The sequence below is a fragment of the Pecten maximus genome, chromosome 12, assembly GCF_902652985.1.
Source record: "Pecten maximus chromosome 12, xPecMax1.1, whole genome shotgun sequence".
Lineage (NCBI taxonomy): Eukaryota > Metazoa > Mollusca > Bivalvia > Pectinida > Pectinidae > Pecten > Pecten maximus.
Genome location: NC_047026.1, coordinates 30381110 through 30434351, shown reverse-complemented (window position 1 = coordinate 30434351; position 53242 = coordinate 30381110). Strand labels below are relative to the sequence as shown.

At 36.4% G+C, this 53242-nt stretch overlaps 2 protein-coding genes across 2 annotated transcripts; one reads left to right on the top strand and one right to left on the bottom strand.

The window, feature by feature from the left end:
• Nucleotides 1-8887: 8887 nt before the first annotated feature.
• Nucleotides 8888-20212, bottom strand: LOC117339524 (hematopoietically-expressed homeobox protein hhex-like). The gene is made up of 4 exons (XM_033901176.1): nucleotides 19339-20212; nucleotides 11258-11445; nucleotides 10480-10530; nucleotides 8888-9797 (listed from the first exon to the last, which is right to left on the bottom strand). The coding sequence occupies exons 1-4, from the start codon at nucleotides 19766-19768 to the stop codon at nucleotides 9621-9623; spliced, it is 846 nt and encodes a 281-aa protein (XP_033757067.1). The 5' UTR covers nucleotides 19769-20212; the 3' UTR covers nucleotides 8888-9620.
• Nucleotides 20213-32399: 12187 nt separating this feature from the next.
• On the top strand, nucleotides 32400-37120 carry LOC117338980. Its single transcript, XM_033900345.1, has 2 exons — nucleotides 32400-32915; nucleotides 37085-37120. The coding sequence occupies exons 1-2, from the start codon at nucleotides 32400-32402 to the stop codon at nucleotides 37118-37120; spliced, it is 552 nt and encodes a 183-aa protein (XP_033756236.1).
• Nucleotides 37121-53242: the final 16122 nt, after the last annotated feature.

The window sequence follows — 53242 nt, the reverse complement described above, 5'->3', positions numbered from 1 at the left end:
GGCGACCATGGCTCGATTCCCCGATCGGACATGAAAATGAATGTGATAAACTGACGACCACGTGAGTTTTTTCCCCTGATTTCACTACTAAGAGCCTTCACACGCTTTTATTCGGACCAATAATAATGATTGATTTAATTTGACTTAACTTGTTTCTCAATTTTAGTAAAATAGATAAGACAAATCTTATTTTCAATAGATTATAAATAAATTATATCAATAAACTTCATGAACTGAATGTTTGTAACATCGCTCCGTGCATTTTTACACTTCTTTAAATAGATAATAATGATTACATTCGTAAATAGCAGTATCGGTCCCGTATAATATGAAACTAGTAACAATTTAAAAACAATAATGTTTCTGGCATTATAAAGTCTCTGTGTCAAATATGTTTATTTTGAAATCGTATTTTAATAAATGATTAGTTTTCTATTATTTGACGCCATACACGTCATACACATATCTGTCCAAGCTTGTCAGATTATATTTATGTTTTTATGAGGCGGTCTCCTTTAGGTGAGGAGTACTATATCATAAATATTCTAACAGCTTAATTGACCCCGAGTTCAAAATATACCTGCCAAATCCTGCCCACGGTATATACGGAATACCTAATAACACAATAAATATCAACTGTTAAAGTTAAACATGTCGAAATTAACAACGTCACTTCATTTTTCGGGGTCATAATTCTGAAGTGATTGGTAAATAGCCATAATTTTAAGACGGCAAAGCCCTAAATATTAAGCAAATATTTAGAACATAATTCATACGAATGTATTGTTTTATCATATAGGTATCTGCTGTATATGAGAAAGTAAATGGCATTTCTCAAGCAGTCCGATTATCGCGTATTTATTGACCACTTAGACGAGACAAGCGGTCTGTAAACCTTGTCCATGGTCGTGGTTAAGGAGGGCAGTGATCTGGGATCACTTATAGAACTATTGATGGTCCTTCAACAGGATATATATAACCACATCGATAACGGAATGACGTTAATATAGTGGAGGCCTGAATGTTCTTAAACTTGTATATAATTCATCTGCACATGCCCGGTGAGAGTATCATTCGGGCTCGTGTTACCAAATAACATGACCCGGAATTCATGTTTCTTAATAAGAATATAATTTGTAAGGACGCCGTAGCGATATATGAAGTGCAATATGTACATACTTTGAAAGATTTTAAAAAACACAAATTATTGCTTACATATTCATGTTATATTTTTATCTTATCTTTTATATCAAAATGTCGCATCTTAGAGAAAGGCTAATGTTAATTTCTGGCTAGAGTTTACTTTTGGATTTATTCACGACGATGCACTTATCCACGGAGTTCTGATATCCCCTTAGACTGGGTTTACTGTTCCTACCCGTATGTTTACCATTCTCGTGAAGGTGCAGAAACTTACTAAACAACTCTTTATGCAGGTATGAAGAGTAGGGAAATTCCCAATAGAGGCCACAAGATAATGCAAAAAAAAATGGCGAATATTTAATGCCTTTCACAACTCCGAGTGTGGAATATCCATATCTTTCATTCTCACATGGAAAAAGTAAGTCTCTTACATATATGAGAGATAGGATATTGAATGGTTTCCCGTTTAATATAACATACATTTCACGAGTATGACAGAATATCGATATTTTCACGAGTGCGAAGCAAATATGTGTTATATTAAACAGGAAACCATTCAGTTTTCTTTTTATTGCATTTTATTTACTTAAAAAAAATATATAAAAACATTAAAAAATGAATAGTGTCAAACAGTGCCGGAACCGGTAACATAATTCATTACGTCATCTCTTTGTGACGTTACTCCCCGTTAACTTGACGGCGCCATTTTGAAAGGACTGATCAACGCAATTTAAGCGTTTTATGCTGTTATCGGAGAATCTGTGCATGACTATCTAACGTCAAAAACTAGTCTGAATACTTCATAAATACAGTAAAATAACCAATTTATCTATCTATCTTCGCTTCAATTGGAAACAATCGGCAAGTTTCAATTATGTGAATACAAAGATTCGCTTTGATTGGTCATAAATGAAAAACGTATATTTTCACTGCAAAAATCTTATATTTTCACTGCTCATCGCTGCAATGAAAACATAAGTCTATTAGTTTGATAAATTTCTATATTTTATCAGAAAATTTCGACCAACCAAAAGCCTCCGTATGGTTGATATGGCAACGAAACCCAATTAGTTGGTTTCGCAGTCCCCTAATGCCCCTACATACCAAATTTCATCAAAATCGGACTAATATCTAAATTTGGACTAATCAGAGTCCAGGAAATGGCGACCATTTTGTTAAAATGTAAAAATGAGGTTACTTTCGTTTTGGGGACTTAATTACGTCGCTGATGATAAATTCGACACTTAATAGTGGAGATAAGCTCTCCGTACGTCAGTGTATCAAATAAAAGTAGTTGAAATTGTTTCAAAGTGTCTTTCGGCCTTACAGATTGTTTCAATCCGTGTTATTTTTAACGGTTTTGATCCATTTACAACAGGAAATGATATATTACTCCCAAGTGTTGCAGTGTTTTATTGCACGTATTCTGAGAAAAAAATACTGCTACTATTAATAGGACGTACGTATCAGCTATAAAGTAACAGGATTAAGAGGAATTGATATCCAGGAGACCAAACCTAATTTTGAGCATTATTTGCATGGCTGGTGTCGTCAATGAAGCAGAGGACGCTTGTCCCTCCGAAACACCTGTCCCTATGACCCTGGTAAAGTTGTTCAAGGTTCTCGTTTTATCAATTTTCAGGTATCATTACGGTTTCGCAATGTGGCTGTTCTCGTTTATTTTTCAGTCGTTCTATAATGTTTTCATTTTCAAATAATTTTTCGATATGCGACCTCCTCAGCAAGCTTATGAACCTCAACTTTCATTATATTTACATTGAATGTTATCAGGTAAATTACTTCCACAATATTCCTATGATTCATCAACATTTTTGTATTGGGTAAGAAGCATCCTTGCTACCCATACATCACGCCGACCCCACGCAGCAGAGTCTGTATCTATCCTTCCGCTGATACTATTTAGATTTACACTCTTATCATTGTAAATATACTCCTCCCTATGAGGAATTTTGTCATTGTAATTCCAGCCTACAGGAATAAATTCGTAGTAATCCCAGCTCATTCAGATAGCAAAACCAACGATAATGGGGAATTGATGACGTGAAAGTCGCCATCCGGTACTCTCTTGGACACACGCTAGACTGGCAGGGTGTTTACACAGAAACAATTAATGTTCAATAAACCTACAAGTAGTGGCCAAACAGGATACTCTTGTGCCGCGGCTGGTGAGGAAAGACTTCACGTGTATTTATCACCATGATGAGAAGGTACCCGGCTCAACGGGTCGTGTAGCAAGGATTTCCCAGTCTTACGCCGTGATTACATATGGATATGTACAGGTATCTGAAATGTCAGATTTCGTCGCCCGTTGATTGTTGTGGAAATTCATTTATCAACTAGATTTTCCCGCTACAAATGATAATATGTTCATCTATTCAGGATGAGAGGTATACCAGCTTTAAATTAAACCAAAGAAAATGCTGTCTTCACCTATGATATCAACATGTAAACATCAAAGTAAAAATGTATAAGCAAAACCGAAAATCTAACTCAAAATCGTTCAAATGAGTGAAAAATATTGAACAGTGGATTATATCAATAAAAAAATATATACATGTGGGAAAAATGTACAAACTTTCTTCAATAGTCCTATAATACAAATTCTCGAAGAATATATGTGACGAGTAAGAATTGCAGCTTGATAATATCAGTTAACAGCTTGATAATACCAGTTAACAGCTTGATACAGTTTCACCTGTTGTTTATTAAAATATAATAAGTTGTTACAAAACTGCATAACAATTTCCAGAACTGCTCGGCAAACTTTAAATACTTAATACGGAAAGACACAGGTTTCACTACTGTTGTCATCAACAGTTACAAGTGGCAATGTTGCATAATAAAGCAATGCGGTCAATTATTATTACAGTATAAAGCAGTAAAACATTCTCAATTACAGACAATGGTAGTAACGGCAGAGTACTTCCGATAATCAAATAGGTATCAATGACCATTATAAACGAATTTAACTGGCTGTATTACAACGAGATTATGTTATAAGTATAGCGAATGGGGCCCTCAGAAATATTGGTTTATTGGCGATTACAGAGGTATATTGCAAATCAAATGTCTCGTTATGTTATGATTATGGGTGGACACGTAATACATTGAACCACAGATACGATCGACAAGACTGTATCGTAAACACATAAACAGCATAACACTGTATTATAGTGAACTTAGATAAAATTCTCAATGCCTCTTGTGAGATAAATTTAAAGATACTAAAATCAAGTGCATTCATTGCATTTTCCCTCAATTAATACCACAAAAATTGGACGACATCTCTTTCCTGGTCAAGTTGATATTATTTTCAAATACTTAATTTATAATAATATTTCACATTCCAGTTAAGAAATTATGACGTCAATTTTCTGTGACTATTCACAATGTAAAAATCGTCGGTGAAGAGTTTTTGTTTTCTTCATTCTGAATTTTTCATTTTACATTTCTAATGTCTTATTACTATTATAATATTTAGTGTTGATACGACCAAGTGATATTGTTATGATGTTGTAATATTGAAATTTTAAAACAAATTCCAAATCACCTCTATGAACATTGAGATGACGTCAGCTACGTACTGTTGAATGTGCCTTTTATAGGTAACTAAGCTAAACAAAAACAAAAACAAAAACGAACAAGAATAATTTTTTACCGTTGTGCGTTATTTACACTGCAGTGATTATTGTAATTATTGTCTGAAAATAAAGGTTATTTCTCCAATAAATCAGAGTGATCCTCTAATTAGGAAACGTAACAAAACATAATATTATGTCTTTTCTTGTTTTGTTATGATTTCACCAAGAAACTTCTTTTACATTGAAAAATCATTTACATCTTGATATATCTAATAATATACGTCATCGTCCCCCAGTTAAAATGGAAGTCTACATTTGCCTTCTAGTTCAGGAGTTATTGACTTGGTATCAGGTTACATACAGATTATACAGAATCTGGCTCAATATTGAAGTAAAAACTAGAAGAACTATATATAAAACCGAAAATCTTCCTCATACAGACTAATAAGCTAGTCACGCGTTATGCGGGATTTCCTGTTAGGTGTCTGTACGTATGAATAGCAAGTTAAGGACATTCAGTGAGTTCAATGATAATTTAGTGGAATTATCACTTAAACGATGATATAGAGTCAGTTTCCGTAGTACCAGAATACCGAGTTTATTCATGACTTCCTTAATTTACATGATCGAGTATAATTATAATGTGCTCTTTACACAGATCTTGTAGCTTATTTTCATGTTTTTTTGTCTATATGTGATCGTTTGTAAATTGCTTATGTCTTGAAAACAGACGGGTTGACTCTAATATTTGACAATACGCTTGAAGGAATTTGTAGATTTATCTCCCGTACAGTTATGACGTCACATATTCATCCTTGTTATGACGTCATAGTTAATAATCTAGCAACAGCGTATTTATGTATTTAAAGCATCATGAACAATAAAACATGAAAACGCTAATGCTTGTCAACGTGTTCTAATTTTTTTTAATTTGCTTCGAAACGTGCACATGTAACATGATTATGTTCAACACAATACAACTACGTCAGTAAATACAAATCTTTCAACACCACATAGTGCATATGACACATTGTGTTAATAATAAGATGCACAACATAGTCAGCATCAATGCACCATTCAAACGTTGTTTTTTTCAAGAACGTGGATGTGGTCAGTGGTATAAGCTGCGGGTAGATATTGCTAGTCGATTAGGTGCCGTAGATTGTAAATTCGAGGCCTAGTCAGGGCACAAGTCACAAAAAGTGTCTTCCTTTGTCATTTGTGTTGCTATGTTATATATCTAATTATTAACACATTGTATCAAATGCACTTTGTGTTGTTGATCCGATGGTAAAGATTTGAATTTCCTGTCGTATATATAAATCTGTTATTGTTTTAAATAATACAGAGGAAGAACAAACCAACGACATGATGCGTTCTTCTAAGTACTCATACCCCTGCCACTTAAGATAATGCATCACGAGAAAATATCGAGTGGGCATGATCGCTTACAATATTTCCTTTTTGTCTTCCTGTTTGGAAAGTTTACAGACCGTTCAAGTCAAGTCAAATCAATTGTTAATGCATATATATATATATATATATATATATAGGAGGATAAAGACAACGCCTCTCGGTGATTAACGATACACACCATAAACAATGGATATCTGCACACCGACGGTCACACTTATGTTTTAGCTATATTACATATTCGCCACTTTGATCTCCTGATATGAAAATATACGCCCTTTTCCCATTTCCCTAGTGTGGGGTGGGGTAGTGAGTTGAGGTAGGGGTGGGGTGAGGTTAGGAAGACAAACCTCGTGTGTTTTGCATGAACCAATTCAAAATTAAAGGTATCTGGTGATCTGAAAAAGTGAAATATTTCTCTGACATGTAAATATATTTACAATGCAACCTTATCTTTAACTATAAGTGGACACATGAGAACGACACCAAACAAACCCACTTCTACCCCTTCTCACACCCAACCCATCTTCGTCCCTCCGCATTCCATCCTTGATATCAGCACAAAATCAGACTGTCGTCTGAAATCAATGGAAAAGTCGCAATAAGGCGCTTTAGAATGAGACGCAAATGGTGTGTTTTTGCCACGTCTCAATATCACTTTTTATAAACCGACACGTGATCCACTTCTGACTAATCAGAAGAGAATTCACATTAAAATAATAAATATTAATATAAACAAACCTCCGAAATAATTCACATGCTTTGTATATATACGTACTGTTTTAAATTACATTGTTATTGTGACCGCGAACATGCATCATTTAAAGTAAATCTACATGTATATGAAAAAACGAGTAAGAATATTTTATATGGAGAAATTTGGAAAACAATACTTAATAAAAGAAAATACTGAAATTATAACATTATATTATATCATATTTTCAGCAATGTCTACCTTTTATGATTTATATCATAAATCTTAATTTGACAACACATCAAGATAAATGTTTTCGTAAATATCATAGTCTATGCAAGTTTTAGATATGTTTAAGACATAGTTCACATGGAACTATAAAACATTATGTTCATACACATTTATCGAATCTATTAAAACACACTCTTAACACTCAACAGGGAAAATCAGCTAGGACGTTTTTTCATTAGTCTCATCCTAAATCAATGACTACCAACGTGTAGATATTATGACGCCTGTGATCACTGCTTAGGCTACTTTTTGTTAGATTACATATAGCAGATCACTTTCGCATGACTAATTTCAAGAAATGTTTTCTCAAAATGGTATTTGTTCGCTTATATTGTGGATGGTCAAACATGTAATGAAGATATTATTAGATTTTATAGAAATAAAACTTTAATAAAATTCCTAGTTCTATTCAAGAAATTTCAAAATTTCTACAGTCCCGATTCATGTCAGGTATATACTTTAGGATTTCTAACGAACTGTCAAGCAGGCGATCCTATTTTTGCATAGGTGTGTCAGTCTCAACGAGAACATGAAGATAACTACACTGAAGAGAATATACAAAGTTGTGTTGGATTCCGTCAAACGTCACTAGTACTCACTGCTGATTATGATAAGGCAGTATAAACAATCGTGTACATTGTACATAATTTGAAACTATTTCAATTTATACAATACGCATATTTCCACTATATCGATATGGACTTGTCTGTAACGACATTTGACTTCGGTTGCGAGTCATTTCCCGCAGCGCACATTTGCAATGACATTGTTTGCACTATTCCGAACGAGAATGGTAGGAATAAGACAAAACAAAATTAATAAAATGTTTTTTTTTTTTTTGTTTTTTTTTCAAAATGTTAACTTTCAAATTGTATAATCAACAGATAGATAGTGTATAAATTTGTGATATACTTTTAAGTGTTTTTGCATTACTTATCGATGAAAATCTAAGGATGTCGTCCTTGTTAGCTAACACGCAGACTTCCTGTAACCAGTGTATATTTCCATCTATTTACTCGCGCGTAGATATATGATAGATATGTTCTGTGCATTGTGTGTAACACTTGAACTATCATTATTTAATGTGAAGTACATTAAAGTTAGTTTAAAGATTCGATAATGCGCTGTATAAATATTGCATGTTATTATTATCATCATTGCCATGTACATATTTTGAAATAAAGTCATCTTTCATCCTTAGATCGTCCTGTCTGCCGATTCAGCAATGCATTTTCCTTTTCTGTTACCAGTGAAGAAAATGATTTGATAATACGAGTAATGACTATCTACCTAAAGTTTCTAGCGAAAATGCGTCGATTCATTTCTAGTCAGTTGTGTAATTCTTTTCAAAATGTTACGATGAAGTTTTTTTTTAATTTTAGTTAATATTTCCATATGAAGAGACCTTATGTGTTGATACAAGTATATGCAATCGACACTACCACTGCACGAGGGCTGATTGATATATTGTGAACCTTAATAGTCAGAGATTAGTATGACTTAAAAAGAACGTCCTTGAGTATCCCTTCAATACGTATAATCATCTGAAGGTCAATTAAGTATGGCTACTAAACGCCATTGCTTTTGTAATTCGGCAATTGGACGGTTCGACAAGCAATAACTTGAGCCATAAGGTGCACTGGTAGTTCTTTAATATAATTGTTCTCCGATGTAGGTATATAGGTATATAGGACATATTTTTGTCAGTGGATGAGTAGAAACAAAATGTGAAAAAAATCTTATATTCATGTAAACATTTTTATTTCTCATTTCAATTTTCCATTCATACACTCTTCCACCTACTTTCAGCTGCTGCAAGTATTCTGTTTTATCAAATATGCTTAAATAAAGCAATGTTATAAATATATTGTATTATACATGTAAATAATTATGACATTTCATACGTTTTAAAATGAGGTACTGGATGCTACGATGATTGCACCTCTGTGACCTATTAAGACATGTTATACTATTGCCATTGTTCATAATCGTTAGTAACGTCGAAGTAGATTGAATATAATGTCTTGTATAAACAAGGCATTAATGTTACATATTGCATATCTCCTATTTTGCTTCAAGTTGCAAAAGTGTCAGTGATACAAGCAAGAATACTTCATTCATTTTAATTGCAGATTTGATGCATACACATAATCAGTTTTCTGCATTCGCCAACCATCGGCACAATTATAGCACTTTGACGCTCTGCACTTTATATCACATTTCTTGCCAGTCAGTCAGTAATACAAATCTGTTTGAGTTATTTTCGCCCATATATCTCACCATCCACTTTTGTCTGTCAATCTATATTCAGCATATTGGCAAAAAGCATCAACCACCATCACCATTTTTCTCAAATAGTGAATTTGTTTTTCTGCGTCTTTATTAGAAGCACGTTTTTCATGACGCGCACAATTGCAGAGCCATAGTTGTATTCATATCACCTCTGAAGAACCAAAACTAATGACATTCAGCGGAATCTATTTACTTATGCACTCTTTACCAACGTCAATTTCATCGTCGGAATCATCTAAATCATTATCGAAATCTTCCTCGTCGGAGGTACATCTGTCCATATCGTCCATCTCACTTTTCGAGGAGCGTTCTTCTTTGTTTTCGCCGGACGCGTCGTCTTGTTTATCTGCTGATGGAGATTCCTGAAAAAAGGAAATAAAAAAATGATTCAAAGAATTTGAAACAAAATAAAAAACACAATAACATAAGGGAATCAATTGCAAAATATATTAGGATATCGAGATAAGATATATATTCATCGATAACTCATTTTATTAGTTATGCTATTATGCACGTTGTATCAACGGTATCGTAAAAGAAACGGGGAATTAACTGTAGTCGATTTTGCATGGTTGACAAAGCAGACAAAATAGATAAATTGTGAAAACTTGTTCCAATAATGCGTAATTATGATTCCTGAACTAACCTATACAGAATAATATATATAGTCAATAACTGGTACATCGTGATTGCACGTGATAACGATGGCTAAGTAAATACGGGTGGTGCAGTAGTTGATAACGCACTTGTCGTTCACCAAGGCGATCTCGGTTCAATTCCTCGTCCAGACGTGAACATATATTTCATCATCTACCCGACGATATGGTAACTCCAGTGTTCCGCCTTAGTAACCACCTCCACACCCAACCCACCCTGACAGGAAATTTTGTATTGTGTTATACCAAATTGAATTGGATACTATCTATATGCTGAATACATTATCTTAAACCAGTCTGTGTTGCCTTTAGTGTTGGTATGACAACTGTTACGGACACTAACCTCTATTACATCTATCAATTAGACTTTATCAAAATGTGAAAATACCTGTTTTAAACGGCGCCATTTTGCTCTTCGATTCTGGAACCAAGTTTTCACCTGCAAAGATAGAAAAAAAAACGTAAGGTTGATACTAAAGCTAATCCAAAATATAAATCATTTCCATATGTCAATATATACACCAGTGATCTCAGTCAAGTTTGAATTATGTGACAATATCGATACACTGTGTTAGCTTGGCGTCGATGTATTGCCGACCCGAGAATAAATGTCACTATATTGCATGGTATATGTTGTTTGATACAGCTACCTCTGGCTGTATAATTTGTATTTATCAGACAAGACCGATAATTCATTCGACAGATTTCTTTCACCTGCCAACAGTGGCCACGAACATTTGTTCCGACTATTCTAAACAGTGGCCTTTCACACAATAGAGTATATCTCACAACTAGTTGTTGAGAGCTGAAGTCGAGAGTCATTGAAAAACAAAATGATAAGAATTGGCGTTTGACATTTATACGAAATTACGCAGTTACTAAGTGTTTTGTGGTATACAAGTTTCTGTTCTTACTGATCAGTTACTACAATTACTGATTTTGTATTCATTTTTGTCTTTGGAATTTATACCGTGTGGATCACTTAAATTTTTTTTAAATGTTTTGATTTTATATATGCGCACATATCTAATAATTTAAGAAACATGTTAAAGCGCCTTTAGGTAATATTGATAGTCTAAATGTTACAGAAATGAATGTCAAAACTAATCATAAAAACTAATTTCCGGTTTGATCTGTTTTAATTACAAATACCGTAATGAAATTACCTGTCTTTCAGTTAACTGGAGAACTTTTGCAAGCCTTTTACGTTCGGGTGGTGATAAATACTTCTGGGCCTCAAATTTTTTCTCAAGTTCTAAGGTTTGGTCATTAGAGAATCTAACTTGTCCACCTTTCCTCTTATGCATTGGTCTTTGTATGAAAGGGTAGTTCCACATAAAGTGTTTGGGTCCAGCTGTGAGAAACAAGATACAATGATAAAAAGATACATTAACAATTGATTACACTACGAAATTATCACATCATATTCCAAAACACACCTAAGAACACAGTTTCAACAATAATGATAATGAACAAAGAGGGGAAATATCATGAACCATACAAACAATAAAAATAGCCAATTGATCTGCATACTTTCTATGCATCATATCAAGTATTAATAATTATCCTAAAAATCAAAAATTCAATATGGGAAAGATCTTGACCTTAGAAACATCAAGTAACACCTAGTAACCATATACATGTCGCTCCCGGACACACTTAACACTTTCGTTACTCCTGGGATGACAATAATTACTAGCCACTTGAATCACACAGTGGGTAAGACGAGATCTTATATAAATTGGTCACGTTATGATTATCCTGTTAAGTCCATTCAAAGTTCACTTCAGTGCCGTATACTGTGTCCATATTATCATTGTATATACTTCACTCTTCCTGCTATTATATGTTATCTCTATATTAATTTATTTAACAGATTTATTGCATTCGATAGCGGAAATAATGCATATTTTCAAGATTCAATCTATTTTAAAATTAATGGGAACTTAGTACCGTAAAATGTATTGTGAAATCTAGAGATATAAATTGAAATGCTTTAATTGAAAATATTGAAACTCAAAACGACGTTTTCTTTTTTAAATTGAATGAATGTCTTTACAATTAAATAATAAGGAAGTCTAACTGTACTTGAGGAGACTTTTAACAATACAATTTCACATGTAAATTTCACGTGAAACCATTAACTAGTATAGATAGTATTTTTACGACACCATTAGATAAAGAAAGCGTCCACCCTGTGCATGCGTGTAGCAATAATGAAGTATAATTGGTATGTTTTCAAAGTTTAATTTGAACAAAAGGATAATGCATCAATTAAAATTTGTGACAAGGCTAATTTGATATCTAGAACAATGGGTTCCGATCTAAATGTCAACAAGATACAGTCAGCTTCTGTTTGATATGAGCAAAAGGTCCTTAGTGGCATAAGTGTTTCTCCAGTAACAACTAGTAATTGAATTCTTCAATTGTTGGCTATTATTCTTATAAATTATGAAAACAATAACACTACTTGAACAGGCGACGCGCTGTCTAATTACAGAGAAGCTTTAAAGAGGGTTATTCCTAAACTTTTCCGATTAGGAAGGTTAATATTTAGGGTCTGAGTTTGATCATCCTGTATTTGACTAATTTAGACTGTATTTGCTTCCGCTGTGTAACCACTATGGACCTTAACCTAACGCCCTGTAAGCTTAACTAAGAATCAGCAAACTGTCCTGATTATCAATAAATGTCACAAAGAAATTCAACGATTTGAAAGTATACCTAACAAACAAAGAACGAAAATATTAACATGTTTTAAATTTGAGTTAGGTTTTCTAATCGTTGTTAATTAACCATGTCTTTTTAAATAATTTATATACGATATGGTAAAGTTTGTCATGCTAGTGTCTCAGGATGGTCATGCCTGCTATGACCGTGTTCCTCGCTATGGCAGAATAATTGCCCCTTATAGCCACACGACACCACGCCACGAGGCGGAAGCGCGTGCCTTGCAGATTGCGAATATACCCATTGATCTCGCAGTTCTACACTTACTCGTGAAATTCCGGCGCGCAGGAAAGACATATGGCCGGGTGCGATAGTCCTCGGAGGTACTCTCAAAACTACTTGAATAAAACAATAATTTGAAACTGTGCAAAGTGCTTGTCATCGCCAAAGACATCAAACAGGAAAGTTGTTCTCTTTGTCCTCCTAAAATCTCATTTAGATTATATGCATTGTGATAAACGGCTTCTCCGGAATCAATTAATCTTTCTTAACATTTTTAGGTAGAATCAAAATATGACACTTATTATGGAAGAAAAGAATAAATACGGTGAAGGTGAATTACCTTCTTTGCTGTTGAAATTGAATTGAAACTGTCTCTTTTGTTTTGATATGAATACCATTTCTTACCATTTTGTTTTATTGAAAGGATGAGAAACACTTTATGTTATTTTCCCCAGCTTTTGTGTGTATAATGCCTCATTAACGGTATCAGTGAATATCATACCCGCAGAGTACTATTTACTTATTATGATTTATTTTGATTTATTGTGATGGCAATACAGAAATAAATCTTAGTCTCCACGCATTCATTTTTTATCATAATTCAGTAGAAATGAAGAATAGCATGCGGTAGTTTAACCACGATATAAACAGCCGCGGATTTGAAAACAAAGTATTATCGTCATCTAAATAAATCAATACTAATCTAACAACTTTGCAAAAGTACAAGGACTAACAGCCGCGATTTAAAAACCTTTTCTGCGTAATTTCAATTTTGTAACACGTAATTGTAATTGTCATCACTATTTCGTATATATATCCGCCAAGGACCGTTCCAAAATGTGGGTATTGCTACTAGATGAGCAAATATTTGATTCAAGTTAGATAAACAAAGTCATCGCATTTTTATATCTTCACAACGATAACGATAATCATAATCTAGAAGCTCTCATTTTAAAGCAATTATCACATGCGATCCCTGATATAGTATTACCAAACCCAGTATTCAGATAAGTAACCCAAAGTAAGAGGTTCGCCAGTTTAAACAGTTTGTATATTATATGTCAAACTTTCATTCATTAAACCTCGACCAAGTCTTTCATCTGTAGGTAACGTTTACATAACCATGATATGTTTACATTCCACAGAGGGCCTCGTTTGTCCCCAGTATTTACCGCCTTTGGTTACTTGTTGTATGTGGTCAATCCAGTATATTGGTCAAACCACACTGATAAGACAATAGCGTGTGACAAAGAGATGAATGGCCATAGGAAGCCGACTGTTGACTGGCCGTCGATAAGAATGTTTGTTAAGGTGTACCTATCAATGGGATGATCCAACAATCCTTGTTAATTGTTGTTCTATAGCTAGTTGTAACATAAATAACGAAAGTATCGCTATGTTAATACCCGTGCGGTACCAATCCGACAGGTGCCCGTCTGTGGACACGTGGTCAATGTCGCCGGACTGGCGCTGATGGGGTTAAGGAAAATGCCGGTGTTGGTGGTCAAGCCACAAATGAGGCAAACCTATCGAGGAGATGGAACTAGTAAGACCCTGAAGACTTTAATGCCAGAAACACCTTACAATTGATACTGATAACTCCAAGTCATTTTGATTTCAAATCACTTCAACTTTAATTTTATAAGCGATAACAAAAATGTCAGTTTGACCCGCAAGGACGCTCATGATCGAAAATGGAAACATACCAAAAATGATAACGTTATAACTAGTTCTTCATGTTTATTGAGTACATCCGAATATATTTTGATTAAGCTTTCAGACCACATAATATTTACTAGAAATATAAAGCATGAGAAATATTTGTTTGAATATTTATTGCGACGATAAAAGCGATATATTGAATCCTTATAAATAATAGGAAATATCACATAGAAAAAAGTCATTGCTATTACGGATGTGATTTAGGCTAAAGGAAAAAAATCACGCGAAGTTTCTGGTATGTCAATATTGCATGAGTAATACTCAAATTATCTGAATATCCCATAACAGATATTTTACTCTAATATCAATACATTGTTTTATATTCAACATTTGTATATTATTTATTTAATCCCTTTTAAAGTCTTTCATCAATGTTTTTGATCAGTCGATCACTGTCAGAGCTACAGTAGCGGTAACGTGCTGTACGTATTTCTTGTGATAAATTAGTTAAAGATATCTCGACAATTTGTGTAAAAGAAAGAGTGTCCTTTGTTAATCTATTTGTTTGAGGAACATACGTGTTTCACACGGTCTTCTGTAAGGGCTGTCTAATTGTGTACACAACATTACATACATCAGAGGAATCGCTGAGTGACGAATCCGGACTATATATAACCCCTTACGAGACGGAACACAGTTAAACGCATTTTCCGTAATACAAATTATTTTTCGCCATAGCCGTATAATATTCATTTGGTCCCGGATATGACGCGACAGGTGGCGTTAATGGTCAAGATGAAGTATGTGATTGGTCAATGTTGCGGTAAATGCAAAATGCTGATATGCAGTTAAAAACGAAACAACGTTAAGATTGAATGCAAGCTAAATAATTGGAATTGTCGTTTCAAATGACACATTAATAAAATTATATTCCTGATTCAAATGCAGTCTTATTATCACCAAAATGATTCAGCCTGATATAATTTTGTTATCTGTGCTGAAACACATTAGTTCGTTAATTTATTTTACCTGCATTTTTACATTATAACCACCAGCATTAAAACTGTGCCGTTTATCTTTTTTAAAGATATTTCTTGTTTAGATTTAATCTCTTGTGCTAAAAGAATGGTCTTTTGGTGTGTTATAAATGTTTCTAGTATTATGGCATTGTCATTCTACACCTGCGCAATTCAAAATCAAAATCGTAAGAACAGAACCTACTGATCGATATATTTGATAAGTGAAGACTTATTTGGCGATTTGTATGAAAACAATCCAATATTTGAGTGTTATGTTTATCATAAATAACTTAAGGAAAGTTTTACTAAATTACACTTTAATACTGCTTTGATAGCATTATATTCTTAAATAGTAAACACATCCATCAATAACAAATAAATAAATAATCATCTGCGTCAATTGTTCTCTTAAAATGGCTATTGTTTCCGCTAAAAAAGAGACGGAGAAATGGTAGACCCAATTAAAAATAGTTAAGTAAAGTACTGGGGTGTATAGATCAGGAATGTGTCTTCCAAAAGTATTTCATTCCATTAAAAAAGCCCCGCCTTAAAATAAATTAAGCATTTATGTTCGAAGATTCAAATTAATGTTTCTATTTCCTGTGCGTACGTGTGCCTAAAAATGGGTTCAAGTACGATATAAGTATGATTCAAAAGAAAACATATCACTGTAACGCCATATTGTCTGCAAAATGTTCACCAATTGTCTATCAGCCCTGTGGTATAAAGGAATTGTAAAAAACATCATCAAAGTAAAAACTTTCCTTGTAATGTTCTTACAGTTCAAAAGTCAAATGGGATGTGGACTATACAGACACACTTCACGTAAATGGTGGAAGTGAAGAGCTGAAGTAGAAATGATGTTGTGATGGATTAACGACTACTAAACCGTTTTCACACTAAGGACAAAAAAAAAAAAAAAAACCAGCACACACACATACGCCCACGACCTGACTCTGCTTAGTAATCTTATAGCCCTGATGATACAAACTCTGCATCACCGTAAAAAAGAAATCTTTAGACACAGATTTGTTTAATATTACATTTTGTATGCATATTTTCACTGTGTGTAATTGCACTTATTATAAAATCTGACCCTTTATGCTTGAATTAATTATATTTTTATCTTTGAATGAAATGCTAAACTGTAAGCTTTTATATTTTATTACGAATTTAACAATACATTTTTGTGGTGTATAAAATACAGAACAAAACGAAATAACTTTTAAGAAGCAGAATCCAATTTAGGTATGTTTATTTCACATGATATCCTGATCCACATTAATATTTGAAATTTAATATACCAGTATAGAGACAACAATAATTATCTTCATCGTAATGATATCTACCTCGCTCAAAGAAAAACAGGTGGTCCCATTCAGACCTTGCTCTGTATTTTATGTGTCATTTTTTATTATCCATTAGGAGTTTTACAGTTTCATAGTTCATCTGGTGTAATTATGCATACACTTTCTGTTTTGTTTTACTTTCTAAGTTCATATCCAAACGTGCTATTTGTGTCGTTTGAACAATCCTTTAATTGATACGAAATCATGTCATATTCGGTTGTCTTTTAATGCCGGAATATTTATATATGAATATGCTTACTAAACATTGTTACTGAATTAATATCATTTTTTTTTATTACTGGCAATTGTTCAATTTATAAAGTGGCATTATAAGACAAGACTATTTAATCAAGTATTCACACAGCAGGTTTACATAAGGTAATCGTATTTATTGAACGTCAAATATTGACTACTGACCTGCCCGGATATGTACCGTTAAACAACCTCTTATGTACATATTTATCAATTAACAACAACTTGACAGCGCAAAAGTGGCACCCTACGTCTGGCGCATTATTCATGTGATAAGGTAGATTTTACCTACCAACACAACAGGTAGACAAATAAATATTTCTATCTACCAACAGGAAGTTGTATATCTGTAAAAATACTAACGATTGGGTCTGTAAAACAGGTATTTAAATGGTCACTCTGAATTGTCGAATAACTCATTCTTTATACACTTTACAATTTTGTAGATTATCATTGCTGTAACTAAACAACCTACCCACAATTTTTAAGGTGCTCTTTTTGAAAATGATATTTCATGAAATTCCGAACAAACGCTACCGAATATGTGTTAGAATATTTAAAGTCCTTCGTTAGCAACATTTTATTTTTTCATTTTTTTTTCTAAATATTTCATTTTTAAGAGCATAGAGCATAGCTTGTTAGATGTCCCCTAGGCTATTGGTACTAAGTGAAAGTATGAATAATATTTTAAATTACTATGTATTCGTTTATTTATTATTTGAGTGATTAATCTATAAGAATAATCATGCATGTAGATATCTTGTCATTGATGATCGGCAACAGGAATTAGATTTACACACAATAATTTAGTAAAATACGTGTTTGATTGATATTACCTATATTTTATTTAATGAAATCGTCATAGAAAATAAGATTTTAGTGTTATGCGTATCAAATGTTTTTGATTATGAAATATTGTTAAAGAATCAAGTCCGAATGTGTTTTATATAATTGAGGAAACTATTGGTCCGTTACAGGAAAACATCATACACATTTCATAGACATGAGGTACAAGGCATATATAGTGAAGAGAAAAACAGAGAGGAAATTGAAGCTAATTAAAGATTGTGAAGATTTTGTAACTAGAAACGTATGGCAAAATCCGAAGACGTTTCACCAACGTGCAATAAAGATAATGATTCTAAAATGTCTGTATTGTGAGTAAGTATTGCCGTAGACATATCATATAAAATGATTCCGCATGCTTTACACTGTCTCTGTACATAGTTTGTACCTAAATCTGACCCTTGTACAGATGGAGGCGAGAGGATTACTAACACAACATTTGATACACGGGTTCAAACAGCATTTCCGACTTGGAGAGTTAATTGATGCATATACAATAAGTACTCGGAAACAGTTCATATGCAGGACACTTATTAAATGTGATGTCTATTTTCATACTGGGTTATTTTTGTCATTTATTATTAATGACAAGCTCAAATACTGTAAGAGGAAAATGCTAGTAGGCGACACTGAGTAACCGTCAGGGCAACTTTTACTTGGGTCAAAAGTCCAAAGTAATCTAGTCTAAAATGAATTTGTTATGTTATGGAAGGTTTACGCATCAACCAATAATGTGCTATAATGGCCTATTTAAACGTACATGTACAATTCTTTGTTTCGATGTATTTTAATCACATAACGTCACTAAGAGATACACTGTGTATTTATTGCTTATATACTGAAGGCGACAGGATTTCATCAGTATCATTTTGTGTTTCTATATCATATACCTACACTCTCCTATAAATCCATCAAATGTCTTTGTTTCAATAGAATATAATTTTAATATTGATTCATCAGACTGTTTATACACGTAGTTTTGATTTGATATTCATATGGGATGCACATCAGGTATTGGATGGACAAACCGGCTTTTATAGAAACTGCATTTGCAATCATGATAATATAAAGTAGCCCTAAACGCTCACAAATGTTTTACTCTAGGCAATCGTAGAGAAACCAGACAACTATTTAGCAAATGAGTGTTGCACTTTATTGTTTACATACCTTTTGCATATGCATGGCGGTCTAGATAATATTCAGGTCTGGCGTAGGGGACGGAGTACATGTGGTTCAGGAGAGTATTTTGATATGTCGCTGGCGATGTCAAATATGAATGTGACAAGAGTGTGTTGGCATCGTACATTGGCAAGGGTTTGTACAAGCTAGTAGCAGTCACTGGCCCTGGAGACACATGGGCAGGGTTGATAGGTGTTGGTTTATGAAGTCCGGCTCCAGAAGTAGATGAACAGTTTTGTGAATTTCCAAGAATATCGTCAATCAAAAACGAGGTTTGCCCCGAAGGAGAACTTGAACTTTGTGAGTGCAATGATGCAATGGCGGCGGCCGCAGCAGGATGGTGAAGATGGGACGGAGAATACAGAGGGGGGACTCCTCCCGGCACAAGTTGCTGGAGTTGAGCGACAGGATGCAACATTTTGTTCCTGGTGTTATCCACGGAAACACGTAATGATAATTCAAATCACACTGTTACTGTTCACTCATATTTCTTCCTCTATGTGTTAAATATTGTTTCCATTGTAAATTATGTTTCCCAGTTTTACTGAAGATATAGAAATTACAATAATAATAGTTTCTAGTGATGTAGACACAAGTAGACCCCGATGTTGACACAAACGAAAGTTGTATTAATATTTAACTACCTATGTGTCTTGCCTCCTGCTGTGAGATGATATACCAAGTGTCATCAATCTGCTCGTGATGTCTTACACATTTACAAAACAGCAGCGGGTACGATCACGTTAACTTATGAGATTGTACTCGTAGATGATCCAATGTCACATATGACAGAACACAGAAGAGGATCCGGAAGGTTTGAAACGCCTTGTTTTATGTTTAGATATTAACACTTGTGCTAGTGATATACTTTTCATAATGATATCAGTATAACAGTGGCAATACAACAATAGGACCACATGATAGGCAATGCACGCCCAATTCGAAGCCTAGTGGGCGGAGCTAACGGTCGAATCGGGCCATAGGGGTATCGTTTCTCTCTTTCTATTGGGACAATCTATAGTTTAAGTGATCACTTTCAGGTTAAAGTTCAAGCAATTCCGTTTGAATGTTGTTCAAACATTGGCTCAGCGATAAACAGTGATCCCCCTTCACTGTATAACGGTGAGCAAATATCTCAATCGTCCTGGTACGGATAGCACTGTACTTATCTAATCAAGTACTGACACTCCTCGTTGTGTAGACAACCCCAGGAAATTGAATGGGCGGGGCCTACTGACTGACGGGACACCAAAGTAGTACTCCGCCCTTTAGTTTTAATCATCGGATGAATTCTGTGAAATTAATATAATAACAACTCATTTGCGGTAGCCAGTTGCAAGATTTCAAGTGTATGTATTTTCTTGTATTTTGTGCACATTTATAGCTTTTGCAACGAGTATCACCAATCAACATTTGAAGATTTTTTTTTAAACCTTTGTCTTCTTATCTCTTGACATAATAGTCTTTTTTTATTTTTTTATTTCATGGTATACATTTTTTTAAATTCTATTTTGTAATTTAAACAATGAAGTGTGTATTTTAATATTAACAAGGATTCTAGATAGCAGAGTGTGTGTGTTACTGGGGAATTAATGCGTTTTTGTTAAATATACAGTCGGTTAGGCTTTGGAAAATATTAAACCTAGCATTGGCTAGTATTTATGAAAATTACTCTTTAATCCAATATGTGAGTATTGTGTACATAGATAATGGAACTGTATTACAGAAAATCATATTATAGCTGTATCAACGATACTGAACAATATTCAATAACCATTTAAGTAAATAACTATATACTTCACACACAATATAGTACACCACATGCAGTCTCGCACCCGTCAATGTGGTTATAATTTGTGTTATGAAAATAATGATAATGACATAAATTTACAAATTATATGAAAATAGATAACAAAAGTCATATATTGTTTTAATTATCGTTATCCAGCAACAGAAACATCAATGGAGGAATAAAATCGGATAGATTTTTATTTCATATCAAAAATAACATTGACAATAAACAATAAACATGTTCACATCAATATAGTTTATTTAATTTTTTATATAGGAATATCTATTTTGTAATCTGTCGTTGTCCAAAACCACTTATACATATGTGCAATATTACTATCGGCATAATGTAGACGGTAAGGCCTGTTGATTTGATTACAATCTCATACACATAACACTAAAGTGTAGATTACTGGGCTAATGAAGATGACAGTATAATGATATATACAAAAGTCTATTAATATTTATCTTATCTACCTGAACAATATGTTTCATGATGTTTCCTCCCGGAGTTTATTATATATTGTAAGATTCTTAATTTTTAATTGTTAACGACAAAAATATGAATCAACATAAAAGTTCCGTCAGTCTTATTCTCGTGCAGTAAATGAAAAAGTTAACATGTTATTATATTGAATAACACTTGCTAGTGTCTCTTAAAAATATCAACCATACTAAACATGGGATAAGGAGTTAAAATGTCTTTATATAAATATACCCATACCATTGGATTATATGAATACAGCAGTGTACCTACATTATCACTTCCATTAAATTGAAAGTTAAACTCAGTTTGCAATGTGTACTTAAAGCGTCTCATACATTAATTAAGGCGTTAGAAAATTTAAAGTTAGGCAAGGTATCGATTTCAAGTATAGGGATTATTGTAAAACATTTATCAACCTGTATGGAAGATTATGGTGGCTAGGAAAGACTCAGGCAAAAACATCATCCCGTACAAATACGATATCTGTTTTTCCTTAGGTATTTTAATATCTACGCAAAAATGACAACTTGTTCACGTGGAAATCCAGAGTAATACCGTTAATTCAATTTATACCATATTTAAGAGATATGCAAGATAAAACAATAATTATTTCGATATATCATTAGTATTGAATACTATAGTGTAGTATAACCATACTATCACTTCCATGTTGTCAGCACCATTGTCATAATACCAATATACCACAAGGTGTAGCGATGCGATACCCATTAAAGTCATATGTATTGTAATAATTCCCAAAGTCGCATGTATTGTCATTTACATTACATTGTAATACTAATCGATGATTAAACTGGCCAGGAAGACGTATGGACATATTGAATTAATTAGTTCATACATTAATCGGAAAAACCTGTTTTGTACTTCGGGGAAATGAAACATTTCACATCCAGGACGTGACATCTACAGGGTTTGTAGAGCCCCGCACTTCAATTCCCTAAATCAGAAGTACATTTCTGCCTGATACCAAATCATAAAACAATAACAGGTATTATTCTTCATTACCCTCATTAATGCGCTATGACAAATAGCTAAGTGGTTTATGGGCTAAAACCGCATTATCTGGAAAAACAACTCATCTCTTCTTTCAATCCGTTTATTAGAATTAATGTTGAAAATCTGAAAAAAAATCGCACCATAAATATCTTTGATATATGTACTTGATTGTTAGCAGTGCTAAATCCAATAAGCTTATATGAATTATATTTAATAATGTGTATTTTGTTTCTGCTGGCAATTAAATGTGAATCAGGAGATAACTTCAATACAATGATACAATTGAAATAAATATGTCATTTTAAGTACAATTTTAGGTTTTTAGTAGATATCATGTTCTGTGTTCATGCCCCCAAGTAGTTGTATGTGTGGTTCATGTGTTTATAAATGCATATCATATACTTACATTACCCTATACCATCATCGTGATTAATAGCATCCTGTACATACATGTATCTTAAAAACATCTCTCTCTTCGTTATTCGGTAATACGTAATTGTAGGCTTTTGAAAATTCAAACGATATTTTATTGGTGGTAATTATTTACTATTTATGCTGTGGCTGTCTTTCAATACATTATTTGACAAGCAGTGTATACAGTATGGGCGGTGTACCATCTTTCAAGAATTATCAGAGTCATTAAAAAATAATGTAATTAATATAAACCGATAGAAGTACTACACCAAATCTATATAATTAACTAGTTCCGCCATCACCATGAAACATATATATCTTATAGAGATTTTCATAGCAACAAAATTAATCAAAAATGACATGAGGGGTAAACTATTAAATGTAATGAAGATGCAGGTTTTCCAGTAATCAGTAACCCATCAAACAGTGGAATGAGAAAACAGACAAGGCTAATGAATTTTTACGTTGTAATTTGATTATAACAGACAGCTAATATGGTATGATATTCCCGGCCTGGAGACATTAGTTATGGTTGTGATTTATTGTGGTGATATACCGGTATGTTATTAGTATTTGGTTTTTGTTGTATCGTTGTTAAACATAATTTATATACAATTTAGCCAAATAAGGATTTCCTGAACCTATATTTCTGTTTATAAAATTAATTATCATAATTAGTATTTATAAACGTTACTGGAGAGTAGATTTGACTAAAGTTAAAATTGAAATATCATGTGACCTGCATTGTTAAACAGCATCCGATGTTATTACATGAAAAGCATAATCCATGTCAAATTAACGCGATGAATAACAAGGAATTAATTATGAAGCTAATTTTTGTCGCAATAGCATTGCCGGTGTTGGTGTGTTACCGAAGCGGGACGTAAATGACTTCCTTAGATTGAGTAGATACTATTGTGATCGAGCTCGCAGTTGAGGTAACTGAACAATGAAAAGCATTGTTTGCTAAGTACATTGTCCAGACGAACAGGAAAATTGGACGGAAACTAGGCAGATATTATGTGTGTTTACATAAAACCACAAGACTGCTACCGTGCTGACACTTCACCTAATAGGTTGCCACTCAGCACATGCGACATACGAGCAGGCCTCTCTTCAGCATCACGCCAACCTTGCCGTCTGCAATATGATCTAGGCTCCGATTTCTAAAAAAGTTCGAAGCCCCTGTGTTTGGGGGCACCAATTGTAATTGCTTATGATGCATGGAACTAATAAAGTTCACCACCGAATCATAATATTTACATAAAATCACCTGATGTAAGCTGTAGATGTTTATGTTGATACAGCATTATACAGTTTTTTCAATTTTCAAATAAAAACATCTTCTTATTGTGATTTGTACAGTAAGACGGTTAACAGGTTGATTTAAACATGAATTGTTAAAATAAAACAATGATCAAATAGTTGAAACGATGACGTCATACATGCAGTGGATGACTTTTTTAACAGCCAAGAAAAGGAGTTCTATAAAAGTGGCATTGAGGCCCTAAAACACCGCTGGAAAACGCGTAAAAAAGCGAAAGGGGATTATGTAAAAAAAAATATTACAATATATCCGGCAAAATTCAAATCCTTCAATATAAGGCTAACAACATATCAATTAGCCCGTTTTAGTCAGTTGTTTTGTTTACCTGTTAAATGTGCACGTTAGTTCCTGAAAAGTGTTTTATACAGTTCTATAAAACTGATTTTGATTTTTTAAATGAATGCCATGACACTTGATTGCAGCAATATCTTGTTAATCCATATTTCAAAATGTCAATGCTATAAATTGATAAGCAATGGGACATTTTGTGGAATCATCTGTTTATCAACAATTTGTCACTAATCAATCTGATAATAATACATTAATAAAAATATCAATTTATCCTACTGACGTAACTTCCCTGCTAAAACATGCCTCTGTATTATGGTTATAGGAATTATAGGAACCTATATTCTAAATTAACATGATTTATCGTAAATAATTTCGAGTTTTATTTACCACTATATAACAGCAACATGACCGTCTCAAAGCGATTCACAAATTTTATAAATAATATGTCATGTTTACCTCATCTGTAAGATTACAAATGTTGATTTCTCCAATCTTTCATTGGGTCGGAGCCTACTATTAACATTGTGATACAATTGATATTCAAGGTTAAAATTTGATAAACCATTAATGATATTTACAACATATATTGGTATCCATATTTTTGTGAAATTTAACAGCAATCATAGCTTTGGCTACAGTGATGACATCAATGTGATTAAACACATTGCCATGGAAAGTGTTCGTGTATACCGTTTAAACATATAAAATAGAATATAAAATACGTTTTCTTTTCTAGATCGTTAGAAATAAGAATAGTATATTATTATATTGATCACGTATTATTTCCGTGTCTTTTGTTTAATCGTGTTCCTATATTGTGATATATGATGTGATTACACGATTAATCTATCTTTATCTTTATCTGGTTTGTTTATCAAAGAAGTGCTCAAAAACTGTTATCAAGTTTTGTCAGAAGTGAAACCGACGAATCTTAATTCACATATAATCATTCAAGGTCAGGATTAGAGTTTTACGTTATGAGGATACGGTATGTGGTGATCAGAGGAACATGCTTCACACAAACAACATTCCACTTCATTAAAACTTAATCATATTGCTTAGACAATCAGCTACAGATTGTCCAATCACATATGGCGTTGTTGAGATAACCCCTTAAATACACTCATGTCGAATTTAACTAATTTACATGGAAATCAACGTCAAACGCCTTTTACTCAAAGTTTCACTGACGAGTCCTAGAAAGATGAAACATCTGTATGATGGAGTTTGTTTTTAAATCGCTATGTGCCATTAACTGTACCTATTACTTACATGTAATACAAATTTTCAAATGTATGCGTTCAAATGCAATTTATTGCCAATCCTTTATTATTTCTTTGGTGCTCTTAAAAATTACAAAATTCAAAGTGTTAATCTTGTCAGGGTCATTAACTGTGGGAAAGAAAACAAACTTTTATCTTCTAAATGAGTATAAACCAGAGTATGCCAAGTCGGACATTGCTCTGAAATGAATTATTTCTTCACGATAATCAGTTTTAGTTACACTTTTCAAATTTACTTTTACGACATTTCCTCGAAATAGCAATTGCAGCATTTGATGGATAACCGCTGAACTTTTCTTGACAATTTTAGTGGAAAAGCGATTCAAATCATAAACACCGGATCATGATACTTGAAAATACAACCATCTATGGTTTATGACTTGTCTGGTATGGAGACCATGAAGAAGGTACCATTTCAGTTGCACACTACTTGCTTTAGCGTGTATAATATTGATTAGGATTTACAAGGGATGACCATATTAAAGTACCATGTGATAGATACTGAAATCCACCGTTCATCACACAGCTAGTTGTTTCATACTAGGACTCGTCAAGGATGCTGGGGACCAAATTGGTGGCATCCAGACGGGATGATCAGAAAATGAAAACGGACATCAACACGTGTAATGTAGAGTGCTAGACGTACAATAACACATTACTATTATCACTCTGGTAAATTTATTAAAGTAGAATTTTTTATAAACGCATAAAAAGTTCATTTTTTACCGGCACATGTGTTAATTCTGGCTTACTACTGTAAATGTCGTTATCTAAGTATAAATGTGTTAATTCTCGCTTACTACTGTAAATGTCGTTATCAAATACACATGTGTTAATTCTCGCTTACTACTGTAAATGTCGTTATCTAAGTACAAATGTGTTTATTCTCGCTTACTACTGTAAATGTCGTTATCTAATTACACATGTATTTGTCCGACATTATTTCCCTGTATGACGACAATTGTTTTACTGTAGTACATTGTTGTGAGTTTTATCAATGTGATCAGGTGATTATTTAATTTATATCTTCCTTCTGTTCGGGAATTAATTCCAAATCTAATTGTTCACAATTTTTTTTCTCAAAATTTTATCATGAGTGAAACCGACAGTTTATAATTCGCATTAAAAATGCAAGCGGGATTTCATGTTATAAGGATATTTTTCATGCGGCGTGTGTGGTATTCGGTAGTCACTCCCACCAAACATCATGCTGACTCTAGGAACATTTAACGATCGGTTGAATTGGAACTAAATTATATTGCATAGGAAGATGCTAAAATACTCAGTGTGTATATGATTTATTTACATGTACATCAAAATCAATGCTGTATCATGTTGCATAAATCTCTAATATAGTATCAATTGAATAAACATTATTACTCTGCATTTCCACCTAAACAAGTTGTCATTTTAGCAAAAATCATTTTATATGATTATGATGAAAAACCCACATATTTCAGCGCTATGATGTCTTTCCTATAGCAATCATAATGGTCTATACAGAAACTAAATGTGCACCACTTTAAAACATAAAGAGGTTTTTGAACGAATAATCCCTTTACCTAAAATGTATACCGTGACTAATCCTAAGTCTAGCACCTTAACGTATCAGACCTTTTGAGTACAAATAACAAACAGAGTTTAGCTACCACTATCGTGTCACAGTAGAAGGTAAATCAGCTGGAAACAGAGTTCCATTATTAGGTTTACTGAGACCAAGGTCCATCGTTTGAATAATACGCAATCATGTGTATCCTTTCTGCTTTAAAAAGCGCATTGGTAGAGTTGTGAATGAATTTGAAAGCATCAGTATCTTTTTTGAATAATTTTTGTTCCCGCTTTGAATAAGGTATCGGTAAGACTGGCCTATATGTAAGTATATAGATTAAATGATATGTGTAAGTGTTAATTCAATCTCTATATGTAATTTGGCCATTAAAAGATAAACTCAGGTTGTCTAGACACTATCTAGACACACTATCTAGACACACTATCTAGACACTATCTAGACACTATCTAGACACACTATCTAGACACACTATCTAGACACTATCTAGACACTATCTAGACACACTATCTAGACACACTATCTAGACACTATCTAGACACTATCTAGACACTATCTAGACACTATCTAGACACACTATCTAGACACTATCTAGACACTATCTAGACACTATCTAGACACTATCTAGACACACTATCTAGACACTATCTAGACACTATCTAGACACACTATCTAGACACACTATCTAGACACACTATCTAGACACACTATCTAGACACACTATCTAGACACTATCTAGACACACTATCTAGACACTATCTAGACACACTATCTAGACACACTATCTAGACACACTATCTAGACACACTATCTAGACACACTATCTAGACACTATCTAGACACTATCTAGACACACTATCTAGACACACTATCTAGACACACTATCTAGACACTATCTAGACACACTATCTATACACTATCTAGACACACTATCTAGACACACTATCTAGACACTATCTAGACACACTATCTAGACACTATCTAGACACACTATCTAGACACACTATCTAGACACACTATCTAGACACACTATCTAGACACTATCTAGACACACTATCTAGACACTATCTAGACACACTATCTAGACACACTATCTAGACACTATCTAGACACACTATCTAGACACTATCTAGACCACACTATCTAGACACACTATCTAGACACACTATCTAGACACACTATCTAGACACTATCTAGACACACTATCTAGACACTATCTAGACACACTATCTAGACACACTATCTAGACACTATCTAGACACACTATCTAGACACACTATCTAGACACACTATCTAGACACACTATCTAGACACACTATCTAGACACACTATCTAGACACTATCTAGACACTATCTAGACACTATCTAGACACACTATCTAGACACTATCTAGACACACTATCTAGACACACTATCTAGACACTATCTAGACACTATCTAGACACTATCTAGGTAAGTGATCATCAATATATCCCACACGGTCTTCAATTATTTGTTCCACATTTTCCCAATGACACAATACATGTACATGTACTAAGAGGCAGTTGCCACCATACATCTATAACACGCAGTGTCTCAGACTATAACACGCAGTGTCTCAGACTTTAACACCCAGTGCCTCAGATTATAACACGCAGTATCTCAGATTATAACACCCAGTGTCTCCGGCTATAACACCCAGTGTCTCAGACTTCAACGTCTCGGACTATAACACCCAGTGTCACAGACCATAACACCCAGTGTCTCAGACTATAACACGCAGTATCTCAGACTATAACACACATTGTCTCCGGCTATAACACCCAGTGTCTCAGACTTTAACACGCAGTATCTCAGACTATAACACCCAGTGTCTCAGACTTCAACGTCTCGGACTATTACACCCAGTGTCTCAGACTATAACACTCAGTGTCTCAGACTATAACACGCAGTATCTCAGACTATAACACCCAGTGTCTCAGACTTCAACGTCTCGGACTATAACACCCAGTGTCACAGACCATAACACCCAGTGTCTCAGACTATAACACTCAGTGTCTCAGACTATAACACCCAGTGTCTCAGACTTTAACACGCAGTATCTCAGACTATAGCACCCAGTGTCTCAGACTTCAACGTCTCGGACTATTACACCCAGTGTCTCAGACTATAACACTCAGTGTCTCAGACTATAACACGCAGTATCTCAGACTATAACACCCAGTGTCTCGGACTATAACACGCAGTGTCTCAGGCTATAACACGCAGTGTCTCAGACTATAACACCCAGTGCCTCAGACTATAACACTCAGTGTCTCAGGGCTATAACACCCAGTGTCTCAGACTTCAACACCCAGTGTCTCAGACTATAACACCCAGTGTCTCAGACTATAACACCCAGTGTCTCAGACTATAACACTCAGTGTCTCAGACTTCAACACCCAGTGTCTCAGACTATAACACCCAGTGTCTCAGACTATAACACACAGTGTCTCGGACTATAACACCCAGTGTCACAGACCATAACACCCAGTGTCTCAGACTATAACACTCAGTGTCTCAGACTATAACACCCAGTGTCTCAGACTTTAACACGCAGTATATCAGACTATAACACCCAGTGTCTCAGACTTCAACGTCTCGGACTATTACACCCAGTGTCTCAGACTATAACACTCAGTGTCTCAGACTATAACACGCAGTATCTCAGACTATAACACCCAGTGTCTCGGACTATAACACGCAGTGTCTCAGGCTATAACACGCAGTGTCTCAGACTATAACACCCAGTGCCTCAGACTATAACACTCAGTGTCTCGGGCTATAACACCCAGTGTCTCAGACTTCAACACCCAGTGTCTCAGACTATAACACCCAGTGTCTCAGACTATAACACCCAGTGTCTCAGACTATAACACTCAGTGTCTCAGACTTCAACACCCAGTGTCTCAGACTATAACACCCAGTGTCTCAGACTATAACACACAGTGTCTCGGACTATAACACGCAGTGTCTCAGACTATAACACCCAGTGTCTCAGACTATAACACCCAGTGTCTCAGACTATAACACCCAGTGTCTCAGACTATAACACCCAGTGTCTCAGACTATAACACCCAGTGTCTCAGACTATAACACTCAGTGTCTCAGACTTCAACACCCAGTGTCTCAGACTATAACACCCAGTGTCTCAGATTATAACACACAGTGTCTCGGACTATAACACGCAGTGTCTCGGACTATAACACCCAGTGTCTCAGACTATAACACCCAGTGTCTCAGACTTTAACACCCAGTGTCTCGGACTATAACACCCAATGTCTCAGACTATAACACCCAATGTCTCAGACTATAACATCCAGTGTCTCAGACTATTACACACAGTGTATCAGGCTATAACACCCAGTGTCTCAGGCTATAACACCCAGTGTCTCAGACTATTACACCCAGTGTCTCAGACTATGACACCCAGTGTGTCAGGCTTAAACACCCAGTGTCTCGGACTATAACACCCAGTGTCTCAGGCTTAAACACCCAGTGTCTCTGAATATAACACCCAGTGTCTCAGACTATAACACCCAGTGTGCCGCCGTCACCACCACTACCACCACCATCACCATCATCATCATCATCATCATCATCATCGTCATCGTCATCGTTATCATCATCGTCATCGTCGTCGTCGTCGTCGCCATCACCACCACCACCACCACCACCATCACCACCATCATCATCATCATCATCATCATCATCATCATCATCATCATCATCATCATCTCAGGAACCATTCAGGACCCAAAGTTTATAGAAAACGACACAATTAGGAGCATGAACTAGGGCATCAGGGAATACATCACCAACCACTAAAGAAAGAATGAGAACAACACGAGATCACCACATCCTATAGACAATATTTTAGATATTAATCTTGTAAATGAACAAATTTCTTTAGCTATGTTCTTGTTCTATTATATAAGTATCACTCTTAATATGATTGTCCATAAAACTATAAATCCGTGAGTTTATGTAAATATCGAGACGATAATTGTACAGGTAAGCTAGAATTGACTCCCATAATCTCTCACGTGACGTAACTGGAATGAGAGTATAGCTAGAGTATTAGGCGTTCTCACGAATCAGTGGGGTCAGAGAGAGAGAGGAGGGGTCATTTAAGGAAAGTGAAGAGCGAAATTGGCACTTTAATTCTTGCCTAAAAGTGTTATATATACAGCAGTGAATATCTAAAACGATATGATAGTGTTTTAATACCAGACGGTTCGAGGCTATACAAAAAGGAAACGAGACTTATGAAAAGACGATTAATATATATCTTGAATCATTCGCCGTATTGTTCACAAAAGATAACGTTTAAAATCAAATAATGCCGTCATTGAATTATTTTTCTATCAGCAGACGGAAGGTGTTAAGCCTGTGTATACATTAAGCTACTTAGATGGAAGAGAAACATCCTATCGTTTTAGGATGTTTTTGAGAGTAGGATATATAATTACACACCTATTTGATATACACATTAACCGATTGCATGGTGAAGTAAGTCTAATAAATCAATTCTATTATTTTTCTCAATTTTCCCAGTAAAAGGCCTCGGTATTAGATGAACTCTTGGAGAGAACTAAGACCCAGCCATATATAAACAAATGTCAACGAAGGAGGCTTTAGATAACGGTCAAGAGTTTCTTAAGTCATTGGTGACCACAACAAGCTAGCACCGTTCGTCAGTATTGAACCAATAAATATCTAAGTTTGTGCTAACAACACTAATACAACAGACGTTACCATGCCATATAGGGTAAATAAAAGTAGACACGAATAATAAAGGGACACGAAAAACGGGAGTGACATGAAATACGGGAGTGACATAGAATACGGAGTGACATGGAATACGGGAGTGACATTGAATACGGGAGTGACATGGAATACGAGAGTGACATAGAATACGAGAGTGACATAGAATACGGGAGTGACATGGAATACGAGAGTGACATAGAATACGGGAGTGACATGGAATACGGGAGTGACATGGAATACGGGAGTGACATAGAATACGGGAGTGACATGAAATACGGGAGTGACATGACATACGGGAGTGACATGGAATACGGGAGTGACATGGAATACGGGAGTGACATGGAATACGGGAGTGACATTGAATACGGGAGTGACATGGAATACGAGAGTGACATAGAATACGAGAGTGACATAGAATACGGGAGTGACATGGAATACGAGAGTGACATAGAATACGGGAGTGACATGGAATACGGGAGTGACATAGAATACGGGAGTGACATGAAATACGGGAGTGACATGACATACGGGAGTGACATAGAATACGGGAGTGACATGGAATACGGGAGTGACATGGAATACTGGAGTGACATGGAATACGTGGTTTTAAAAAAAAATTGCCTAGATCTGGTTTCATGCTGCAGTGTTTTTATTTGTTTGTTTTTGTTTTTGTTTTTTTTTGTTATATTTCGTGAATGCATACACATATTTGACTCTACAAATTGAGCTGATTCAACAAAAACAACCATTATTCAATTTCTTATACCATGTATCTATAAAGATCATAAGCGTGTTTTAGGACGTAAAAACTTATTAAGAAGACATCAGCTGATTTTCTGACCAGGATCCTTGTTACCTTGGTCGATTGTTTTTAACTGAAATACTTGCTTGCTCGATATTTTTCACCGCTATTTGTTTTATAGTTTTGTGAGGTTCTATCTATTTCGTTATTCTTTCAGGTTTCGTGTATTTTTTTCATATATTCTACAAAAAGAAAAGGAAACCTTATCATTAAACTTTACACTTTCGACTCCAATTTTGTTTTATTAAGATGAGGTCTTTTAGATACATGCATGCTTTTGGTTTATAGTTCTTCCCGATAAAAGTGAAAAGGATACCAAACCAGAACTATATGATATATTTTTTGTTTTTAATATATATTAGTGTCATCACGTTAGTTTGTTGGTGAATGTTTAAACAAATGTATTGCGGAGACAGTGAACAACGTCACAGAGAGAGAGGGAGTGTTTCAAATACATTACTGAGACAGCAACCAACATCACGGTTGTAGGAAGGTGTGTCCAACATATTGCTGAGGCAGTGAACAACATCACAGTAGTGAGAGCGTGTTTCAAATATATTACCGAGACTGCAACCAACATCACGGTTGTAGAAGGGTGTGTCAAATATATACCTATAGACAGCAACCAACATCACGGTTGTAGAAGGGTGTGTCAAATATATACCTATAAATGACAACCAACATCACGGTTGTAGAAGGGTGTGTCAAATATATACCTATGGACAGCAACCAACATCACGGTTGTAGAAGGGTGTGTCAAATATATACCTATAGACAGCAACCAACATCACAGTTGTAGAAGGATGTGTCAAATATATACCTATGGACAGCAACCAACATCACGGTTGTAGAAGGGTGTGTCAAATATATACCTATAGACAGCAACCAACATCACGGTTGTAGAAGGGTGTGTCAAATATATACCTATAGACAGCAACCAACATCACGGTTGTAGAAGGGTGTGTCAAATATATACCTATAGACAGCAACCAACATCACGGTTGTAGAAGGGTGTGTCAAATATATACCTATAAATAACAACCAACATCACGGTTGTAGAAGGGTGTGTCAAACATATACCTATAGACAGCAACCAACATCACGGTTGTAGAAGGGTGTGTCAAATATATACCTATAGACAACAAGCAACGTCACGGTGATGAAAAAGAATTTCACATATATTACTGATAGCAATTATTGGTAGGTGTGTCTATAACCTTTGACCTCAACTCTTAGTCTCTATGTTCACTTTACTACAACTAATCAACATAGAAGCAAGATCAGTGCAATAGTATCCTGATAGGAAACGCGACTTTTATCAATATTTTTCAAATTATAAACTTAATACAGAATACAGCATATAGGTGTATACCAAATGACTTGTATATAACGGCATCATACGAATGTTTCGTCCTTCTTGTTTGTTTGTTTGTTTTTTAGAGGTTTAACGTCCTCACAACAGCCAGGGTTATATAAAGACGGGCCTACGTCTTGTAAGCGATATTAGGGCGAGAAGTGTATAAGTCATGAAGAGAAGCAATATGTATCACTCAATAATAGGCTAATAATATACAAATATACCACGGGTGTCTGTGTAATAGACTCATCCGACCAGTGCTCGAACACAAAACATAGTTTTTTGTTGTTTTATTTCCAATACCTATTGAAAAGTTAAAGGTTAATTGTGATTATACAGGACAGACTTACCGTTAGTAATTTCAAGCCTATCACCGTGACTTTTGCACGTTGGTTTATTTTTGGCAGCAGGTCACATGACACCTGTGCAATGGCGGGTATTTACGTAAGTACAGACCAGTGCTCGAACACCCCTATAAAACGTTTGTTTTCATTTTGTGTGTGGTAAAGTCGGTTATAATGTAATGTACATACATCCTTTCTTAAAAAAATATTGTTCAGATTATCAAACATCCCGTGGGATAAAAAGAGATCGGAACACAGCGGAAGCTGACATTTTGGACCAGTGCGCATATCTTCCGATTCAGATCATAGTAGCTTTGACGAGTAAAGATGTCCCATACCTATTATATTTTGCTAGAAATGTCAAAACTTATTCCTCTTGTCTACATATGGTACACAACCAATGGTACTCGTCGACAATCAAGCTAAGGTCAACCTTTGTTGGGACAAGTGACGGTAGACAATCGTAGTGGTACCTGCTGTCGCACCCAACTCAGAATCTGTCTTCGTCCGTCATTTTGATATTTTTTTTCAAAACTGTGTCAGATCTACATTTGAATCATTATTTTTCTTTTAAATTATGTATTTTGCTATAATTCTTTCAAAATACAGATTTTTCCATGAATGCTAACCTTTCCGGAAACGATGTTTGTTTGATGATATTTGATTGTACACTATATGATGACCATTGTCGTCTGCTCAAATTTGGATTATCGTCCTTGATAGAGAGCTATCGCTACCGGAGGTAAGAAAGTGCTGTTACACCCCATACTACTCATGTGGAAAAAACGGACGGAAAGTACGATTTAGGAAATGAGAAGCAAAAATAAACAAAGTGTTCGAGCACTGGTCCCGTTCGAGCACTGGTCAGTATAGTCTAGTCCCGAATATTTGACCCTCGGTATTGGTAATCGACCGTTGTTCTACTGCACTCGGTCTTCGGCCTTATGCAATTGAACATTGGTCGATTATCAGTACTTCGAGTGAAATATTCTGGACTATTGCACAGACACCCATGATATCCTTGACTTATTACATAATCACAAAAACACACTCGGAATCGCTGAAATCTCCACTTTCCTGTAGGCCTAGAAGTCGCGATCTGGGTGACTTAGACGCGTGAATGGAAAGGACTGAATTCCGAAACGTCACGCGGTGTTCAATAGTTCGCACGTGACCGTGCAATATTCATTTCAGCCGTGCAATACTTCAAACTATAGTTAAGGAAAATCAAACACATTGTGTAATAACACTTTTTAGGTTTTTTTTTATATTGGGTTAAAAAATCGCAGCAGTCATAAAGCAATATTAAATCAAAGTGGTAGTTAAAAGTTTGGGAACACGTAAGAGTTGTCTCGTTAACTGTATATTGACCAAGAAAATATATTCTAATATTTCAGCGAAGGAAGAACTCAAACATAGCGTAGTCGTCTCATCAGATAATTTCAGAGCTGAAACAAATTACAAGCTATGTTAAATTGGAAATCTTAAAGTTGATCTTGAAAATCGTTAGCAAATTCCTAAACAGTACTAAATGAGAAATATTAAAGTTAATAAAATTCACTAGAAATACTCAGCATTTAAAATCCCAAAGTTGATAAACATCATCACCAATATTTTAACCAACTATAAAATAGTTAATTAAAACAAACAATAAAACTCTGCAGTGACATGAACGAAGTTGTCCTTTAAAACCTCAATGTTGAGGATGTTCAGAGTAATCTTATGGTGAAGCAAAACGCCAACCAGCTTCAATGGACAGTACATGTATGTAAGTGTTTTGAAAGAGCAGCTTCGAAAATTATAGTATCCAAACTGTGTTGTCATTTTAAAGTGATTTTATTTTTCAATTTCTTCGCTTTTTTTAAATTTTTTTTTTAATATTGTTAACTTTAATGCTCCACACGTAAACATATTGTGTATACATAATTATATTTTGTCTAATAAAACCATTTGTTTTTTGGATTAAATTGATTCCGAAATAAATGTACATTAATATGTGGATATTGAAGGAAAACTGAATTCTAAGATTCATTAGGCGAACATTTGATCCAAAACTTACCCATCAATTAAGAGTGATAAAACAATACACGCGACCTTTGTGGTTAAATAACAAACACTATGAACAATTGGTTTAATTACACAGTCTCTTTCATAACCGGTTCATCGAGATCATAATAAATAACGAACGGTTACATATTTGATTAAAGAGAACGATGGACAGTACAAATGAGATTTTCAATGACATAAACGCTCTGTGTTCTCCTAACAGTACCAGCGTATGGACAACGATCGGGGCTCCATATGAGCTACGTTACTAATTAGCATCGCGTAATCTACACAATCAAGACATTGTAGCATCATTAACGATGGTAACACAAGATATTCTTTGCAGTTGCTGTACTTTGAATTAGGGAGATTTCTTAACTTAAAATTCTCCATACCAAAATATTTCAAAAGTTCATGGAAATTCCTTAATTGAAATTTGTTTCCCTTATAAAACCAATAATGCCTTCATAGAGAATGAAAAAAAAATGGAATTAAGGGACCCCTCAAGTGAAATCAGGGCTTCGAGAATGGACTGGCCTTTAAGGACACAGGTACAGGACATTTATTCCCTAATTCACGGTCCGTATAAATATGGTCCAAGTGTTCCATCCTAATACAGTACATTGTATATCCTCGAGAACTAGAAACAATGATAAAAGTAACATATATTATATCATATTACACTGCATTAGTAACTAATGGTCGTGAATGGCTGCCATCGATGCTTCATGCTTGTGAGGGTACCCGTCCACAGCCCCTGGAAGCCATTCACTTTATCAGTGATAGCGTTTCACTAATTGCCTCATCATTTATCACATTTCTTGTTGTATTTGTCTTCAACCAAGGTATTTAACTCCAAACATCTCTCTACCGGTCATGTCCCTCTTTAGACACAGTGGTCATACCGTTCTCTCAGCTCGATACAAATATATCAAACTACCATTAATATGTTAACCGTGTTCTACTGGCGCCGCGGCGCTTTTTGACCCCGACCAAATCAATGGCTTCGGACACTTTTATAATGTTCAGCGCTTAGTTTTTCCGCTAAAATGACACTTTGTCACAATATTCTATTCATTATTTGTAACACCAGGCTTAAAATGACTGGGGCAGATCACCGCCTCCGAGTATTACGTTAATGGCAGGAACTTACCTGTCCGCTTAGCATATCTCTGCGGAGACTTTCCACGGTAGTCGTATTTAGCTTTTTATCTTGACACGACAGATTAGGGTATAAAGGTATACTTACGTCGGAGTGACTCAGAACAGAGCAGGCGAACACATAACTGTTGTGCACGGGTTTATGTACATGCGGATAAATGTATGAAAGAAAGAAATATGTAAGACAAGTTAAAAACCCAGAGGTGGTGATGATAGCTTTGATCACCATACACTTACACTTATAAGTAAGTACGAGGTACGACCATCAGACTGCACCTCAATGACAAACATGTCGGGGTGTACAACAGACAAATACAATGAAGCAAACAACACTAGAATTAGCGATCTCATTTATCATGGTTGCATAACAAACTCCAGGGGACGTAGAAAAGCTAGTTGTATGTAATACATTACGTCTTATTTTCGTGAGAATCCCCTACAATGGAACCACAAAAGATTTGTTTTTCTAACTTTATTTATGTCGAACTTTGACCCGGATATGACGTCCATGACATATTAAGGTACTGGGTGCAGAAATATTAGTACAGTACTCGTAATAAGGAGTTTCATTATTTCATTAAAAAGTTCCAAAATAATGAAATCAGTAACGATAAATCAACATAAAGTTTAGTCAAGTAAATGTCGAAATACAACTCTTACATCAAACACAGACTCACAAATACATCTTGTGATGATTGTGTTTTGAGTGGACACTTGACCTACGGCAAAGCATGGGAAATTGTTAAAATGTTGATTATCAAGTAACCGCCTTACCCATAAAGACTACGCGAACTTCACAAGTATTGGTCCCAAAACCTACACATTCGGCCAGCTATTGGCCACTTGAGCCACTAATATAAGATACATATAGCCTTCCGAAGGAGTTGATACTATTATCAACAGGACAACAAATTTATAATCAAATATACATATTCTATTATATGTCTTTGATGTTGCTGATTAAACACACGGTCCGTGATTTGCTGAACACATCTAGACATCGAGGGGCCTTAAAGATTAAATGTTTCCAACAAGTTCAATATAAAACAAATTGTTAATGTGGTTCAATTGTTGTACCGTATTATCATGAGCCGTGAACACACGGTATTAAGTTTCTGCCGTTTGTGTAACAGGTTGTTCCTCTAGCTATACGCCATTGTGATGACGATAGGCGCTGTTGACTTTTCTTCATCCACTCATACTACACTTATTTGTATAAAACTAATTGCTCAACTAATTTAACAACAAAACTAGTTTATTTTGCTCAATTTGTTAACGTTACAAATGTGTCGCTAAAAGAGAAAGCGAGTAAACAGTCTGAATGAATAGCAACAAGGGCCAACAACAGCATGAAAGCTGTCGATGTTTACCCCCTATAGGTCAATAATAGTATTACATCCGGCAAGGGGGACAATTTGACGACTAACTCGGTGTGGTCTGGGTATGTAACGGATTGAGTGTATCAACAAAAACCTAACGTGTAAACATCAAACTATTTCCTTCAATATTGACAGAATTTAGGAATTTAAAAATATGTGCTGTGAATTAATTGAAGTCGCCAGTATTACAATTAATCACAACTAATGCATCAATATATATTGCAAGATAATTATACACATTTGTTTATTTATTTTGTAGAATTAGGACTAGGAGTTGCCGATTGTCAGGACAAGTTCTTGTCGTGGTATACTTAATACACATTATTAATAATAATAAAAAAACACCTTTCTGGACAACATCAGGATTATGTACTTTGGGAGGATATAACTTAATAACCAGAGTCAATATCGAAGGTATCTAACGCATTATCATATATGTCATGTATAGAAGAAAAGAAAATAACTAAACATAACGAAATAATCTTGTATTGAGGGAGTGAGGAGGAAGGTATCGAGTTAAATATTTAGACAACATGTAAGTTATTTCCTAATATTTTGGTGTACAACCATTGATATCTCATCCGGAATGACAAAAACCATAGATATATCTATATCGAGCAGATGAACTGAAGTGGCGTCGCATTAGAAAAGAATAAATGCTAGCCGGAGGTAAAGGAGATTTGTTAAGAGAATATGTTAAGTACTTGTCGCCCGGATATTGTGATGGGTTTATGACACATGTAACAATAGACTGACACTATCAAAGCTGGCGAAGACATTGTCACGAGGGGCGGATGCTCTCGATAGAGCGGACATGTTTAATTCCTGCATCGTGAAATAGGTCAATCATCTTGACTTGGACAATGTCAATAACTGATGGTCGCTTCGAAGACAACAGTTTTGGGGACTGGACAAGGTCATGTACCTGATTGGAGGTATAGTGACTGGACAAGGTCAGTAACTGATGACCTTCGACGATACTGTTCTAGGGACTAGACAAGGTCATTATCTGATGGCCTTTGACGAAATCAGTTATGGGGACTGGACATGGTCAATATCTGATGGCCTTTGACGACATCAGTTATGGGGACTGGATATGGTCAATATCTGATGGCATTTGACGACATCAGTTATGGGGACTGGATATGGTCAATATCTGATGGCCTTTGACGACATCAGTTATGGGGACTGGAAATGGTCAATATCTGATGGCCTTTGACGAAATCAGTTATGGGGACTGGATATGGTCAATATCTGATGGCCTTTGACGAAATCAGTTATGGGGACTGGATATGGTCAATATCTGATGGCCTCTCAAGACATCAGTTATGGGGACTGTACATGGTCAATATCTGATGACCTTTGACGACATCAGTAATGAGTACTGGACAAAGCCAGTATCTGGTGGCCTTTGATGACCTCAGTTATGGGACTGGATATGGTCAATATCTGATGGCCTTTGACGATACTGTTCTTGGGACAGGACAAGGTCATGTACCTGATGACCTTCGACGACACTGTCTTGGGGACGCGACAAGGTCATTATCTGACGGCCTTTGACGTCATCAGTTATGGGGACTGGACATGGTCAATATCTGATGGCCTCTCAAGACATCAGTTATGGGGACTCTACATGGTCAATATCTGATGGCCTTTGACTACATTAGTTATGGGGACTGGACATGGTCAATATCTGATGGCCTTTGACGATATCAGTTATAAGGATTCGGCAAAGGTCAATATATGATGGGCTTCGATGACATCAGTTCCTGGGACTGGACATGGCCAATATCTGATGGCCTCTGACGTCATCAGTTCTTAGGACTGGACAAGGTCAAAACATGATAAAACTATAGTGTTAAATAACGTCATTTATTTATGAAATTCGGTGTTCTACATGTACAAAATGTATTTGCTTCCTTTTGTTTTCGTTGCTTTTGCGAAATTCGTTTTTACACGTCGGGAGTCACGGCTGCAACAATTTTAAATATCTAATATTCACCCCTTTTATTTAATGTCACCATAGCCTAGTGAGCTAATGGGTTAGTCTTTCATTAATTTTTATCACGACGCGAGTTCGAATCCTACGGAGGCCCACTTTTTTTTCTTATTTTGTATCCCTTTTTTTTAATTTTCAAAATCAATGCCATATGAAAGATGCTCTTGATCGTAGTACTGTATTGCCTGTATATTTCATCAACAAATAATACAATACTCAAGAAATAAATCACAAGGTTTTCTCGGGGTTTCTTTGCTGTTTTTCTGTTAGAAAGAGGTCGATCTAAGAACTAAACAGTACATGGTAGAATAGAAATAATCAACTTTGACTCGTGTATTGTTGCAGGATATACAACTCGGACTCGGATATTTTGCAATTTTAATTAATAACTCAGGCCTGCGGCCTTCGTTATTAATTTGATTGCAAAATATCCTCGTCCTCGTTGTATATCCTGCAATAATACACGAATCATCGTTAATTATTTCTTAAATAAAACATGGCTCTCACGAAAAACATTTACAAATGTAATATAAATAAATGAAACATAGCTCTTATACAAACATTTACAAAGGTGATATAAATAAATAAAACATGGCTCTTACACAATGCTGAATATTTTTATGTTTTACACAATGTTTAGTCTTACTTGATTGGCACTACAGAAACGCGCCATGCCGTTCACCCTAGATATGTTTATATCGTATGGTGTTAAATACACAAAGTTGTACAAAGTAATAATGATGCTTGATAACAGAAGAAGAAATCATAAATATGTAAATGAAAATAAATACTTGAAGTGGTATTGTTTTTTCACAACCTGTCATTTGTACTAAGTATTTGGAGTATATGAAATTGTACCCTGCCAATTTCACAGTCTGTAATTCGTTCATATAATTTCGGGATACCTTAGTATAATTCCGTTGATGACGTACACAGTTTATGATTTTCGTCTATAGCACAAACATATTAAATTTACTAGAGTTGATTTATAATTGATTGAGCTGTATGAAGACCAGGGGTCGGAGGAAGATAAATGATTGTGTCGAGGTAAGACTATCTTTATGTATGTAAACAGTATATTTATGATAACAATATACATTTATACAGTACGTTGTAAACTTCCAATATCTACTCCAGCCCTTAATACTTATAATGACTTTACGATGAACACATTGCGACTTCACCTCGGATAATCTATAAGTTCTCAGGTACGCCCATCTCAAGGGTTTTGTCCCGCCATCACTTCTGTTCATTTGTCATTTTTATCAGTGTACTATCAGATCCGCCATTGTGTACACCTTAAAATAATTATTATTAAAATTTAACATCATATGCTCTCGATTTGGTTTGTCGCTACGACAGAATGTTGACTGAGTAGTTACAGTTGTATCTACAATATATTTCAATTATAAAATTGATGAAAAAACTACTTTTTAAAAAGTGCTATATTTGCCATTACACCAGAAATTCTATATGATATGCTCTTTTTGATCAAATTAGTTAATACACTGATGTTTTAAGATTATGGTCTTCTTGTCAAATAAGTTAATAATAAATGTTTTTAGGTAATGGTCTCTTTGATCAAAGTAGTTAATACATTGATGTTTTAAGATTATGGTCTTCTTGATCAAATTAGTTAATAATAAATGTTTTTAGGTAATGGTCTCTTTGATCAAAGTAGTTAATACATTGATGTTTTTTAGGTTATGGTCTTCTTGTCAAATTAGTGAAGACATTGATATTTTTAAGGTTATTTTCTTTTTGATTAAATTAGTTAATACATTGATGTTTATAAGTTTTTTTTTGTCAAATTAGTTTATACATCATTTTTAGGTTATGTTTTTTTTGATCAAATTAGTTGATACATTTATGTTTTTAAGATTATTTCTTTTTGTTCAAATTAAATAATATATTGATGTTTTTAAGGATATCGTATTTTTGATCAAATTATTTAATATATCGATGCTGTTTAGGCTTTGTAGACCAAACAACTCTTTTCCACTACAAAGTCGGCAGCAATAAACGTCACAGAAATTACATTGTTACATACAAGTGTTGAATATGACAATACATTTTGTACATAGTATTTTAACACAGATGGATTCATAGGCCCTAGTTTAGAGGTCAAACAAAATTGCCCGTGATTTATTCCATAGCTTGTCGAAAGATAACTTCTATTCCGGAAACTCTGTACTTTACATGTGAGTACAAATGTACATATTATACGGATTATCGGCTTCGTTGTTCGGCATAGCCGTATAATATTCTTTTGGTCCCGGATATGACGCGACAGGTGGCGATACTGGTCAAGATGAAGTATGTGATTGGTCAATGTAGCGGTAAATGCAGAATGCAGATATGCAGTTAAAAACGAAACACAGTTAAGATTGAATACAAGCTAAATAAGTGGATGTATCTTTTCAAATGACACATTAATAAAATTATATTCGTGATTCAAATGCAGTCTTATTGTCACCAAAAGGATTCAAACTGATGTAATTTTGATATCCATGCTGAAACACATTATTTATAGTTCGTTAATTTATTTCACCAGCAGTTTTACATTATAACCACCAGCATTAAATCTATGCCGTTTATCTTTTTAAAAGATATTTCTTGTTATAAGTAAGACTTGGGAAAAATAACAAAACATCCTGGTTAGATGTTATTATTAATACCCCAAAACGATAAAAATGTCTTTAAATCAGTTACAATTGCACTTGCGTGAATTGAAACAGAAAATATCTTAGTTATCGTTTCGATCATCCGATCCCATTCGTTTAATTCAAACTGATGAGAAAAAGCCGCGGTAAACATTACAGCTACTTTACTATTGCCAAAAATCCAGGACGTCGGACTTTTCTTTAATATTTCCCTTAATCAGATATTTTGTTTAGAACATATTTATATCATTGTTATATTACACAGCGAATCTAAAATCTCCATCATGAGGACACTGGTTTATAAATAATAAAAAGTGCAATATTTCGACATCCAGGTTTATCTTCTTTCTTTCTTTTTCTTCAAAAAGTAATACAAAAAGAAAAATCCCAGATATATGTATCTTCACGGTAATAAAAAAAAAACTACATATATGACACAAAACACATTATCAGCCTTAATAAGATGCTTTTATGTATATTTATCGGAATATTATTTTTTTGTTCTCAATCTTATTAAGGCATTATCGTAATCTTGGGTGTTTCATCAGGGAAAAACGACACCTAAATGTCGACAGGGGGGAGATACATGCATATTGGCAGTGAGTATAAATTACCATCTGTCAGTTCCGGTAAAGCGCAATGTGACAACCGATTTCACCAAGCGTCTTAGCGAAGTAGATTTACCAATCGATTGACTCATGGATGGTGATTTATTACGAAAGACAAATCCTTTCAAGAGTAATAGGGAATCAGATTAGCACAATCGCATTCCACAAAGTATCTATTTAATAAACCGTTTGTATCGACAACCGCAACAGATATATCGCTTTCTTTATCTAACCCTAATAGAAATTTAATTTAATATCTTAATATTTATGAAAACAAAATGCTGTTACTCCAAATGTCACGCGCTTTTACCTTGATAAAGCGCGTTAACTGTTTAAACAGCTAATGTGAAAAGGCATGGGTATACACAATTATAGCGACGGGACGTCGCCGACCTTATCTACCTGTGGAGAATATAGTCCGGAGATTAAGTTTACGGAGCATAGTCAACCTGGGGCGTTACTCCGGAAAGAATTGGAGTTACAAGTTTGGGAAGGACTCGGTAAGCAGGTGGAGAAGCATTTTTCCTAGTGAGACAACCAATAATGCTGAGTACTTTCAAACATCACACTGATACAGATTATAATATTTTAAATACGTTTGATTTAGGTCTTTTGGCGATGTAAATAATACAATATCATGATAATGTGGCATTATTGTAAATCGAAAATGTGTTACAGAAAAAAAAAATACATTTCCTGAAATCGGATATGTTTCTCTTGGCGAGATGAAAAATGAACAAAAATAGCTAAAAGTGCCACATTTAATGTTTCGCGAGGACCAAGGCAAAGCTGACTATATCCGTCTCACCAAACGTGTTAGAGAGACTAATATAACAGACTACATGAGGTGACGAATACCTAATCCGGTATCAAATTAGGAAATAGTCTGCTGTCTGATGGTCTCCAGGTTAAAACTCTACTCCTGTACGCAGCAGTGGTATGGTCGCTACGTACTCCAGATCTCTGATGGTCTCTCAATTTTACAACTGTGCAGGGCAATTGTACGTCGCTACTTTGATGGCCTATATCATTTAGGGAAGTGGTCTATTGGCTAATCTAGATCTCTGATGCTCTCGAAAATTTACTACAGTATGGAGTAGTTATATGGTCACTACTCTCTGATGGTCTCCAGACTTTACTACAGTACGGGGTAGTTGTATGGTCACTACTCTCTGATGGTCCCCAGACTTTACTACAGTACGGGGTAGTTGTATGGTCACTACTCTCTGATGGTCTCCAGACTTTACTACAGTACGGGGTAGTTGTATGGTCACTACTCTCTGATGGTGTCCAGACTTTACTACAGTACGGGGTAGTTGTATGGTCACTACTCTGTTATGGTCTCCAGACTTTACTACAGTACGGGGTAGTTGTATGGTCACTACTCTCTGATGGTGTCCAGACTTTACTACAGTACGGGGTAGTTGTATGGTCACTTCTCTGTTATGGTCTCCAGACTTTACTACAGTACGGGGTTGTTGTATGGTCACTACTCTCTGATGGTGTCCAGACTTTACTACAGTACGGGGTAGTTGTATGGTCACTACTCTCTGATGGTGTCCAGACTTTACTACAGTACGGGGTAGTTGTATGGTCACTACTCTCTGATGGTGTCCAGACTTTACTACAGTACGGGGTAGTTGTATGGTCACTGCTCTCTGATGGTGTCCAGACTTTACTACAGTACGGGGTAGTTGTATGGTCACTATTCTCTGATGGTCGCCAGACTTTACTACAGTACGGGGTAGTTGTATGGTCACTACTCTCTGATGGTGTCCAGACTTTACTACAGTACGGGGTAGTTGTATGGTCACTGCTCTCTGATGGTGTCCAGACTTTACTACAGTACGGGGTAGTTGTATGGTCACTATTCTCTGGTGGTCCTCAGACTTTACTACAGTACGGGGTAGTTGTATGGTCACTACTCTCTGATGGTGTCCAGACTTTACTACAGTACGGGGTAGTTGTATGGTCACTACTCTCTCATGGTCCCCAGACTTTACTACAGTACGGGGTAGTTGTATCGTCACTACTCTCTGATGGTCTCCAGACTTTACTACAGTACGGGGTAGTTGTATCGTCACTACTCTCTGATGGTCTCCAGACTTTACTACAGTACGGGGTAGTTGTATGGTCACTACTCTCTGATGGTCTCCAGACTTTACTACAGTACGGGTTAGTTGTATGGTGACTACTCTCTGATGGTGTCCAGACTTTACTACAGTACGGGGTAGTTGTATGGTCACTACTCTCTGATGGTCCCCAGACTTTACTACAGTACGGGGTAGTTGTATGGTCACTACTCTCTGATGGTGTCCAGACTTTACTACAGTACGGGGTAGTTGTATGGTCACTACTCTCTGATGGTCTACAGACTTTACTACAGTACGGGGTAGTTGTATGGTCACTACTCTCTGATGGTCTCCAGACTTTACTACAGTACGGGGTAGTTGTATGGTCACTACTCTCTGATGGTGTCCAGACTTTACTACAGTACGGGGTAGTTGTATGGTGACTACTCTCTGATGGTCCTCAGACTTTACTACAGTACGGGGTAGTTGTATGGTCACTACTCTCTGATGGTCTCCAGACTTTACTACAGTACGGGGTAGTTGTATGGTCACTACTCTCTGATGGTCCTCAGACTTTACTACAGTACGGGGTAGTTGTATGGTCACTACTCTCTGATTGTCTCCAGACTCTTACTACAGTATGAGGTAGTTGTATGGTTACTACTCTCTGATGGTCCCCAGACTTTACTACAGTACGAGGTAGTTGTATGGTCACTACTCTCTGATGGTGTCCAGACTTTACTACAGTACGGGGTAGTTGTATGGTCACTACTCTCTGTAGTCTCCAGACTTTACTACAGTACGGGGTAGTTGTATGGTCACTACTCTCTGATGGTCCCCAGACTTTACTACAGTACGGGGTAGTTGTATCGTCACTACTCTCTGATGGTCTCCAGACTTTACTACAGTACGGGGTAGTTGTATGGTCACTACTCTCTGATGGTCTCCAGACTTTACTACAGTACGGGGTAGTTGTATGGTCACTACTCTCTGATGGTCTCCAGACTTTACTACAGTACGGGTTAGTTGTATGGTCACTACTCTCTGATGGTGTCCAGACTTTACTACAGTACGGGGTAGTTGTATGGTCACTACTCTCTGATGGTCCCCAGACTTTACTACAGTACGGGGTAGTTGTATGGTCACTACTCTCTGATGGTGTCCAGACTTTACTACAGTACGGGGTAGTTGTATGGTCACTACTCTCTGATGGTCCCCAGACTTTACTACAGTACGGGGTAGTTGTATGGTCACTACTCTCTGATGGTCCCCAGACTTTACTACAGTACGGGGTAGTTGTATGGTCACTACTCTCTGATGGTCCCCAGACTTTACTACAGTACGGGGTAGTTGTATGGTCACTACTCTCTGATGGTGTCCAGACTTTACTACAGTACGGGGTAGTTGTATGGTCACTACTCTCTGATGGTGTCCAGACTTTACTACAGTACGGGTTAGTTGTATGGTGACTACTCTCTGATGGTCCTCAGACTTTACTACAGTACGGGGTAGTTGTATGGTCACTACTCTCTGATGGTCTCCAGACTTTACTACAGTACGGGGTAGTTGTATGGTCACTACTCTCTGATGGTCCTCAGACTTTACTACAGTACGGGGTAGTTGTATGGTCACTACTCTCTGATTGTCTCCAGACTCTTTACTACAGTATGAGGTAGTTGTATGGTTACTACTCTCTGATGGTCCCCAGACTTTACTACAGTACGAGGTAGTTGTATGGTCACTACTCTCTGATGGTCTCCAGACTTTACTACAGTACGGGGTAGTTGTATGGTCACTACTCTCTGTAGTCTCCAGACTTTACTACAGTACGGGGTAGTTGTATGGTTACTACTCTCTGATGGTCCCCAGACTTTACTACAGTACGGGGTAGTTGTATGGTCACTACTCTCTGATGGTGTCCAGACTTTACTACAGTACGGGGTAGTTGTATGGTCACTACTCTCTGATGGTCTCCAGACTTTACTACAGTACGGGGTAGTTGTATGGTTACTACTCTCTGATGGTCCTCAGACTTTACTACAGTACGGGGTAGTTGTATGGTCACTACTCTCTGATGGTCTCCAGACTTTACTACAGTACGGGGTAGTTGTATGGTCACTACTCTCTGATGGTCTCCAGACTTTACTACAGTACGGGGTAGTTGTATGGTCACTACTCTCTGATGGTCCCCAGACTTTACTACAGTACGGGGTAGTTGTATGGTCACTACTCTCTGATGGTCCCCAGACTTTACTACAGTACGAGGTAGTTGTATGGTCACTACTCTCTGATGGTCTCCAGACTTTACTACAGTACGGGGAAGTTGTATGGTCACTACTCTCTGTAGTCTCCAGACTTTACTACAGTACGGGGTAGTTGTATGGTCACTACTCTCTGATGGTGTCCAGACTTTACTACAGTACGGGGTTGTTGTATGGTCACTACTCTCTGATGGTCTCCAGACTTTACTACAGTACAGAGTAGTTGTATGGTCACTACTCTCTGATGGTCCCCATACTTTACTACAGTACGGGATAGTTGTATGGTCACTACTCTCTGATGGTCTCCAGACTTTACTACAGTACGGGGTAGTTGTATGGTTACTACTCTCTGATGGTCCCCAGACTTTACTACAGTACGGTGTAGTTGTATGGTCACTACTCTCTTATGGTCCCCAGACTTTACAACAGTACGGGGTAGTTGTATGGTCACTACTCTCTGATGGTCCCCAGACTTTACTACAGTACGGGGTAGTTGTATGGTCACTACTCTCTGATAGTCTCCAGACTTTACTACAGGACGGTGTAGTTGTATGGTTACTACTCTCTGATGGTCCCCAGACTTTACTACAGTACGGGGTAGTTGTATGGTCACTACTCTCTGATGGTCTCCAGACTTTACTACAGTATGAGGTAGTTGTATGGTCACTACTCTCTCATGGTCTCCAGACTTTACTACAGTACGGGGTAGTTGTATGGTCACTACTCTCTGATGGTCCCCAGACTTTACTACAATACGGGGTAGTTGTATGGTCACTACTCTCTGATGGTCTCCAGACTTTACTACAGTACGGGGTAGTTGTATGGTCACTACTCTCTGGTGGTCCTCAGACTTTACTACAGTACGGGGTAGTTGTATGGTCACTACTCTCTCATGGTCTCCAGACTTTACTACAGTACGGGGTAGTTGTATGGTCACTACTCTTTCATGGTCCCCAGACTTTACTACAGTACGGGGTAGTTGTATGGTCACTACTCTCTGATGGTCCCCAGACTTTACTACAGTATGGGGTAGTTGTATGGTCACTACTCTTTCATGGTCCCCAGACTTTACTACAGTATGGGGTAGTTGTATGGTCACTACTCTCTGATGGTCTCCAGACTTTACTACAGTACGGGGTAGTTGTATGGTCACTACTCTCTGATGGTCCCCATACTTTACTACAGTACGGGGTAGTTGTATGGTCACTACTCTCTGATGGTCCCCATACTTTACTACAGTACGGGGTAGTTGTATGGTCACTACTCTCTGATGGTCCCCAGACTTTACTACAGTACGGGGTAGTTGTATGGTCACTACTCTCTGATGGTCCCCATACTTTACTACAGTACGGGGTAGTTATATGGTCACTACTCTCTGTTGGTCCCCATACTTTACTACAGTACGGGGTAGTTGTATGGTCACTACTCTCTGATGGTCCCCATACTTTACTACAGTACGGGATAGTTGTATGGTCACTACTCTCTGTTGGTCCCCATACTTTACTACAGTACGGGGTAGTTGTATGGTCACTACTCTCTGATGGTCCCCAGACTTTACTACAGTACGGGGTAGTTGTATGGTCACTACTCTCTGATGGTCCCCATACTTTACTACAGTACGGGGTAGTTGTATGGTCACTACTCTCTGATGGTCCCCATACTTTACTACAGTACGGGGTAGTTGTATGGTCACTACTCTCTGTAGGTCTCCAGACTTTACTACAGTACGGGGTAGTTGTATGGTCACTACTCTCTGTTGGTCTCCAGACTTTACTACAGTACGGGGTAGTTGTATGGTCACTACTCTCTGATGGTCTCCAGACTTTACTACAGTACGGGGTAGTTGTATGGTCACTACTCTCTGATGGTCTCCAGACTTTACTACAGTACGGGGTAGTTGTATGGTCACTACTCTCTGATGGTCTCCAGACTTTACTACAGTACGGGGTAGTTGTATGGTCACTACTCTCTGATGGTCTCCAGACTTTACTACAGTACGGGGTATTTGTATGGTTACTACTCTCTCATGGTCCCCAGACTTTACTACAGTACGGGGTAGTTGTATGGTTACTACTCTCTCATGGTCCCCAGACTTTACTACAGTACGGTGTAGTTGTATGGTTACTACTCTCTGATGGTCTCCAGACTTTACTACAGTACGGGGTAGTTGTATGGTCACTACTCTCTGTAGTCCCCAGACTTTACTACAGTACGGTGTAGTTGTATGGTTACTACTCTCTGATGGTCTCCAGACTTTACTACAGTACGGGGTAGTTGTATGGTCACTACTCTCTGTTGGTCCCCAGACTTTACTACAGTACAGGGTAGTTGTATGGTCACTACTCTCTGATGGTCTCCAGACTTTACTACAGTACGGGGTAGTTGTATGGTCACTACTCTCTGATGGTCCCCAGACTTTACTACAGTACGGGGTAGTTGTATGGTCACTACTCTCTGTTGGTCCCCAGACTTTACTACAGTACGGGTTAGTTGTATGGTGACTACTCTCTGATGGTCCCCAGACTTTACTACAGTACGGGGTAGTTGTATGGTCACTACTCTCTGTTGGTCCCCAGACTTTACTACAGTACGGGTTAGTTGTATGGTTACTACTCTCTGTTGGTCCCCAGACTTTACTACAGAACAGGGTAGTTGTATGGTCACTACTCTCTGTTGGTCTCCAGACTTTACTACTGTACGGGGTAGTTGTATGGTCACTACTCTCTGATGGTCCCCAGACTTTACTACAGTACGGGGTAGTTGTATGGTCACTACTCTCTGATGGTCTCCAGACTTTACTACAGTACGGGGTAGTTGTATGGTCACTACTCTCTGATGGTCCCCAGACTTTACTACAGTACGGGGTAGTTGTATGGTCACTACTCTCTGATGGTCCCCAGACTTTACTACAGTACGGGTTAGTTGTATGGTGACTACTCTCTGATGGTCCCCAGACTTTACTACAGTACGGGGTAGTTGTATGGTCACTACTCTCTGTTGGTCCCCAGACTTTACTACAGTACGGGTTAGTTGTATGGTTACTACTCTCTGTTGGTCCCCAGACTTTACTACAGTACAGGGTAGTTGTATGGTCACTACTCTCTGATGGTCTCCAGACTTTACTACAGTACGGGGTAGTTGTATGGTCACTACTCTCTGATGGTCCCCAGACTTTACTACAGTACGGGGTAGTTGTATGGTCACTACTCTCTGATTGGTCCCCAGACTTTACTACAGTACAGGGTAGTTGTATGGTCACTACTCTCTGATGGTCTCCAGACTTTACTACAGTACGGGGTAGTTGTATGGTCACTACTCTCTGTTGGTCCCCAGACTTTACTACAGTACGGGGTAGTTGTATGGTCACTACTCTCTGATGGTCACCAGACTTTACTACAGTACAGGGTAGTTGTATGGTCACTACTCTCTGATGGTACCCAGACTTTACTACAGTACGGGGTAGTTGTATGGTCACTACTCTCTGTTGGTCCCCAGACTTTACTACAGTACGGGGTAGTTGTATGGTCACTACTCTCTGATGGTCACCAGACTTTACTACAGTACAGGGTAGTTGTATGGTCACTACTCTCTGATGGTCCCCAGACTTTACTACAGTACGGGGTAGTTGTATGGTCACTACTCTCTGATGGTCTCCAGACTTTACTACAGTACAGGGTAGTTGTATGGTCACTACTCTCTGATGGTCTCCAGACTTTACTACTGTACGGGGTAGTTGTATGGTCACTAGTTTCTGATGGTCTCCAGACTTTACTACAGTACGGGGTAGTTGTATGGTCACTACTCTCTGTTGGTCCCCAGACTTTACTACAGTACGGGGTAGTTGTATGGTCACTACTCTCTGTTGGTCCCCAGACTTTACTACAGTACGGGGTAGTTGTATGGTCACTACTCTCTGATGGTCACCAGACTTTACTACAGTACAGGGTAGTTGTATGGTCACTACTCTCTGATGGTCCCCAGACTTTACTACAGTACGGGGTAGTTGTATGGTCACTACTCTCTGAAGGTCTCCAGACTTTACTACAGTACAGGGTAGTTGTATGGTCACTACTCTCTGATGGTCTCCAGACTTTACTACTGTACGGGGTAGTTGTATGGTCACTAGTTTCTGATGGTCTCCAGACTTTACTACAGTACGGGGTAGTTGTATGGTCACTACTCTCTGATGGTCCCCAGACTTTACTACAGTACGGGGTAGTTGTATGGTCACTACTCTC

What these genes read in the sequence shown, in the direction of transcription:
- LOC117338980 (XM_033900345.1), top strand. Translation starts at nt 32,400, where the DNA reads ATGGAATACGGGAGTGACATTGAATACGGGAGTGACATGGAATACGAG. An exon ending in GGAGTGACATGGAATACGTG is followed by an intron (nt 32,916 to 37,084) that starts GTTTTAAAAAAA and finishes TTCTCCTAACAG; the next exon opens with TACCAGCGTATGGACAACGA.
- LOC117339524 (XM_033901176.1), bottom strand. Translation starts at nt 19,768, where the DNA reads ATGTTGCATCCTGTCGCTCAACTCCAGCAACTTGTGCCGGGAGGAGTC. An exon ending in CCGCCATGCATATGCAAAAG is followed by an intron (nt 11,446 to 19,338) that starts GTATGTAAACAA and finishes TGTTTCTCACAG; the next exon opens with CTGGACCCAAACACTTTATG. An exon ending in AATGGCGCCGTTTAAAACAG is followed by an intron (nt 9,798 to 10,479) that starts GTATTTTCACAT and finishes TCCTTTTTTCAG; the next exon opens with GAATCTCCATCAGCAGATAA.